Genomic DNA, 72,089 nt, shown 5'->3' with positions numbered 1-72,089 from the left:
TGGCAAAACTAAAGGGCTGAGGTTGGGCTGAGCTGCTACTGAGAACTTAACAGGAGGCAGCTCGAAGGTTTAACCACCACAAATGATGCAGATGTAGTTTTAGGTGTCTTAAAACTTGCATGGTGGTCTCTGAGCATAAAATACTAATATTATGAGCCTGTAGCATTTTATATCTGTGTTGCTCAATTACACTAGTAAATGGTAGGTCAGCACTCTAAGAGGTGGAATCTGGCTCGGTCATTTGACTTAGGTTACTTGTGGTTTTCATTAAAAGAAGGAAGAAGATACTTGCCCAAGAGAGTCAAATTCATTGCAGATATGAACAGTGAAAACTCTACTGAGGTCATTTGGCTTAGCTACAACTTAAAATAACATAGCCTTCAGTGCTTAGAAAATTTATGATCTGTGTTGAAACAATTTTACATCCCTATTTAGCATAAAGAATATACAAACAATATGTTCTCTCTTGCTTTCCATTTTAATTAGGCTGGAAAGTCTTACCGGGACCATATGGCATGTGCACAGTTAGGCATCCCTCGGTTGACTTGAGAATGAACAACTGTTACTGTTATGGTGTAAAACTAAACAATCATTCAAAGTCCATAAAGAGGTAGGTGATACCCCTTCCTAAACCAGGATATTAAAATTATGCTAAACGGACCATCTCTGCAAATTGTTCTATATTTCTAAGGGGTTTTTCTCTCTGCAAAGGCACCTGTTTGAAGAGGGAGAGAAGCATTTTTTCCTTTTATTCAGTGCCTGGCAAATGCCATCACAAAGAGTGAATTAAACATCTAAAGATGGTGAATATCCAAAGTATAATTCAGCTGTGTGCAAAAGGCTCGGTCTGGGGCCCAGGTGTCAAGAGTGAAACAAGTGGTGCCAGTATTTTCTGCTCACACTCCGTACTGGACTTTGTTTTATCCTTCATGAGAACTGTACTCTATACACTTCAGGCAGTTGAGTAAACACCAATATTTTTTAATTACCATTTTAAACATATTTTCAGATAATTTTACAATATAAAAGAGGAGTGAAAAAGATCCCAGCACTTTAAGTTTATGATCAGTGAATATTTTCAAAAGAAAAGAGCTCATGGTTGAACAAATAGAGTGATACTTAAAAATAATTAGTGTGCTTTGCCCTCAGGGGCATTGCTTTTAAATCTTATCCAGTTTACCCTGCTCTTGGCATTCTGCTGCTGACATCAAATGGACAGTTTGCAGTTAGTTTCCTAGGCTGTGTCATAGATTTATGTGTCCCAGAAGAAGTGAACCATATAAAAGCAGCTTAGCAAAACCAGCAAGCCATTTATAATGTGTCTCCAAGCACCTGCTGGCTTTTGCAATAAAAATCCAATGGCAATCGCCACAGCATCCAGAGTGCTGCAGAGCCTGCTTCTGGTTCGGATGGTGAAGGGGGTGGCTAGCTCTTTTTTGTCACTGGTGTAAAATTGAAGCACACTTGCAACAAGACTTTAAAAATTATTTTCAAAGTGGGGGGTGGGGGGGGAGTATATGATTTGTATCTATTTATTACCACTTTAAAAACTTTGGAACCAAGCCTCATTTAGTGTATGCTGGAATCAGTGATGGTGGGCTGATATACAAAGATTCTGTGCATCTGACCTATAATTACTAGTCACATGAGTTTGATAAGCAAACTTTTGTATCTGTTTTATAGGCAGAAAGTTTAAGAAGTGGAAAATTTTGAAGGTAGCCTCTGGTATTGAATGAATCAGCCACAGATTTATGGTGCTGTCCTAGGAGGGCTGTAGCTCCTTCCTTAACCTTTCCAATTCAGCGTGCTCATTTTGTGTCCTGCAATGCTGAGATGCCTGGTGTAGCATCGCTTCTCCTGTGTTGTCTGGGCAGCTGCTGCTTCAAACCCTGCAACAGTGGCCGGGTGCTCAGCTATAGACAGCCAAGCCGAGGTTTTCCAGTTGAGTGCTCATGATTACATGCCACAATACCTGTACTAGCATGTCTTGTGCCATCCTTAAAAGAAAGAAACTGTTGATCACCCTAGTCCCTTGCCATGCTTATTTTAATTCAGAATGGCCAGACATCTCCTAGCCAAGAAACAGATTCAAGGTGGGATTTCACAAGAGACCTGAGCTGTGCTGTGACACTGAAGGCAGCCAGTTCAACTCACTGAATCAGTAGAAAACTAATTTAGGAAAACAAGAGATTGGTTTTCTTTCAGGTTAGTAAATTTCAGATATTTGTCAGACAATTGCAAAGGAGAGAGAAGGGCCATACACCTGTGAGCGCTGACCTTTTAAGGAGCAATGACTCATTTAGGTGGTCAGCCAGAGATCTCCTCCTTGAGTTTTAAAGAGTAAAGTTATATCTATCCAAATCCCTTGAAAGGCATGGAAGAGGAGACTGGCTATAAAAGTCAACATGCTCCACTGACACAGGTGTGCTTTCTGATGAGTTCTGTCTCACGAACCACTCCCTAACAGTAGGAAGTTGGGGGATACATCACCTTGGTAGGATATGACAGCAGACCAGTTTTATAAGGGGTATAGAAAGAGAGACATTTCGGATTTACTAAGACTGTTAAGCACACTGTTGTTGGGGTTTTTTTCAAATTTGCAGCTGTCTTGTATAAATAAGTGCAACTGTGTTGCCTACTTTGGAGTTACAAGAACATGTGCTTTCATTTGAATTTTACCTCGACTTGCCCTGAATGAAGTGCAACTTCATGGTAAGTAAATAGCAGGAGGGCGTTCCTTATACAAGTGTGGTAAATCTCTGTGCTGGAGCACCTTGGGTCCCTCCAGAGCATCTGCAAAGTGAGAGCGCTATTCCAGCTGCATGGGCCAGTTAGAGAGCTGGTACCACAGTCGTCTGAAAAGAAGTTTCTTCCAACAGAAGAAACATGAAAACAACTCAACTTGTAGCAAGACGGTGAGGTGCATGTTTGGACTCCAGGTCTCCTCCAGAAGTAGCTCACAGCACTTAGTGAAGCAGACAGTTCTGGAAAGAGCTTTCATTTGTTGTTCCTGATAATTTATACTGACAGTTATGTGAGCTCTGACAAGTGAGTAATGGGAGCAGACAAACTGATAGTGCTCGAAACAAGGTAGATGGGTCAGTCTGAATCCTCAGCTTAGGAAAATATCGACCGTCGTGAGTTCAACATCACAGGAGAAGCCAATGTAAGAAATGGCTGGGACAACAACTGGGGCTAGAACGCATGAGTTTCTGTTCATGCTAATCACCTTGACTTGTCCTGTGCAGTGGATCATGAATATTCATGTGTGTACAGTCTTTGTTTGAGGGAGAACTAGGTCCCTAGTACTCAAACTGCTGTTGCAAAATCAGATGGCTAATGGTATTAAAGTAACAGTCATGATCAAAGAGACTATGACAATTGTAAACTAGTGGACGTCTACGACATTTCTGCATAGATGAAAAGCATCTCTCTGCCCTTTACAGTTAAATTCTGTAGTTGCTTCAAAGATATCTTGAATACTGGTTTTTGTTCTGACTTTACACAATGCCTAGCATAACAGTACTGATGCTGCCTGTTTCTGGATCAGTTACTACAAATAGCACAGTAATAAATCCCTTTAAATATATTGGTCTAAATTATCTCCTGACCTTCAGCTGCCTCCTATCAGCATCAGACTACAAATCTCCACAATACAGCTTTTTCACTGTTTACATCAATAACCAAGATGTGCAAAGAGGCAGAAGGAGGTGCAGATGTATTATAAGAGTAATGAAATAAAAAGACAGGGTTATAGTATTATGTGTTGCCTTTAAAGTAGTCTTAATGAGTCTTGATGTTAATGTGACAGTGAAGGGGGAAATGGAAAACCAGTCTGAAAACAAAAAGAAAAAAAAAACACCCCAAAAACCCAAAACCAAAACCCCAATGATTGGAATAGATAAAAAGGGGAGAATTTTGAAGAGTGAGATTTTTGGATGCCATCACTTTAATGTCTGTAGGTACTTACACTTTTTAACTTTCTTATGATCTTCTCCTTCATTAATTAAGCTAATTACAAATAGAAGCACAGGCAAAAGTATGCAAGTTAGACTTTGATTACTGTATTGTGCTCAGAAATGATTGATTTTCTTAAGGGTCGTACTAACCACAGAGGAATATTTTTGAGAATTGTATATGAACCAAACAAGGCTAGAAAAAGCCTTTATTATTGCATTCATGCATGGAAACTCTGAGGCATCTTCCACTAAATGAAACACAGAAAAAAGAAATAACTCCAGAATGTTGAAGAGTCACTCTGTTTCTTATTAGTCTTTTACTTGAGACAATGGCTGACATTAGTGTTTATTTCCTTTTAAGTCAAGTTGTTTTGCAAAGTTTTGGTGGGCCATAACTAATAACAACATACAGGAACTCTATAACTAACCTCAGCAATTATTTCTTTGTCTGTTGTTCTGTACTATGCTGGCTTCCTCTTAGCATTTGTGTAAGCACTTTTGTGCTTATTATAATCTTTGTCATGTGCTGCCAGTATTCCAAGAAGTACCTCCCACAAAAATGTTCCTGTGTACTGTACACCAAATGCTGCATCATTCTGGTTCACAGAAAAGGAGGGGGGGTGGGAGGAGAGGAAATTTGGAATTTTAAGTTCCTTTTTTAAAAAAGGGGAAAAAAATGATGATTTGTGGTATAGGACATGTAGTATAGGTAAGTATAGGGAAATAGCGTGGCTTTTGGGGGTAGGGCAGTTTTTGTCAGCATTTGCAAGACTACAGTCCTAAAAGTGTAACACTTGGTGACATAAAACCAGCAGAATACAAGTGAATGTGACTATATAACTAAGATATTTTAAGAGGTACAGTGAAAACTATTATTACTGCACATAATGAAGGGCCAGAGCATCCTTAGCTTATACCCATCTTTTAATGAGTCCCTTCTGCCTTAATGAGAAAAAGAGCGAGCTAGCAGCACTATTCTAAGTTAATAGGTATCCCTGAGGACAAAAATAATTGGACTTGAGGGAAAAAATGTATGCAACGCCAGTACCTTATTTGGAGGCTTGTAGGTGGGCCCAGGTTCAAGATTTCTCATTTAGATTAACTAGCCTGGGATGCTACTTACCTATACTCATTGATACCCATTTTGGAAAAAACAGTCTTCTAAAGAGAGCTCATCTGAAATTATACAGTTACAAGAAAGCTGTTCACCTTGGAAATGATCCAATTATATAGTGCAATACGAAATAATATGTCAATTAATAAAAAGTGGTCAAAATTCTCATTGTTGCCCATTCTGGAGATGCACCTGACATTACCTAGAAATGACTCTTGAATTATTTAAACGTTGTCTTTTCTCAAGACAAACTTGCTGATTGGGTGTTACACAGTTGCAGGTGTTACTTGCAGTTGGGTATTACAGAGAGAGACAGAGTGACTCCTCTACCAATGTCTTTGTCTGCTAAAGTCATTTCCCAGTTTTTCTTTTTATTGGCCCTATGTACATTGCCAAGACCAAAATACAAGAATTACAGCAGTCAGGATTTCTGCAAAAACATCCTGTCTCAGAGGTCCACTGGTAAGTGAATAAAAACATCTCTTACATAGCTAATCTTATAGCTCATCACACTTTATGACCTACAGTTGGAATCCAGGCTAGCTCCTCTCTCCTAAAGGTCCGTCCCACACCTGCACATGGTGTAAGGGTATCACTGGCCCCTCACGCGTGTGCACCGCCACTCAGGTGGGGTGTACTTTCTCCATGTCCAGTGAGATGTGTAGATCCCCCCCATGCGCAGAGGATGCGCACAGTTTGGTTAGGTGATGTCTGGTTACATGACAGAAAAAGTGCTCACTGTATACAACCTGCAAATGCTTCCTGTGAAGAACCTGTGAACCTTGCTGCAGCCAAAGGACACCAGTATTTCTTAACATACTGCTTCATGATAAGCCAGATAACTATAAAGGCAGCAACACCTGATGGATAAGGCCTGAACTAGAATTTGGAAAAACCCTAGACATCATCTGAATTACCTTGAAAAAAAGTTTTTCTAGCTTCGCTTTGCTTCTTGTGCTTTTTTTCACTTTCCGTTATTGGAGATCACTGCACAATAGATCTTCAGCATCAAACAAGCCATTGATGTAGTAGAAATAGATAACAATAATAATCATCCAAGTAATAATAACCTCTCTTTCCCCCCCCCTCTGCTCTTTTACCTTCCCCTCCTCTCCAGACAAACTTTAGAGTAGACAAAAATAAACTGTGAAGAGGGCTTGAAATGTGTTGATTCGCTGTTAATATCTTGTAGTGGTTTTAATTACTGTGTCTTTCACATCCTGTATTTTGTTATATTTTCCTTCTCTGGTGAAGTAATGTGACACGAATTTCAGTAGGAATGCAATAGTCCCACATAAGCTCCATCAACATCATTGTTCCTAGACTCTAACACACCAAGTTTCTGTGCCAGCAGCACTTACCTTTATGGAATCCAATCTCCAAAGTAAAATCCTACTTGTAAAAAGTCTTTGAAAAGGACAAAAGCCATGTGAGGTTAAAGGCACTGTTTAAAACAGGAGGCTGGCCTTAACTACTGTGCTGCTGCTAAATTTCTTGGCTTAATTCATTACAAAAAGTATAAAAAAACCCCAAGAAACCAGAAGCCTGTGAGAAGGTGTCTTTTGTCTAGGATCAAAAATCCTGCTTCATCTTTGGCTTCTGTCTTCAGACAGCACTATCACGTTTCTGTGTTTTCTTTTTATTTTTGTCTGGATATATTCTTCTCTCCTGCCTTCAAAGTTATGTGTGGGCAGATTTTTTTTGGCTGGGGCAGTCTGTGTCCAGGTTGTTTTCAACCTCATCAGGGTTGGATCCTGGAATCTCTTCCTGAGCAACGAGCCAAATGCAGGGCTGGGCTCAGCCGCTGTGGCACTGACGGGAGAGCATCGCACGCTGCTGACCAGGGCACTAGCAGTAGGTAACTGCAGTGTTTGTAAAAACCCAGCAAGGACCCACAGGGCTCTGAGGTGGTGGGCATGGGGCAGTCAAGAGCTGGAGAGAAGCTCATGGAGGTACTTTGCAGGTGGTAGAAAGCCTGGGGAGCTGAGGATGTTGGAGGTGAGGGTCCAGCTTAGGAAACTTTGGGGGGAGGAGGAAGTGCAGAGGGTTGGGGGGTCAGAGGTCTCAGAAAATACCAGGACCCAGAGCAGTGTGCGAGGGAGGGTGGCTGAGATGTGAGGTGGGGTGGGTGTCCCCACTGAATGGCTGCCAGCCAGGTGAAGGAGAGGACACCTCTGGGGACGGGTGCGAGAGGTTTTGAAGGGATGAGCAAGATTGGGAAGGCAGGAGGCATGGGTCGCAAAAGGGTCTGTGCAACCGAGGTGCCAATGTGAACTCTTCTAACCAGCACCTGTGGTGGGAGATATGCACCAGATGGCTCCCACAGGAGTCTGCACAGCTCACTCTCATTCTTCCCATCTCAGCTGCACCATCACTATTGCTTTATGGAGCAATATAGACCTTTTATAGGCACATAAAAAATGAGGAAAAGGCAAGGTCCATTTAGTTTTTCTACAGTAGTTTGATACCCTGACATGCAGGGTATATGGACTGCCACTGAAGTCATCTTGCTGGCTGGAGACCTCCAGGTAAAAAGACTTGTTTGTATGTATGAAAATGGAACTTCTGACCTAAAATCTTTAACAAAGCTTGCAGGCGTATGGAGACAATTCAGATTCTCGTTTCTGTAAGATAATCCCCTGGCACTAATGACTAAGGTCTGTAATTTATTCGGCAAAATGTCCCAACTCCTTCTTGCTTTGTGACGTCTTCTTGCTGGGGCTTCAGGGCTTAGGGATTTTTTTTTTAGTCTTTTTTTAGATTTGATAATCCTATTTAACCCTCCTGCAAATGAGACCCCAGGGAGGGCTTTTCAGTTACACACAATTAGTTTTATAAGCAGCATTATTAAACCATCCATTAGCTGTTTTTTTTTTTAACTTCTTTATTAATAGCAATAGAGGCTTTTGTATGAATAATAGAGGGTGACAGTATATGAAATGGTTTCAGACTCTAATAATAACATTTCCTACTTGTGAGTAGAATTAAGAAATGAGCTTTCTCGTCTAAGATTTTGTTTAAAATCTACCACTCCTTCCCCTAAACCCCCATCATGTTTTTCCGTCAGATGAATGAAATAGGGCTATGCTGGATCCTGAGAAAGAAGCAAGGTCATGGGGCAGGGCCAGCCCTGAGGAATCTGGCTTGGTTGCCATCTCCCTGCCTAGAGTTTAGGATTGCGCTCCCTCATCAGCGACCGATCCCCTGTTGCCAGAGGCAGTGAGTCGGAGGATCACAGCTCAGTCCAACCAGCTGCTCTTGGCACTCGAGGCTGCAGACCAGGAGAGGGACCATGGTTGTTGCCGAATAAATTGATGAGCTGTCGCCTCGGCTGGGGCAGAAGGGAGGCGGGGGTGCTAGAAAGGACCCTACTGGGATGTGTGAGGACTGTACAAGTGTTGTGTTTATAAGAGAGCTGGGAAAGTCAGGGAGAGAGCAGGCGCCTGCCCGGTCCAGCCCCGCGGTCTCCAGGGGAGAGTGTGAGAAACGGAGTGATCGCTGCATAGTATTTCTCCCTGCTGCATTTTCAGTATCCGACTCCGTGTCATAGGAAGCTGGTGGCTGTACACAAACCACCACATCCACAAGGCACTTTTTCCCACAAATTTGACTAATTGCCTTTTTGCACATATTTATGCTTTTGTCTTCGGCAATAGCCCATAACAACTCATTCCTCAATTTCTCGCTGTGTGGAAAGGTACTTACACTTATTTTTAAACCCATTGCCTGATAACTTCATTGTTATGAGACATACTGAGCAGTCATTGCTTATTCACTTCCTCCCCGTCACTCCTGATTCCCTTTGTTCTCAGGGTATTGTATTTGACAAGGTATTTTAGACCTTGTTCTGCATTTATCACAAACGTAATGTTTAAAGCTCTGAAGTTGTGGAGTGGAGCTGAATGCACTTTGTCTTTGTCTACTCTCTTGGGACTATTGTGCTGCCATCCCTATTCCTGGCAGGCCAGCTCATTTACATTTTAAAACCTGGAATTTAGAATGGGTATGTAAATTGACCTTCCAGTCAGTATAGTAACTCCTGCTACTTAGTTTTAAATTAAAATCCCAATCATAATTTTAGGATTTAAGATATAACTGGTATTCCTGGCCAATTTGTACTGAAAGGATCGTGAGTAACAATTTGATTTGAGAAAACTGAAGTAAATGTTCAATTAAAACCCATCAGCAGTGTTATTTCTTTCTAGTGAAGGCTCAGAAGCTCGTGTTAGTTTTGACCGACCTTTTCAAACAAAGATTCAACTTTTAAACTTACTTTCATGATTCTCCACCCAAAAAAAAGAGAAAATTTGAAAGCATATTCTTGTGAGGAGGCCTGGCTTCCCCAGCAAGCTCCACAGACAGCTGTCTTCTCAAGAGTGATTTCATTCTGTTTCTGTGTCCTGGGTTCAGCTGGGATAGAGTTAATTTTTACAGGAACCTGGGAGGTGGGGGCATAGCCGGGGCAGCTGACCTGAACTAGCCAAGGAGCTATTCCATACCATGTGCCATCATGCTTAGTATATAACTGGGGAGCGGGCTGGGGGTGGTCTCTGTTTTCGGTGGGGGAAGTGGTGGAGCATCGGGTCCCGGGCGGTGAGCAGTTGCACTGTGCATCACTCTTTTTGTATACTTTTTCATTAGTGCCGTTGTTGTTGTTGTAATTTCTTTGTGTTTGTCCCAGTAAACTGCCTTTATCTCAACCCTCGAGGTTCCAGTTTCTTTCCTCTCCTCCGTCTCCTCCCCATCCCACCGGAGGGGGGTGGAGGAGTGAGCGAGCGGCTGCGTGGTCCTTTGTTACCGGCTGGGTTGAAACCACGACAGTCCTTTTTGGCGCCCAACGTGGGGCAGAAGGGTTGAGATAACGACAGATCTGGCCAGAGCGTGTTGAAACAAATTTGTCAAACGCATTTCTTGGATAAATAGATGTTAGTCACAATGTTGTTTCATTTGTTTACATGGTGGCGTTTTGTAAGCTCTTATATGCTCTATGTATTGCCTGTAGTTGCGTATCTCATCTCTGGGAGAGTGATTGGGATTATCATTTTGCTGTACTGGGCAATGTCGACTTGTGAAATGATTACATCACTGGTCATGAGGTTAAGCTGGTATCTGTATGAGGCAGTGATATCATTTCCATACTTTGGGCACCTTCTGTCGGATTTTATTGGTAATTACACCCAATCCATGGGGAAATTAGGGGGGGATACCTCCCCCCGTCCGTTCACCTCCCTTTTCTCCTTCCGACTAATTACAACAGCTTTCGAGAATTTTGAATATCCTTGGGATGCGCAAACCAAGTGTGCTGTTAGTGCTATGCCTCCCAAATATTTTTTAGGTCTTGTTTGGGGTTACAAAAAGGCTCTTTAAGAGGACCACCCAGAGATCTGCCCCAAAGCTGGATATTCATGGGTGGCATGGCATGTGGGAGGATATGGGCAGGTATCTAGAGAACTTCTCACCTCCAGTGGCTTGGAAGTTCACTCCCAAACAACTACAGAACCCTCGTGAAGTGGTAGAATATTTGAAAGACAAATGCTGTGGCTATTCCAAAGACGTACAACTCACTGCAGTGTGCTGGGCCCTGGCCAGTATCTACCAAACACTGCTTGATATTATGCAGCACCCTCAGGGGGAAAAGGGGGAAAAGATGGAAAACAGGACAACATGCACCGTGGCTACCCAAAGCCTGACAACAGACATCGTGGCTGCCCCTACCCCAACAACAAGCACCGCGGCTGCTCCTACCACGACAACAGGTACCGTGGCTACCCCTACCCCGGTGACAGACACTGCAGCTAAACCGGAGAACCAACCTGTGCCAGTATCAGTCGCCCCTGTACAGAAAAAGAAACACACAAAGAAATCAGCTCACTTAGTGAGAGATGAAGATGAACCAGGGTCATCGCGAGAACAGGAGGAAGAGGCAGAACCTGAAATAATTACCCGATCCCTATCCATGAGTGAGTTGCGTGACATGCGAAAAGATTTTAGCCGCCACCCAGGTGAGCACATTGTTACCTGGCTGTTCTGATGCTGGGATAGCGGGGCTAGTAGTGTGGAATTAGAGGGTAAGGAAGCTAAGCAGTTGGGATCTCTGTCTAGGGAAGGGGGCATTGACAAGGCGATTGGGAGAAAAACACAAGTCCTCAGCCTCTGGAGGCAACTTCTGTTAGGTGTAAAGCAAAGAGACCCCTTCAGGGATGAAATTACATGTCACCAAGGCAACTGGACCACCATGGAGAGAGGTATCCAGTACCTGAGAGAATTAGCTGTGCTGGAGGTGATTTATAATGATCCAGAAAATGCGCAGTCACCCACAGATCCAGATGAAGTCCAATGCACACAACCCATGTGGCGGAAGTTTCTACAAAGTGCACCACCAACCTATGCCAACTCATTGGCAGTAATGTCCTGGAAAGAAGGCTATGGACAAACGGTGGATGAATTGGCTGTCCAACTCTGGCAATACGAAGGAAGTCTCTCTTCCTCCCTACAGGCCTGTGTCTCAGCTGTAGAGGAGTTGTCCGAGAGTTCCAGCAATTCAAAGTGGATCTGTCCTCCTCCTCACCTGTACAGGCCCACATCACAGTTATTGGGAGTAAGCGTTCCTCTGCCCAAGAGAGAGGAGAGAGAAAGTACACACTACGGGCTAACCTGTGGTTTTACCTGCATGACCGTGGAAAGGGCATGAGAAAGTGGGACGGAAAACCGACCTCAGTCTTGGATGCACGGGTACAGGAGTTGAGAGAAAAAGCAACCAGAAAAGAGAATTCTTCTTGGAAAACTGCTGCTCCAGTTTCCCGTGAGCAGTCCCCCAGACGCAATAGATGGGCTGATCTCATTTCTGATCACCTTGAAGGGACTTCTGATTCACATGTGCAGAAAGTGAGTAATGGATATTCTAACCAGGATTAGAGGGGCCCTGCCTCCAGCCAGGTGGCTGGACAGTGTGGATTCGATGGCCTGGCACATCAGACCCACAGGAATATAAGGCTCTAGTGGACACTGGTGCACAATGTACCCTAATGCCATCAAGTTATAAAGGGGCAGAACCCATCTGTATCTCTGGTGTGACAGGGGGATCCCAAGAGCTAACCGTATTGGAAGCTGAAATGAGTCTAACCGGGAATGAGTGGCATAAACACCCCATTGCGACTGGCCCAGAGGCCCTGTGCATCCTTGGTATAGATTATCTCAGGAGGGGGTATTTCAAGGACCCAAAGGGGTACCATTGGGCCTTTGGTATAGCTGCATTGGAGACGGAGGAGATTGAACAGCTGTCTACCCTGCCGGGTCTCTCCCAAGACCCTTCGGTTGTGGGGTTGCTGAAGGTTGAAGAACAACAGGTGCCAGTTGCTACCACGACGGTGCACCGGCGACAATATCGCACCAACCGAGACTCCCTGATCCCCATCCATAAGCTGATTTGCCAATTGGAGAGCCAAGGAATGATCAGCAAGACTCACTCACCCTATAATAGTCCCATATGGCCCGTGTGGAAATCTAATGGGGAATGGAGACTAACAGTAGATTATCGTGGGCTGAATGAAGTCACGCCACCGCTGAGCGCTGCTGTACCAGATATGTTAGAGCTTCAATATGAACTGGAATCAAAGGCAGCTAAGTGGTATGCCACCACTGACATTGCTAATGCATTTTTCTCCATTCCTTTGGCAATGGAGTGCAGGCCTCAGTTTGCTTTCACTCGGAGGGGCGTCCAGTACACCTGGAATCGACTGCCCCAGGGGTGGAAACACAGCCCCACCATTTGCCATGGTCTGAACCAGGCTGCACTAGAAAAAGGTGAAGCTCCAGAGCACCTGCAATATATTGATGACATCATCGTATGGGGCAACACGACAGAAGAAGTTTTTGAGAAAGGGAAGAAAATAATCCAAATCCTTTTGAAGGGTGGTTTTGCCATAAAAGAAAGTAAGGTCAAGGGACCTGCGCAGGAGATCCAGTTCTTAGGAGTAAAATGGCAAGATGGGCGTCGTCAGATCCCTGCAGACGTGATCAACAAAATAGCAGCTATGTCCTCACTGACTAATAAAAAGGAAACACAGGCTTTCTTAGGTGTTTTGGGCTTTTGGAGAATGCATATTCCAAATTACAGTCAAATTGTAAGTCCTCTCTATCAAGTTACTCGGAAGAAGAACGATTTTAAATGGGGGCCTGAGCAACGACAAGCCTTTGAACAAATCAAGCAGGGTATTGTTCATGCAGTAGCTCTTGGGCCAGTCCAGACAGGACAAGATATTAAAAATGCGCTCTACACTGTGGCTGGGGAGAATGGCCCTACCTGGAGCCTTTGGCAGAAAGCACCTGGGGAGACCCAAGGCCAACCCCTGGGGTTTTGGAGTTGAGGATATTGAGGATCCAAGGCTCGCTATACTCCAACTGAAAAAGAGATCTTGGCAGCATATGAAAGAGTTCGAGCTGCCTTGGAAGTGGTTGGTACTGAAACGCAGCTCTTCTTAGCACCCCGACTGCCAGTGCTGGGCTGGATGTTCAAAGGGAATGTTTCCTCTACACATCACGCGACTGACGCCATGTGAAGTAAGTGGATCGCACTGATCACACAGCGGGCTCGCATAGGAAACCCCAGTCGCCCAGGAATGTTAGAAGTGATCACAGACTGGCCAGAAGGCAAAGATTTTGGAATGTCACCAGAGGAGGAGGTGACACGGGCTGAAGAGGCCCTGCTGTATAATAAACTGCCAGAAAATGAGAGGCAATATGCCCTGTTCACTGATGGGTCCTGTCACATTGTTGGAAAACATCGGAGGTGGAAGGCTGCTGTATGGAGTCCTACATGACTAGTCGCAGAAACTACTGAAAGAGAAGGTGAATCGAGTCAGTTTGCAGAGGTGAAAACCATCCAGCTAGCGTTAGACATTGCTGAAAGAGAAAAGTGGCCAGTGCTCTATCTCTATACTGACTCATGGATGGTGGCAAATGCCCTATGGGAGTGGCTACAGCAATGGAAGAAGGGCAACTGGCAGCGCAGAGGTAAACCCATCTGGGCTGCCGCACTGTGGCAAGATATCGCTGTTTGGATAGAGAAGCTAGTGGTAAAAGTACGTCATGTAGATGCTCATGTACCCAAGAGTCGAGCCACTGAAGAACATCAAAACAACCACCAGGCAGATCAAGCTGCCAAGATTGAAGTGTCTCAGGTGGACCTGGACTGGCAACGTAGGGGTGAGCTATTTATGGCTCAGTGGGCCCACGATACCTCAGGCCATCAGGGAAGAGATGCAACATATAGATGGGCTCGAGATCGAGGGGTGGACTTGACCATGGACACTATCGCACAGGTCATCCATGAATGTGAAACATGTGCTGCAATTAAGCAAGCCAAGTGGCAAAAAACCCTGTCGCATGGAGGGCGATGGCTGAAATATAAACAGTGGGAGGCCTGGCAGATTGACTATATCACACTCCCACCAACACACCAAGGCAAGTGCCATGTGCTTACAGTGGTGGAAGCAACCACTGGATGGCTGAAAACATACCGTGTCCCACACCACTGCCCAGAACACTATCCTGGGCCTTGAAGAGAAAATTTTATGGCAACACGGCACCCCAGAAAGAATCGAGTCGGACAACGGGACTCACTTCCGAAACAACCTCGTAGACACCTGGGCCAAAGAACATGGCATTGAGTGGGTGTATCACATCCCTTATCATGCACCGGCCTCCGGAAAAATTGAACGGTACAATGGACTGCTGAAAACTACATTGAGAGCGATGGGGGAGTGGAACTTTCAAACATTGGGATACACATTGAACAAAAGCCACCTGGTTAGTTAATACTAGAGGATCCGCCAATCGCGCTGGCCCCGCCCAACCAAGACTTCCACATACTGTAGAAGGGGATAAAGTCCCTGTAGTGCGCATGAGGAGTATGTTAGGAAAGACAGTCTGTTAGTCCTCCCTCAAGCAGAGGCAAACCCATTCAAGGGGTTGTTTTTGCTCAAGGACCTGGGTACACCTGGTGGGTGATGCAGAAGGATGGGAAAGTTCGATGTGTACCTCAGGGAGATTTGATTTTGGGAGAGAATAGCCAGTGAATTGGGCTGTATGATATTTAACTGCTAAATAACCTGCCAACGCATGTCATTGTATCTGCAGTGTCTATATGCCATATCAAGGGTATTATTGTGAGAATTATCCAAATGACTACAGGATGGACTTTTGAAACTGAGCCAAGTACAACAGCGATAGAACTTGAACTGGCACCCAGCAATTTCCTCAAGATCAACATCTTCGACCAGCAGACCAAGGGCATGAGTTGCACCAACCGTACTAGCCACAGGTTCCAGAGGCAGCGTACAACAACCCAACATCTCACACCATCTCTCTCGTCCTGAAGAACTGTTACAACAGATAGAGCCCCAAAATCGATGGACACATTAGAGGGATAGCCCATAGGCTAAAGGAACACCGTGGGGGGGGGGGGGGGGGGGGGGGGGGCGGAGTCCATATACTCATATACAAGACAAGGAAAGTAGTAGTGGTTGATTGGAAAAATGTAAGATCTGGGCATGAATAGAATAGAATAAGGGATGGATAATGTCCTGGGTTCAGCTGGGATAGAGTTAATTTTTACAGGAACCTGGGAGGTGGGGGCATAGCCGGGGCAGCTGACCTGAACTAGCCAAGGAGCTATTCCATACCATGTGCCATCATGCTCAGTATATAAATGGGGAGCGGGCTGGGGGGTGGTCTCTGTTTTTGGTGGGGGAAGTGGCGGAGCATCGGGTCCCAGGCAGTGAGCAGTTGCACTGTGCATCACTCTTTTTGTATACTTTTTCATTAGTGCCGTTGTTGTTGTTGTAATTTCTTTGTGTTTGTCCCAGTAAACTGCCTTTATCTCAGCCCTCGAGGTTCCAGTTTCTTTTTCTTTTCTCTCCTCCGTCTCCTCCCCATCCCACCGGAGGGGGGTGGAGGAGTGAGCGAGCGGCTGCGTGGTCCTTTGTTACCGGCTGGGTTGAAACCACGACATTCTGGAAGCAAGATAAGCAAATTACTTTTGCTTATGAACATGCTAAAAGGAGTGTACATTCATGTTTTTAACATGCAGAATTTTTAAATGAAGAAAAATGTGCGTAAAGGCATTGCTCATTTCCCTGGTATTAATAGAACCACGATCTTTCACCCCATGGCCATCTTCTTCTTCTCTTCTTTGTCTTACAAAAACAAAATAAAATCCATGCAAGATTCCATTGGATCATATTGTTTTTCTTTGTTTATTTTGTTTAAAAATATATACTGTAAGTTAAAAAAAAAAATAGATAACATATATATATATACACACTGGCAACAAATAGAAAATGGCACTTTCTGTAGTAAGAATAATGACAGGTTATTTGAATAACTATATCGCATACTGTCTGTAGACATTTATTGGCAGCAGAACTATCAAGAACAATGGTTATCACCCATGCTAGACTAACATCTTATTTACATACCTACAATTGTTCTAGGACCTCTCCAGAGAATTTAATAGACTGGCTGGTGTCTCACACTAATGTGCAGAATACCATTTGCTACATTCTCTTCCCAGTGGGGGGAAATCAAATTCAAGTCCCTTACTCTCCTTTTATTGTCCTTTCATGGGCAATTTTCATAGCTGTGACACAAACAGAACAAAACAGCAAAGCTTTATATTCCTATTTGGTTCAGCTGTCCATAGCTGAACAAGCTAATAGCTGATGAAGAAGCAGGATCACTGGGTTTAGCTGGGAACATGGTATTGCCATCTCCAGTTGTAAACAGTAGTCTTTATTATTTAGTAGGTCATTGTTGGCTGGATCACTTACTGAGCCTAGCAGTACTTTAGGAATAAGTCTTAGAATTAACGCAACACAACAAAATAGAGTTGCTCCTTTGGAGCTGCTTAGCCTTTGCTTTTCACACAGCTCAGGTTTACAGGAAGAATTTGTGAAAATCAGTCATTTGCACACAAAAAGATTTAAAAGACACCTGCCCACTTCTCCCCATTTTCCTGGCCTCAGTAGGAAGAAGGATGGCTGATGCCTCCTTCCCTTTTCTTCTCTGGACAATTCCATGAAGAACACACCTCAACCTGCAGCTTGCTCTTGGCATCCAACCTGCTGCCTGGAGACTGGCTTGGGGAGTAGCCCTTTACTTATATTTTAAAAGAAACTTCCTTTTCCTTCCCTAAAACGCTGCTTTCCAAAAAAAGCAAATAAAAACTAAGGAACTGAGTCCTTCCCCAAACCCAGCTGGAGGACTGGAACTTATGTGGGGGAATAATTTGCCTTTTCTCTCGTCTTGAGTGTTATTAATTCAGAAATACATCACCACACTGTGCCATTAAATGGCACGGAGCTGAGATGCCTCTGCGCTGTAACACCAGGAATGGCTTCCAACTTCATTGAGAAAACCAGCATTTCTAGCATGAGCTACAGCTAGATTTCCTTCACCACTGCCCACTGTGGAAGGTGTCTGCCCCATTCGGGTGCAGCCACACCCAAGGGAAGCATTTTTTCAACTTTCTAAAGTAGGTGCTATCGTAAATCAATTCATGCGCTCACAAGGTTTTCATTTGCTCATTTGCTTAAGAAATGTACCTATTCAGAGGTTAGAAGGATGGTGAATGTTTGGGGGGTTTTTTCTGCCTACACATACAAAGGGAAACGGAACTGGCTGACACAGCTCTTTTCCCCAGGCGGCGCAAAGAAATGTGGAAACCTGGAAACAGAGGGTCATTTAAGGCAAGGACCAGGGGCTGGTATTTTTCCTTGTCTCAACCCGAGGAGTGAGGAGTTGTTAATCTCATCCCACTTCACAGAAACCCAAGAAGGTATGTGTGCAGGCTCATGGGAAAGCTGTTCTCTCTTGACAGGGTGGGAGGAAAGGAGAAAAGGTCAAGAACAGAGTGTGTTTACCAAAGCCATGTGCTCCTTCCTAGCTGTGCGTTGCCGCTGAGTGCAGCTGCTTCCACTCCCAGCTGGCATTTTGTGGTTTTGAATACTAGAGCACTAAATAAAATATGGGGATTTAATACCTCTTTTTTTAATATATCCAGTGTGGGCTGCTAAAGTAAACAGAATATTGCACGAGTGCACATTTGACTCATATGAGCAGAAGCTTAAAGCAAAAATGGGGAGCGCAATTAGCAACCAAAGCCCACAGTCAAAGACCCTAGTGTACGGCACAACTGGAGAGAGACATAAATTCCCTTTTAAAGAAATATGCTTGGAGGACCAGTTGCATAATTTTGCAAGCTAAGGAGAACACTGACTCACTAAGTCAATATTTGCTAAATCTACTGGGCCAAATTCAACTCTCGTTCAAGACAGAAACAATTTTGCTATTGTTTCACTGCAATGAAAGGGCCTGGCCACGAGAATACAGGCAGCAGCCTCTGCTCCCTGAGCACTTCTCTTCCTGAAGTCCTGATCACTGACCACCTTCTCAGGATGGATTGTCCTTCAGCCTTGAAGGTTTTGCGCAGCTTGTCCTTCATATTTGGTAGCATCGCACAACTAGGAATGGGTGGTTCTGGTAGCTTTTTCCCCCTTTTTCGACTAGTAGCGATAACAGGAAAATACAGGACTGAACTAAGAAATTCAATAGGGCATGTAGTAAACACACATTTACTAAAGGTAAGAAAATAAGATGTGCAAAAAGACGATGGAAGCAGAGACCTGTCTTCAGAAACAGGAGTAAGATGAGTTGCTTAGCTGTTGCAGCCAGGTTAACAAAAGAGGGGGGAGGGGGGGGGGGAGACATTTAAAAAAAAAAAGGGGGGGGGGCGGTGCTTAACAGGGCTTTAAGTAAGGGAGCATGGCCTACTGGGATGCATGAAGATCAGCTGGTGAGAGACCATGGTGAAGCTGAAAGATTTGCTCGGTGATCTCTTCTGGTATTTCAGCTCTTAGGGAGCAAAAAATTTATTTCCCTGCAGTTTTAAGCAGGGAGACAGTGTGTGACCTGTTGCACCACTGCAAAATACTGTTCAGGTTTCACAGCCTCTGCTATGAGCAGGCTCTAAGGTAAAAGCAGCAGCAGTCTGGGAAACCTACAAAAAAATTTCCCTGGCACTATGCAGGGGTACATTGTAAGTATTATTGTAAATAATTTATTTTCTTTTAATGTCTATTTTTAGTATTTATAATTTTAATATCTGAATTTATCATTTTACCTTTAAGGAAGCCTATTTTAAATGGAACCAGTACACACCTTTTCCTTACCCAGCAGCGCAAAAGAGAAAGACAACAGATACTGTCTCCTTTTTTGGGGGCTTCACTACCTACAAGAAGGAAGGAACAACTGGTCTCTTCACTGAAGTACCGGTAACAGAGAATGTTATTTCATATTTTCTCTGCAGCTGTTTTTAAAACTGCACGGGGCAAAATATAAAATAGGTGCTAGCACCTGAAACAACAGGGAGCTCTGATAATCTGACTCCTTTTTCTCCACCAATTCCTGTTTGCAGTAATTTCCATTGCAAATCAGGAGTAAGTCCACAGAAGCCAGATAACTCACATCAATGCTCATTCAGTCATGCGCTGATGCTAAAGGGTCTTTAGGTGAGTGAGCTTTCCTACTACTGGAGCAAGTGCTCTTTCCTCACTCTCCTTCCTGAGCTATGCATGTTTTGGGAAAGCTTAATGAAAGTAGAAAAGAAAGCAGGTTAGAGGAAAGGAGAGGGGAAGAAGAAAAATATTTAAATGTGCAGTTTTGTTTTAGAATCACAAAACTGCCTTTCTTAGGAGACATCAATTAAGACAACAGTGGAAGCACAGGTTCTGGACTGAAATGCTACTACTTTGTGGTACTCCTGAAAGAATTCAGCTTTTCCTTGTCAACTGCAAGTGATGGCAGAACCCCAATTTTCTTGTCAACATGTTGTCGTGAATATTTGCTGCTGTTTCTGAATGACTGTTGATCAAAGGTGCTCAAAATGGGTTTAAACTTTTACATCTACCCCTTAACTGAAAATATTTTTAACAGCTTATGTTAAAAAAATTAAATAAAGTTGGTTAGCCTGTAGCTATTATTCAGCCTATATCTTCTGTATTTATAATAAGGTACTGAGTAATTGAAAGATTTTTATTGATAACTTCTAAGCAGGGTTCTTTTTAGAACATGTGACTAATGATAATTAACTGGTCCATAAATAAATTAATCTGAAAAGCACCCCACTGTTAACTTTTTTTGAGAAAATAATAGCCATCACCCATACTCTTCATACAGTAAGGTAGAAGAAAATGATCAACAGAAGCAGGTATGAACTGTCTATAGCCCTTGTACCTACAAAACCACTCTTCCTATTTATCTATTTAATAACAACAAAGTAGGAATAAGCAAATGATCAGAGGGATGGACAGTGTACACCAAGAAGGCTTCCTGAGTTTCCACTCAGCAGAATCTAGATGAATTTGTTGGAATAAAAAAAAAAAAAATAAAAAAAAAAAAAAAGGGGGGGGGTGGGTGGAGAGAGAGAAACAGAAACCCTGTTGAGTTACATCAGCAAACCAATCAAAACCAATCACCCTTGACCATTAAATTACCGGCCTCTCTTTCAGTCTTCAAAAAAGACAACAGAAGCTGTTTTAGAAGGACTAAACAGCACACACCTATTTTTCCAGGTGCAAATAACTGTTGAATTCCTGTTTTGTGAGAAGATGAGATTAATTTTGTCCCAGTTGAGGATGAAAGAATCCTAAAGCTTTTTTCTAGGCCAACCTGCACCTATTGACTTAAAGTTGAGGGGTTTGGGCACCCATCAAAATATTGTATTAAATATTTAGATTTTAATACCTCTCTTAAAACAACATAAGCCTAGGCCCCACAGGCTGAACTCATCCAAGCATAGTTCTGTTTTTAAAACTGTTCCCCACCTAGAAGTCAGTGCAATCAGAAATAGCTCCTTTTAGAAACTACCCTATAGAATTCAAGTCATTTTTGTTGACCTCCCTAGTTTAATCCCCCACTCTTTTCTTACTTACTCAGTAGCCATTAGCAAGCTCTGGGGATCTGTAGTTGAGAACCATGAGGCTAGACCCATCAACTCAGGTAAAACAAACTGCATTCCGTCCTGCTCTGGAAGCATCACTGAAACACAAATATCAGCAGTACAGTTTCCCAAGAGATTTTCCAAAAACATATCTTAGTAGTCTATTCTTCTTCCTCCATTTTGGAGAAAGCACTTGCCCTTAAGACCTCCATGCAGTTCACAAGAATCAATGCTCCAGTTAACTCTCGCCAATGTTTTGTTACTGGGTTTTTCATTTTATCCAAGGCTGATTGCAGGTCTTGTAAGACATCCCTGTAACTGTCTCCATAATGAGCAGCCCACGTGTAGAGAAAGTCGTATGCAGGTTTCCACATCATCTGAAAATAAAGGGAAAAAAAAAGTTTTAATTGCAGAAATTGAATTATTGAGAAAAAAAAATAGCTAAATATTTCCAATGGTACAAAAGTCATCAAAAAGAAAAAAGAAAATAAGTGTTTGATCCCTAGTCATGCTTTCTCATAAAAGGCATGTTGATATAAAAACTCCAGTAACATTATGTCCTTCATTTCTATGAAACTCAAATTCTTAGCGAGGTAAATAATGGAAAGATAAATTCTTCATTCAGATGATTATCACCAAGTTGAAATATATCCTTGTCTGAAAGTATAATTCAAAGAACAGGGGTGGAAGGAAAACACTTTTCCCCTTGGTCATTTTTGAAATGCATAGCAGCAGTTTCCCTATTTGGAGTTTGGCTGTGGTTTTGATGGCAATGACTCCCTGTCTCATTAATCAACATCTTACCGTCCCTCTACTTAGACTGCAACTTTTAAACATGCTTCTTATCTTTACAAAAATGTTTTCTGGTAACAACAGCAGGAATAAAATCTACCTATAAAACCTCTGTTTAAAACAAAGAAAGAAAAAAAAACAAAACCAAACACCCCAAAAGCAGGAGAGTCAAAAGCTTTCATAATTACATTTTTAAAATCAGGACATGAAATTTAAAAAGTGTCCTGCAAGAAACAAAGGAAATGATGAAAAGATAGGTTACCAGTGCTCCTTATTTCAAACTATAATATGTTTATTTTATGCCAAACAAATATGGAGCAGATCGTTAGCAGGTGTAATGAGTCATTGGTCTAGTGACACTAATTAAGCTATGACAGCATGATTCAAATACGAGCTGGACTTATATCATTCAAAGTGCTGATGTCCAGAGTAAGTTTGCTCAGTTTGCAAACAAAGAGATTGTTTTCCCAGATGCTGCTTTTCCAAATTTAACTTGGGCTATCCACTTTCTAGTTTCCCACTCCTTATTGGCAATAAAGGTTTTGCAAACAACAATTGAGTTAGGAATTGGAGGGGTGATATACAAAGCTATAAAGAAACCTATCACTTTCCTAAAAGGTTCTGGAATTTGCTGTTTTAACAGAAACACACTTATACATAGTAATAAAAGCATATGGACTGATGTGTGCACATTTATACATATATCCACAGAAGTGATCAGGAAGCCCAGAATTTTTTAACATCTTTTTCTCTTTTAATGAAAAAGCAGTTTTCATGGTTCTGAAGGATAATACAAGAGGAAATTGGTTATTTCCTCAATATAATCCTATTAATTTACAAATAATACACAATATGAAGCTCTGCTTCCTTGATTTAAGATTTATTTACTTATCCCTCAAGGAACTGAGTAGCAGAATAATTTCTTTGCTCATAGTTCTGAGTTTTCTCTACATTTGGGCTAAGAACTCTCAATTTACCCCAATATTGAGTCTATTGTAGTTTCTGTAAACATCTCCCTCAACTTCTGCTGCCTTTCTCATCCATCCCCAAATGGAAAAACCCATCAAACTCATATCCCCAGTAGCATGTCTCACAGTGTGATTAGTCTGGCTTCTGCCTTCAGTTTAAGCCGTAAAAAAGTGCCTATGCTTTCAGTGAAATTTCTCAGTTTAGGTCTACAGGAGGGAAGGGCATCATCATTTACCCAAAATGAATGGTGCCTACTTCTCTCTTTAAGTCTATCTTAAGTCATAACCACAAGTTTATAAAAGGAGGAAAGAAAAGTAACTTGATGGTAGGTGGGAAGAAGGAGAGTGATGAATTCTTTCCTTTTACTAGACAGGCTATGTTGAAAAAGAAGTTTTTAATGCACTACTGCAAATACTAGGTATTATAATGTATTTTAGTGAACTAAAGCAGCTCACCACTGTTGTATTTATTCTGAGACCACAAAGTTTCTGTATTCCCAATTTAGCTTGATAACCAAAGTAGACAACAAGAGAAGCTGGATTTCCTGCTATTCTGCTGCTGGCTATGTCTTTTCTCTGGCTCCTGCTTCCTTTCCTTATATTCCTGTTAGACCAGGATATTTGGAGAATTGGGGTACAGCCTTCTGTCTTCACTAGAATGTGACAAGACAGTGAGTATGAAAAGATGCTATGCTTTGACTGATGCTGAAGGTCAGTCTGACACTGTGCAATCAGAGAATTGGCTGAAATATGTCTAAAATACAAACCCTGGTTTCCTCTACTCTATTACAACTGATTTTTCTTTCTCCTGGGACTAAAGAAAAATTAAAAAAAAAGGGGGGGGGGGGGGGAATCAAAAGCTTTATAAACTGGTCATTGCTGATGCATGATTAACTTAGCAATAATCTACATGCTCACCACACTGAACTAACACTGCAAACCAGGCTTCTAAGGCAGGTCCTTCTCCACATCCACATACTCTAATGGAATGGGTGAACGGAATTGCATTTGACATGCCTGAATTATATTAAAGCAGATTTTCAGGCAAAATATTAAATCACTGCAGCATCCTGGGCAAGTCTCATCTCAGCTGCGTTCATGAGTTTTCCCTCTGCTCTCACTGCCTCTGCTGAGTAGGTAATAATGATACCTACATCCTCTGTAAAGTGATTTGGAATTTACTGATGAAAAGCACTTCAAAATCTAGGCACCAATTGTATGTACCTCAAGTTGCCTCTGTGATCATCTGGGAGAAGATTTGTCCCACTAAGAAAAATATTAAGTTTAAAAGCAGAAACATTTTTCAACCAATCAATCCTCTTGATGGTAGAACAGTCCTTGATGGGTAATGAATTGGTTAATGTTTTCAGATAATCCTTAATAATTACTCAAAACTTATTACTCCCCCATTTTTGCTTGTTTTCGTGTTTTCACACCAACAAATACTATAAATGAGAAAGTTTTTCCATTAGAAAACTCCAGGCTAGGACAAGATGCTTTTAATTAAGGTTGTTTTATACCTGCTAAGTAAATGTGATGATCAGCAATCATTCTGGATTTAGTCAGACTAATGCTAACCTTGTAACAATGCTGGGGGCATCTCCGTATAGTTATGAAGTTAGACTGCATTAGCTACATTCATTTTGCATCTGTGATGAACAACATGCAGACACAAAACTTTATAAACAGAGTATTGCTTTCTGTGTGTAGAGGGTCAATGCACTAGAGCACTGAGAAGTTCAGAATCCGAAGAAAGCACTGAAATTCAGTAGAAAGTACTGAAATGCAAGGTTAGATTCACAGGACAGTGAGGATGCTGAGTGTTCACATGAGACACCGGTGCTAGAAAGCTGGTGTGCTTTGAACTCACACCTGTGTGGACAAGCACTATTACAAAGCTCACATGAACCCAATAAATTCCCCATGGGCCCATCTTAAGCCTTGAGAAATGACATAAAAATAAAGCAAAATTCTGATCTTTGATAGCTTGTTGAATGTTCTCTTAAAAAATAGAACATACTCTATTATTGGCTTTTTTATGATGAATTTCCCTGTACTATCTTCCGGCAGTGGACACTGTCACTGAAAGACAGAGAATTTTGTAGGTGGTTTGTCATAAAAATAATGTAAAAAAACTCTTGAAAATAAAAGAATAGGGTGTATGAGGCAAAAGATGGCCTTCATGGAAATAGACACCCATTTAAAACAAAGTAAATTTTTTATATATATATTTTTATATATATATATATATAAATAAATAGGTATGGTGCTGGAAAAAGTTTTAAGATTGTTTTAGTTCTGCTGCCTGTTAGCAAAGGAGAAAACATTTCTGAATCCCATGGAGAACAGTAGAGTTGCACATTGTTCAGGTCTATAATTCCTTCTGTAAAAAGCTGGGGTTTCGTCAGACAGTCACAGAAAGCTTAGTAAGTAAAACAAAAGTCTAGGAAGTTAGACAAGGCTCAACATAACAGTAAAAAAAAAATAATGGAAATGACAAGCATCCACATTCTATTTGATTTTAGTATTTTAGAATAAGCTAGTGCAAAACCAGAGACAATAACAGGGTGATTTTTTCACTAAAAGAAAACAGTAGACTAGGGATTGGCAGGGCTGAGAGTTTTATGAGAAAAAAAAATTAAGGAGGAAGATGCATCCAGGCACAAGTAATATACCCAGAACAACTAAAAAAAAAAAATAATAAAATACACAGAATAGCTGAAAGACAAAAGCAAGATCAGAGGAGGAGGCAGTGTCTGCAAACAGCAATAATAGAGATATTTTTGTAGAAAAGTGGAGAATCTTGTAAGTAGATGTGTGGAATTTTGGTCAAATATTGACTGAGAAGGGAGGGCAGAGCATTCAAAGGGAATGAGGTGGCGGTTCATGATTAGAGCAGCAATCTCTTGATAGCTATCACCAGGCAGATAAAACTGAGATGAAAGACTCACTGGATTCAGACTATGGAAAGGAGGATATGTTTCACAGGGAAGAGGAAGAATCAGCTACAGGGAAAGAAAAAGGAAGGGAAAAAAAAAAAAAAAAAAAAAAAAAAAAAATCGCTTGAGCAGTTGTGAACCTGTGAATGGGAAATAGCGATTCCTTTGGTACTGAGAGGTGAGAGAGAAGGAATTCAGGCTGGATCATGTGCATTACCTGCAATAATCAGGGGATAATAGTACAGGCAGAGGGACAGTCGAGCCTGAATGTAAACTCTCAAGGCAGAAAGGTCAGCTTGAACATCATTTAGCAATGTTTATAAAAGAGGATGTTCAGAGTAAAATCCAGTCTGGGACCTAGAAGTCATTGGAACATAACTCTGTGGGAAACAGTGGATCTACTGCATGCTTCAGTGTTGAAGTAAAAGTAGAGGAACATGGGAAGCAACTTGGCTGCCCAGGCAAAGGTGTGCCAGGAGCACAGGCTGGCCCTCAGCTCAGAGGCATGGATGAGTGCCCACCCTAAGTTTTGTGACATATCTGACATTGCACGGATGCCATGGGTACCTCTGGGCACCTCAAATGGCACTTGAGATATAATTAGGCACCTAAATTACTCTTTAGATGTGTATGCACTAAAATAGATCTGAGAGGTCAGCTTGACTTTTATTTAGAACTTGTACTTCTGTACGAGCAGAGAAGAATAAATAGCATGACCTACCTGACAAACTATGAAATTAAAACATGATTTGCCATGTTCATATAATAGGACAGAAGTGGAATTGGTGTTAGAGCTTCCAAACTCTTGTCGTGCTACTTAGGCTAAATGATGGCAAATACTTTACAGGTGCAGAAGAGAAAAGTGTTAATGGTGGAGGTAAGCTTCCTTTCAGTGGGAAGAGAAAAAGCTGTACTGAGGGTGATTTGAAGTGGCTCCTGCAAAGAACTGGGTGGTCTTCCTCATCGTGTCTGAAATGGCAGCAGAGGAGTGAGTAAGATTAACAAGTGGGCAGGACAATAAGAAGGGATGGAAAGTGGCCCTTGAGGTGGGAGTAAAGAGCTGAAGCTCAAGACGGAGACCAAGAACTCCACAGCAAATTAATTTGGCACAGTAACACTGAAAAAATGGCTTCAAAGGAATATCTAGATATTGCAAGCAAATGTCGGTGAGAACTCCTTGCATTGAAGGGCTTGCAAATTAAATAAGGAGACTGAAATGCAAGAGGAAAGAAGTGCACAAAGCAAGGAAGGAAAAAGGTCCCTGGCTGTGTTTGTGCAGAGAAGCAAGTGTGCACACACCATTACACCAGAGCCTTACCTCCAGAGCTACTGCTCCATTTTTGCCTTGGTGGGGTACTTCGTAAGCCTCAATTTGCTGCTTTGTGAGTCGGGCTAGCCTCTCCGCAAGCTCCCGCCAGTATTTGCCAAGCTTGACAGCTGAAGTCAAAATGATGGTGTCCTGGGTAAGACGTGCCACTAATCCCTGGCAATCTATCTTCAAAAGTGCCTGCAACGATCATTTTCATTAGTGTACCTTCACCAATAACTACAAACAGAACATTATAATTCATTTTTATAGCACTATTCTGCATTTCTAAGCAGACAGGAAGGCGTTTTTTTTTTATTTTGTGTTCTTACAAATATGTAACTTTTTTTCTACAAAAAATTGTTGCCAGCAGTTTCATAGGAAAACTGCCCACAAGCTTAAGAAAAAATTAAGCTGGCATTCAGCTGCTACAGCATTCCAGTGTCAAATGGATCCTGCCAAGTTTACAGATCCTAAAGGAAAAATATGCTTCTCCAACAAAAATATTTGGGACATCAATTTTAGCTTCTTCAAAGCGTGACATGAAACTTAAATATGAAGTTAGAGCACTATTATACTAAGGTGTGGTCCTTTGTCTGCTGCTTTTCTGGAAAATAATTGATTATGTTGGCCAGCACGTTTTGATTTACTCCTCCCACAGATCTAACAATTTTCTGAGCATTAAGCAGAAACGCAAGCATAAAAATCTTCCCTCCCCCATGCCGAATGAGCTTTTAATAACAAATTAAAATGGTTCCAGGAGTAAAACACTGAAATGCAGATATGTTGCATTCTACTTTCTTTATTTGTTTGGGTAAGAGCTAATGAGAAAAATAGGTGGTGTTTTTTTCCTTCTCCTCAAATTAATAGCAAAAATGTTCCACTGAAGATGTTGACTTTTTCAGTGAAAGATCAAGAACAAAATCCAGAAGTTTTCCTTGGGTTTTAGATACTGATTTTTAATAAAATATCAAGCATTTCTGCAGAAATCAGACATTTGTGTGATTTAATTATAAAACACTTTTCCATGAAAATCCTCATTGCAAACAGTAGAACTTTTGGTAGGCACAGTAGTGAGAAGCAGACTAAAGTGTACAGTACAAAATCCCCTTATACTTTGGCAAAGTGGAGCAAAGTTGTTCAGTTTGACTTTGCTCTGATAATCAAGAACCCTATTAAACATACTAATAGGAAATTAATTAAAACAAATAACTAGTAAATTCTACCCAAAAGTGACATGGATGATATCTAGCTTTAAGTCTAGCTTTACAAAGACAGGGACCTGCATTGGTATTTCATAGCTCAAAATCATATACAACTCAAAAAATGGGACATCTTTTTAATCTAATTGTGCCCCACCTTTTGCCTGTTCTGTAATGAACTCTGTTTTACTGTATTCAATTAAAAGCTTGGATCATTTTCACCTTTAACTCGCCCCTCCCCTTTTTGGACAGAGATGTGGCAGACTAAACTGTACTTCATACTTGTTCAGTTTTATTCCACACAGTTTAATGCAGTCTTGAGAGTTGTAAGTGGCCACTGCTACCAAAGTTTTCTGAATACTGCTGAAATTGCTGTCAGCACTTCAAAGGGGATAGACTAGTTATGAGAAGTAAACCCTGTTAAGGTTTGCAATTCAGGATAGTCAAAAGGCTTTAGATGAAAGGCTACAATGCGAATTTTTGAACACCCATTTTTATATTACCTTATTTTCATATAAGAAATTTAATTCTCTTCTGTAGTCTACTTCTGGTAGACTTTTCAGTCAGAGCCAAAGACAGAACTGAGTAATCATTAATTCCACATTAATCTGCACACAGATCCATAAGTAAATTAAGATGGTTAACAGTGCAATCCATTACCTGGAAGCATTTAGAATTAACCTACTTTTGATTCACATATAATGGTATTGAATCACATAAAAGTTGTCCAGTGGCTTACAAATGAGGCCCAAGAAAATATGTACTGAAATACTTGTAATATCGTCCTTAGGTCACTACAACATTGACTATGAAGTTGTCATGTGTGGATTAAAAATCTTGTCTTTAACATGTGGGTCACGATTTCCTTCCTTTAAAAATATGAACCAAACTTAGACATGCCTCTTAGGGTACACAGGATATATAAATCATGGAGTTTCCAAACTATAAATTTACTAATACTTCACTATGGGAATGTGAATTGCTCAGGGAAACAATTTACCATGATAACTTCCATGACAAAAGACAGAACTAGTTGAATCATGGCCATTTAAAAACAAAAAAAGTCAACTCAGTCAACCTACTAAACAAGCGAGGCTTCTAGAACATTTACAGAACATTGTTTAGAATTAATTCATCAAAGTCTTATTCTTCATGAGAGTCTGGATGTACCTTCCATCTATAGATGTCTACAAATTTTAGTGCTATGTTCAGTTTTCTACAGATTTTCACAAGGGTGCAGGACCATGTTTTCTTGTTCACACATTGCTATTGAGTAGTTTCTTGGCAATGCATTCCCAATAGCCAAGTTAGTTCATGCAATACTTACAACAATGAGCTCATAAAGAAATAGTCTTTTTTTTTTGTTAGCATGGCAGTCTTCCTTCATCCTCTTCACAACCTGCGCAACTCTCTCTGATTCTTTATCAGCATGTGCCTCATTAAAATAATCCAAAGACATATGTGAATATCCTAGCACCTCAGCCAAAGCTCTCCAGTCATAAACACTCTCTGATACTGTAGACAGAACTACTGAGTAGATATAAGTCAGTTTTTTGAATGGCAATGCAATTTGTTCAACAATATTCCTAGTTGTTATCTCACTATCAGCAGTGTCCATAGCTTGTTCTTTGGAAATCACTTTTATGTTTTTGCAGTGTACAAGACCAATCTTTCTTCTGAGAACTCCTACGTACCATTCTTTTATTTTAGTTTGTCCAATGGCTTTTACTTTATCTTCACCAAGAAGTGCTATTGTGTCCCCTTTGAAATACTCTAGCAAATAGTCAATCTTATTTTGACGTAACACACTTTTCAAAGCCACTCCATAAGTATTAATGCTCAAAATCTTATCTTGAAACTTTGGATATTTAACTGTTGGTATTAAAAGCAAAGGCGCAGACTTGATTTCTTTACGGTTTTGTAAGCGCTTTGGCCTATTGGTAATTCCACTTAATTTTGGAGCTGGATCGGGAGTTGTAACATGGAACTGCGTTACTTGGCTACTTTTTAAGACTTTAATCTGAACGAGGAAAACAAAGAAATGCATCTCCCTACATCCAAGCATGGAAAACAGGAATTGCTGGCGGACCATTTCACCTGTTTTCAGCTCCTCCTCTTTAATATCTTTGCTTTGGTCTTCCATCTTCACTTCAAAATCTGGATCACAGGATACCAAAGAAATGTTTAGATCTTGTGGCTTTTCAAGCAGAAATGTATGTTTTCCCCACAGCTGAAACACAACGGGAGGCATATTTTTACTCCCCTTTTTTATATCACAAATTGTGAGTTTTCCTGGAATGTAGTTATGACCAAAGACTGTAAAAACAGCTGTAAAAGATGGATGAATATATTTGGGACCGTAAATTCCAACTGAGACTGTTCTATGAACATAGTCCCAGACGTTAGTTGCTGGAGGCTGGATTTTGTTCGCTTGTATGGCAATCACTACATACATCACGTGAGCTAGGTCAGTTAGCTTCACTTGTATGGTATCTTGATAAGTGTAGCAATTTTCTAGCTTCTTAAAAGGCCCGTCTTTATTGAGACTATAAAAACACACAATATCACTCATAACTTGGCTGAGTGGATCATTCTTCACTTTAGCTGCAACTTTCACCTCTAGGAAAATGGCTTCCCTTGTGTTGAGGTTGCTCAGTGTAAGTTCTATCAGAGGACTTACAGTGCTAGACAGCTCATTGTTAAATGATGATGGAGGGTTAAGGATAGCCTTTAAACCAACTTCTTGGAATTCCCCAGGTAATACATGACCCACAGGGACATGAATGTTGATATCCGAGTCAGGTAGCTGTACTGAACCCCCTTCATGATTCAGTTTACAAACTACATGAATGTCTGTAGCTTGTGTTTGTGCCCATCCAGGACTATGGCTCATAGCTTCTAAATCTAGGCAAGATCGGGTGAGTTGTCGGTGACTCAACCAAGCCATCTTGTAGGCTTCACGGTCATTTTGAAGCCATGTCATGTCTGAAGCTATAGTTTTTTGAGGTGTTGTCTTGCGAGGATTCAATCTTCGGTTATCAACAATGTCCAGGAAGTCAGAGACACTCTTGGATCGTCCAGATCTTCTTGCTGAAGTCTTTCTCAGAAGACAATCAATATCTAGCTCATCACCCGAGGAAGCCAAAGAATCCCTGTTGCTAGAGACTTTAGAGAACAAATGGGGGTTTTCTTTTAAGATTGAAAGGTATCTATTATTTTCATTTCTAATTGAAGCAGCTATGTCATGTATGAAAGGGTTGGAGGCTGACAGTTCATTCCAGAAAGGGTTAGTCTTGGAAACAGCATGGGCATGTTTGAATACATCAGACCAGTTAATATCCAAATCCAGTTTACTTTCATTGACATCTGTTTAAAAGAGAAAACAGAAGCATTTCCTAAAGCACAGAGATTTGAAAAATTCCCATTCGTTCCCAACTGATAGTCTATTAAGTTAACAGGTGTCTAAATTTATCCTCCTAAAATACATATAGATCAAGTTGTTAAGGAACACATTTATATATTTCTCCTTCAGGATTTTAAAAAGTGTAAATATTGATTTCAAAGTAGCATTAAGAATCTTTTTTAATAGAAAGAGTGCTAACACATTAGCGCTGAAGGTTGTTAAAGCATCTTCTGCAAGGTGCTGATCATTATCAACTCCTACAACTATTAATTGGCATACAGCATGCTAAGGTCCCATAAGTTTTAAACCCTTAAATTCCAGCAATCTTTGGCCTCTTACAAAATGCCATAGATTATTTTCTTTTGTATCTACCTCTCTGCAAAGATTAACCAACTACTTTTTCATTATTCAAACACTGTAGACAGTACAGATAAATGTATTATTCAAGATTCCTTTTCATGCTAATGCACATGCCTTTAATTGATAACAGCACTCTTACAATTTATCTCAGTGTGAGTGGAATTTGTTCTACTAGCTTTCCATTAAAACATTTTTTGGTACACTTTATGAGTTCTTGTACAATTTAAAATTTGGAGAGAAATGTTTTTGCAGCTACTAATTTTTCTGAGATTGCACTTAAATAGACAAATAGGGTTGTATACATGATATTTAAATATGCTTGCTAATAAGATCATTCATTATTAACAGTAATGTCTATTTGCTCTGAAGACAAGATGCCCTTATATTTTAAATTAATAACTGTTCACAGAAGCTGTTTTGTAGGTTGATTATGACTCACACTTCCTGCAACGAACAGAGTGCCTGCAACTTTTTGGGCAAAGGGTTTCTATCACATCAGTTTGCTATTATTTTTCTATATACAGAGGTTATACCATCCCTTTTTTCTATATACTTGTAAAGGATTTTAATTTTAGAGGGAAAATTCAGCATTTCTTTTCTTTCACCGTACCTATATCCTTCATTATTATACTTTCCATAGTACCTTCCATCTCCAAGGTTACTAATTATTGCTCAGTTGCAAGAATGACAGTGCATTCAGCCACAAAAAGAAAAAAATAAAATTGAAATGTCAGTACTTTTCTTTTTGTTTCCTTTGTCATGAATTGCGACAAAAAAGCCAGAACTGTGATTTTTTCCACAGTTCCAAAAAAATTCCCAATTTGGAAGAACCAAAGTGGAATTTACCTGCTTCCTAGGGGCCCATCTGGAAGGCTTTAGCATTGTATTGACTAGAGCCTTCCAGGCGAGCTGCTGGGGGAGGCGAGCCCAGGGGCAGCCTCCTGTCCCTCCAGCACCCAGCCTTGGCCAGGGCCACCAGATGGGGCTGGGCTGCTCAAGCACTAGCTGAAAAGGCATTTTGTTTCTGCCCACAGGCCAAAAGCTTTCCCCACACTGTGATGCTATTACAGTCAGATCATTATTATCTATTAAAAAAATAAATTCATTAGTCCCCAAAGAAATGTTAGGGGGTTTGTCTGTTTGTTTCCCGGCCCTAAAGGGCACGTTCCTACAGGAAAAGTCTAAGCGGAAAACTCTGGCAGAGCCTGAGTCATTAGGCTTGACTCTCTCATGCCAAGGTAACAGCACCGATTACTGGAATGCAGGAGGTTAGTGAGGAAATAATTCCTGGCCAGTCCCAGGCCCACCGTTGCTCACATCTGCTACTGGACAAAATACTAAGAGAATGCCTACCTTGTGGAGGGGAATGTTTTCTTAACTTTCAGGTTAAAATAACAATGAGATAAAAGCAACTTTGGTTTTAACTCAGGTTAACAGTTGAAGTCCAACCCACGATTTTCTACTGGCAAAACCTCAAGTTTTTAAACTGGGCTAACTCCAAAATTAGCTTGCCTTCCTGGTTCTTAAAACCCTAATTAAATGTAGTTTGGCTAGTAACTACCTTTTCTCATCCTTGTCTCAACCCCCAATAAACATACCCTAAACAACATTTATTCATGCAAGGTTAAAGGTTCTAGCTCTTCCTCCCAACCTGCCTGACCCATGTTTGCTATGGGGGACAGAGGACTTCTCTTACACACCAGCAAGTTTCTCCTAGGGGACCTTGTGACAACACCTTGTGTTCTGACTCCAGAGACATCTATGATGGCCTGAGTAGTGCAAAATACAAGCAATTAAAAAAAAAAAAAAAAAAAAAACACAAAAAAAAAAAAAAAAAAAAACCCACAAAAAACAAAACCAAACCAAAACAACCAACCAGGTGTACAGGAGTTTACAGAGTAGCTATAGCTCTTGACACTATTGAGAGTTTTGCAGAAGTACAGACTTTAGTTGGAGACCCTTAATATAGAAAACAGCAGAAGAGACATACTGTAGGTGGCTGCAGGTGTCTGGTCATCCACGTCAATCAAAGTCCCCTCTGACCTGCTCCGTGGAATCTCTCCGCTGGTTAGGGAAGCTGTTCCACTACTAGAGGTGTTTTCCTCCTAGGAAACAGTTAAATATATAAAACATCAGCAAGTATGCAATTTGAAAAAGGGGAAACTGTTGAAGAATAATTGAGCTTTGCTCCTGTGATGTGACAAAAATGAAGAAAAAAAAGTTACAGTTTATAAGTAAATTTATGGAGTCTGCCCAAGAGCATCACAACCCTGAGTGAGTCTTACGATCTAATTTGCAGCAAAACCACCAGATGCTACAGCTGCAGTACAATACTGTGCCCCAGTCCATAGTGAAGTCCAATAACTCACATAATTAAGTGTCTTGCAATTGTAACCGAGCCAGTTGTACAATAACTTCCATCCAGAATGTCTTGAGTAAAATGTTGGGTTTTTTTAAAAATAAACATCCTAATTCCTGTTCTTAGGTAAGTTTGACTAGAAAAGTCGAAGGGGAAGAGCTAGATCTGTTCCTTCCTTTGCCAATTAATATAAAATATTTCCAACATTTTCTGGTTTATTATTCTTCCTCTGCTCTTCCCTGAGTGAACATCAGGTCAGATTTTCCTTTTAATCTGTACAAGAATGACTTAAAGTACTCTTCCTTAGGGGCCATGCCAGCACAGCAACAGCCCAAGAGAGGACACTCAGCTCTTTCTTCTTCCTTGTTCTGACTACAAGAAGTTCTGTTTGGCTTTGACGCAGTTTGCACATGGACCGGGCCACACAAGAGCTGTAAACCAGATGCGGTGGTTGAAAGAGAGGGAGTCAACAGCAAACCTATTGCAAAGGCAGGGCGGGAGGGTCATCCCTCTGAAGCAGGCAACAGGAGGATGGACCTCTCAAGGTATCATCGCCTAATGCTGTTTTCAGCTGCCCAGAAAGAGGAGATGCAGGTCTTCAGAGGGGCATTGGGTATCCTACATGCTGAGGTTACTGTGTCCCAGAAACAGAAGCTGGAGGAAATAAAATATTCTAAATCTTTTTTGTGCAGGAGAGATCGCTAAACTAGTGCTATAAACCAAGAGAACATTTAGTGACTTTCCCAGAATCCTCTCCCTGATCCTATACATAGTGGGGTATAAAGGCTGATGGGCAATAGATACATTAAGACATATGCTTAAAAAGAAAAGAAAACAAACAAACAAACAAAGAAAAACAAGGGAGGGAAAAATAGAAAAGCTAAAAAAGCCAAAAGTTTTTCTGGGTCCATCCACAGGATACAATATTCAGCTTCGTTCAGGAGCCAGTCTGCTAATTCTTACAGCCTAAGCAGATCTCATTTTATCATGGTTAAAATGGAAAAAAGAAAAAAAAAAGATGCATTGGGCCTGGTTTTACTGTGGCTGTAAGAAAAAGGAATTTTCAGTTACAGTTCTAGTAGGTGAGTTATGGGAAAAAGGAAGCATACCTTATATCAAAGCATTACTGAACAGAAACTGGAAGTCGGCTGTCTGTTTCCATTGCACAATGCCATGGTTTAAAACATCTTTTTTTTTTTCCCCACTGTGAATGTAAATTGGTACTTTTTGTTCTTCCCACAAGAGCTACCTTCAGCTAATGGCAATCTGTTCAGCTGCTGATTTGCACTTAGGCAGGATGCAAGGCTGAGGTCAGGCTAAGCCTGACAGTCACCCAGCTGCACGGCTGTCACAGGACTGTACGGACTTTCAGGTTCCTCTCTTACCAGAAATCTCAGGTGTTGGCCTTAGAAGTCCTGATTTCAGATGGTAGTGAAAGCTAGCCTCCAAGACCAATACTTTGTGGCTTCTGCCCCACCAGAATCAAACTGGAAACTAAAATACATCCTTAATCCCAACATTGTAGTTCCAAGATCTGTCTTCCCACACCTGTATAAAAACATCACCATTCATCCCATCTCTCATAAGAGACAGTATCTTTGATAATGTGTACCAATTCCTTCAAAGGAAACAAGTTTTGCTTTCCTGCTGCATCTCAAAATGTTGAAAAAAATGAATGCACTCTATAAACATGCAAAATTTTTATCTTGGGCTTCTACTTCAGGGATCGGGGAGGTTTAATCACCAGTGTAATGTGTCCATAGTCTAAAATTCCAATAAGTGTACAAAAAGAAAGTCTGCTTTTTACAATAACAGTGTATTTGTTGCCAGCACTAATCTCCGATGACTTATTAACCAATTGACATATTAATCTAAGAATGGTTCTTTAAATAGTTAATCACCTCACAATTATTTTGGTAGCTGTATGAAGTGGGAGGCACTAAATAAGGATGAGGAAAGAGCACAAGAGTGCCAGTAGATGCACAGGGACTAAAATAGGAAACTCTGGGAGAAGGGAGAGAGAGAGAGAGGAAGAAAGAAAAACAATCTCTTTACATAGTGGGAATATATTGACAGAGACATGACAACAAGATTGCATAGAAGTTTTATAAACGCTAAGTATTTCTGCAAATAGAATAAGCCATTTCCTAAAAGTTCCTTCTGGGAACTCCTTAAAACCTTCACCACTAGCCTGGCCCAAAGACAAAAAAGGCAGATACTGAAAAGGAAAGCCACTTTCAAAAATAAGTCATGCCGTCCTCCCCCAAAAGCATTCCTTGGTATAAGAGCATGATGAGGGAGCCCTTGTGATTTAGGCATGTCTTCAGGTCAGCCAAGAAGAGGATGAGAGCAGGGAGGAGATACAAACACTCCTGGGCAAAAGATAACCACATTTGGTCAGCATGTCAAGATATGTGGGAAATGCTAGGAACAAGCTGTACACATGCCATCGGGTACTGGGCAATGTGCCTCCTGAACAGAGTTACATGATCTGACACCAGGTTTGTCTCCCATCCCTCCTGTGTTCCAGCCTTAGTGCTGGGAATGCATAAATCCCCAGTGTCTTTGTGAGAGATGAGGAAAATAAGAAAACCCAATGCTCCCCCTTTTCCATGGGTACTTTCTGTGGTATAATAGCAACCCAAATGAAACTTTTGGTAGGACAACCCTATTAATTAGAAACTTAACTGGACAAATCCAGAAGAACGATCATCCACAAGAGAAGGGAGATCAATGTGTGTGGGATATAAAGCCATGCTGATCATTGGCAAAAGAAAAAGGTATGAAACCCTGTTGCTGCATGTATAGGTTATGTATATTATGTATGTTATGTATAGGAAGAATCAGAAGCCAAGCTTTTCATTTGGTGTAGCTACTGAGTAAGAAAGATGTAAACTGACAAGTGCTTAATGGTGCAAAGAATTATTTGACTGATGGTATGTCAGCTCACAGTGTGAAGTGAGCAGGGAAAGAAGAAGTGAAGAGGTTGGAAGGAGATCAGCTATGGAGGTGACCAGCGAGTGAACCTGAATGACTGCTGAGAGATGTGACATTTTTCTGGATGAGGGGAAGAAAAAGTTTGCCAGGTGCATTCTGCTGTTCAAGCCTCTAGTGCATTGCTGACCCATAAGAGCAGGGGACTCAGGACCCAGGGTGCTGCTGGCACACACATTGTAGCACTGTTACAGAGGAAGAAAAACACATTAGAGGAAGAAGAAAGCCTCAGGTAGAAAGTTCGGTTTCACAGAAGTCAGGAGACAAATTTGCTGCAAATGGCAATTTTGCTGCATGTGATGCCTCCAGAAATCCCTTCCAGGTCTTTTAAAATTCAAGGCACTTTTTTTTTTTTTTTTTTCATTCCAGTCTCTCTACCAAAGAAAACATGTCCTCCTGCTGTGCTTAAAATAGTGCTAAGGAAGAAAATAAAAAAAGTCCAAAACCAAATACTTCCCCACTGCCTTTGCCCTCAAAAATGAGAGAGAACACATTCCTTTCTGTTTAAAAGTATCAACATCCCAGAGCAAAACACTAGCAATTTGCCTTTCCTTCAACCTTAACCTTTCTTCAAAAGCAGGTTGTGTTAAGAGCAGAGCTCTCCTGTGTCAATGTTTCCCCATGGACTCCTACATGCACCTGACACAGGTAGTGCTACTTCAGCCATACCATTATTCACAGCGACTCATGGCCTTTGTATCCAGAGGATGAAACTTAGGCATTTGCAAAGACAGGACAAGCAACACAAGCAGGTGGTGGAGATGTGCCTCATCACTCAGGCTCACTTTTAGCTGTCATGGGGGAAAATTACTTGCTAGTTATATAGGTTCGGTTGTCAGACTTACTTTACAACTCTATTTCTGAAAAAGGAGCAAGGTATATTTACCAAAATGTTAAATACAGTGTTCCTGATCTGACCAAATACTGAGTATACAGAATTATTTAAATTCTATTAAACAGAAAGAAGAAAAGAAATTCCAAAGAGAAAGCAATACACAGAAGAGAGATGGTTTCAGAAGGCATCACACATCACCACCAAATCTAAACCACTGCCTGTTCTCAGCAGATTAACATGGTTCTAACTAAACATTAGTTACAGTAATAGGTCATATTTTAACAGTCCCTTGGTACTTGTGGTCTGGAACAGCTTTACACAGCTCAGAGTTTGGTGAGAGGCAGTTGGACCAGAGTTTAACAATCTTTGATTACAGGGCTGAACTGTGGTACTGTAGCTAATTAGTAGTACAGGATAGCAAATGAAACCTTCAGTTGAAGCAATAAAGTCTTTGACTTACTCTCTTAGCCTGGTGCAAGTTAGGCAGTCACGAAAATGCAGCTGTATCTAATTTTGAACAGTGACAGAAATGGCTTTTAATGTTCAACCCTGAGAGATCTCAACCCTTACCTTACTAACACTTGGCGGCAACCTTAATGCTTTAGTATGACCCTATTACTTGTCACTTTGCCTATAATGATAGAAGAGCATTTTCAATTGATACAGCTACTAGTTTACTCTGTTGTTAAATAGTTGCCAAGTTTGGTAACTACTTTTTCAATGTTCTGAAAATTTATGACTCTGTGGAAACTGCAGAGCCATTCACACTCCTTCCTGAACCCAGGGTTTAAGCTTTCTGCAGACCCCACGTATGTCTACACTGCTGCTTGTAACTGACAGAATCACTGCTTGTAATACTTCATCTGAGCTAGCGTTAAAGGGTAGAGCTAGTAGTCTCAGCACAACAAAAACAGGACTTCAAGTGGGTCATCCTCTCAGTTGATTTCCACAAGTTCACAAGTGGGGTTTTACAGCCTCTGCTCAGCTCTGCATGACCCAGAACTGACTGCTTTACAGCCTGGTTGGGGAACTCTATGCAAGCAAAAATGACTATACCATAAACACTCTCTCTACAAGGCAAGTATCCTTCCTTCCATTCCACACATCTACGCTTCTAAAATTGCTTGTTGTAAGCATAAGGGCTAGAGCATTTATTTTCAATTATAAACTTTACATTTGGGAATATTGCTTTCCAGAAGTCTCAGGAATGCGTAGTTAAGTTTTGATGCTGTCTTTTGGGTTTCAGCTACCACTCTGAAATACTCCATGGTTTCAGTTCGGCCTTAGGAAAAAAAGAAATATGTTGCCTTCTACTTACATTACTAAGTAACTTTTTAAAGAACAGGAAATGGAAAGGAAAGATGTCACTAACAAATGAGTTAAAGGATCCAACTTTGTACTATTACATTGTAGTATTTCTTCTTTTTGCTGAACAAAGAAAATTTCCAAGTTTATTAGCTTAATTCTTCTATGAACTCATTTCCTTGCCACCTCTCAAAAGCCTCTAAAAACAATAACAGTTAAGATGCTCATTTATTGTATGTAACCATACATACTTTGGAAGCACAGCTAGTTTCTTGACTTTTGGAGGTCTTGTGAAAACAATTCTTGCTCCTTCACAGAGATTACACTACAAGTTATTACTGACTGCGAGGCCAACAGAGTTTTTCCTTCAAAACAGGTGTTGAATGCACTCTGTAAGGAACACCTTTCATTTAGCAGTTTCATTAAACAGTAAAAGTTTCCATTCTAGGTGCTGCAAGTGTTTCAATGCCACCATAATACATGCTACATTGCAGAGCAAAGGCAAAGCCTCTCTGTACCATGTTCTGCATGTAAACTAGGGCCCTGCTGCCCATCCTTGGGTACTTTTGATGTTTGCTAGGATGAAACAAGAGCCTCGACTGTCAACATTTTTTAACAACTTGGAGAAGTGGGAGTGACTGGGAATCGCAAAATCTCTGCTAGCTGTTTATATTCTTATGAACTACAGCTGTGATCACGGGTTTTTAGGTACAGGATACCTCCAAAGTACTCAACATATTATTTTGTTACCCTGATTTCTTCTTCTCTTTCTATTAAATTACACTTTTACTCACATCCAAGCTGCATGCAGAAGTTATGCTGGGTCTTTAACTGAGCGGCTTACCTGCTAGTGGTGAGTGGAGATAAACCCTTAGACACCTGCACACTAGCTTGGCTTAGCGAGCACTCCCAACTCTGCATAGTATTTATTATACTCTTCCCCAGGAAAGGCTCATGTCTCTGCCTGTTAATGCCAAAAGTCAGCTTTGCAGAGGGACAGACATAAGCTGTGGTCTTGAGAGCAGGAAGCAGTGGTGGGGGACAGAAGTAACAGTAGAATTTAGAATTAACAGTAGTGAATGATTTACAGCCTCAGAGCTAACTTCAAGGATAATAAAGGAAATCTCTTTTTTAAAAAAAACAGAAACGGTTTTGTATGCCTCAGTCACAGGGGCATTAAAAAAAAAAAAAAAAAAAAAAAAAAAAAGAAGCTTCTTCTGTCACAAAACCTCGATTTTGGCAACATCTTACTGTTTAACACTCTTCTAGTTATATGTAGAAAATAGCATATCTACTATCCACCCAGAAAGCAAGCAAAGGATACAGTTTTCAGACAATAAAACCCAGGTCAGGTAGTGAAGTAGTTCTTCATTAGGAACTGAATCAGGCACTTATGCTTTACACTTCTCATAGAAACAATTACTTTTCTATTTATGGGCTAAGCACAGGCACGAGAAAATCCCTCGACTTTCAACATTTAAATCTCTCATCTGGTCCAGTGACGTGATAACAGAAATCCTACAAGAGCTACGCTCCCTTCACAGCACCAGGGCAAAGCAGAATGCACCAAGGAACCCACCTGCAGAGAAGGGCCAGTGTTTTACTTGCTCGTGGCTCTTAAAGTTCTTAAAATTACCATTGTAATTAACATTAACAAGAGATTTTAAGCACCTGTATCAGCTGGATATGCTGCAAACATATAGGATGGGGTTTTTGCTATTCCATGCTAAAAATGATATAACAAAGCGATGTGGCTGACACTGTGCCAGGACCCAGTCTTGAGCATCCAACTGTAGGACTAAATTGCCTGTCAGTATGCTGCCTGGATACTGACACTTTATTTTGGACAGGTGTAGACTGAAGATGTATGGGCAAAGCATGCAATGTGAACCTTGAAGTAAATTGAACCTGATTCCCAGACACATGTGAGGTGCCTTCACTCTTCTGGTGTTCTGTTTTCAGCAAACTGAGGTGAGCACCTGGAGAAAGACACCAGGGGACCCTGCAGTGTGCTGTGCTTTTGATGAGACAGGGGACTAGAAAGGTCTCTTTCCATGAGCATGACAGACTTTTGCTCCAGGGGAAAGGAAAAACAAGTCAGAAAGCCTGCAGTCAGGTGAACCTTTTTATATGGAACCACTTTGGTTTGGTGTTGGTTAACTTGGAGGGGACAAAAAAACCCCAACCAAACCACAAAACACACACCTCACCAAAAAAAAGTTAACATGGCAATACACACAAAGAGTTTGTTTTGCCATGTTTAAACTATGTCAGGCAAGCTTTCAAAAACATATAAAATAACCAAGAAGAAATCCCAGTGGTGTGGGGCATGAGTGGGTGGCAGGAGAGGGGGACAGGACAGGACTCAAGTCAATCACTTGTTCCATCTCTTCTAGGGAATGTAAAGGGAGATCAATACTCAGAGGGCAGAAACAATGAAAGATGGGCAATATGTGACCAGCTCAACATGGAAAAAAAAATGAATAATACAAGCAGCCACCTGCGCTGGGAAAATAACTCCATTAAATGTGGTAGAAGAAAGTAAATCCATTTGGCAAGGACTCCTCTGGTTGTCATTAGAGGTTAGTTTAGAGACTTAATAACTGTAAACCTAATCATTCTTCAGTGCATCCACAAATTACATTTTGCTGTACTTGACTGACCACATAACAGACACAGGGCATATGTAACAGTGTAAAAAGTACATTTGATAGATTGTGATAATATTTACAACGAAAGACTGATACCTATTTTTTGTGTATTGATCTGTTTTGACTGAAAAACTTGTTTAACAGTCCGTGGCACTTTAGAAACATAGTGAAGAGACCATCAGAGAGGGAGTCTTAATCACAGGCACACTTTCCAAGGTATACGGCAGAAAGTGCACTTTGTTACTTTTTATGGCAATTATAGTCCCCAAGTTTTGTCAGAACTCTTCTCCAGCAGCAAGATATCATCACATCTAAAACATTTGTGCCTGTGTTGTTAATAATAGTCTGAGCTGTCCATTATGCTACACCTGCCAATATTTTAAAGTTATTTTTGACACTGTAATTTTGAAGGGAAGAAAAGAGGGGAATTCATAAAAATCTATTTTGTTCTCTAAAAGTCAAACCCAGTACCTCTCATTATACTGCAGACTCTCCCTTTACATAACAATTACACATGCTCTTGACAAGCGAAAAACCCTCTTATTTCTATCAAATGGGATTCATATTTAAATGGATAGTTTCTCTACTTATGAAGGACATTTGAATCCCTGAATTGTACTCTTAACTACTTGTTATTAATAGTATTGTTGACAGAATACTTTTATGGAAATAATATGACTTCCAGACTGACTCTAACATGGTAATGAACCAGCAACAAAAATGAAGTCAAAGGAAGATAAACTGCCATGCAATATCAGATCCTCTTTAATAATCCAACTCTGATCACAGAAGACTACATATTTCAGAGGAAGAAGTAAGAAGCGCTACTTACAAAAACAAGGGAGAACTGCTTCCAGTATTGCTTGTAGTTTTATAACCGAAATAGGAGTGGTTCTATCTTTTTAAAAAAACATAAAATACATCAGCCTACAGTATCACTGTAGATCTTCTAAAGGAACGGTCAAGTTCAAGAAGATTTGAGGCGACAAGTTCCTGACAAATTGCATGCCCTTATGTGTCTAAATTTAGTTCTTAAATCTAGCTGCCTTACAGGCTCATTGATTGAGCCGTTTATTCCTACCTGTTGAGAAGAGGGCATCTATACTTTTGTTCCTTACTGTTTGGTATGATAAGAAGAATGATGTGTCCAATCTCATCCATTTTTATGCAGCATTAACAAAGTCACACTTCAAAGATTTTCTCTTCTTTTCTTTTTCAGAAGTGAAAGTAAGAATTGTGTGAGAAAGTTGTTCCAGGTCTCCTCTTCCTCCAGTCCCGATATTCTTTGGCCATCTTCATTCTCTCCATTTCATCACAGCGTCCAATTGTCTTTCCAGCAGCAGTTCTCCCTCGCGTGATGCATACCATTAGCCTGGATGCAATACCTCAGTGAAAAGCTAGTTTTCCCATCTAGGAAAAGCACACTATTGTATTGCGATGTGTAGTATTACCCACTGAAAGCATTTTAAGGCTGTGTATTCCCTTGTCCTGCCTCGCTGGAGGGCTCAGAGGCAGAAAACGTTCCTGAGGTTCTCACCAGCCAGTTAGCTGGCCTTCAAAATCCATCAATGAACTCGTGCAATGAACCACAGAAGTCTCCCATGCTAGCCCTGGCATTTTTATGCAGACTTTAACATCCCATTGTCTCTGTGCAACCCCAAAAGCAACAGTGCAGCTCCAGCTTGCTCTTCCTAATAGCCTTACCCCTCAGGCTGCCAGAGGCACCCTACCTCCCCCGCTGGTTCCAGCTCTTCCTTCTGAGCCAACATTACTGACTTTTGAGGGCAAAATTTAATGAAGCCGCTGAGAGAGCTGCGATTGCTCAGGAGTAGCATGAGCAGGCACTATACACAGATGGGTGACTACCCATTCAAGAAATCTTCCCCACTCAGCTCTATAACATCTTTCCATGCCATTTGCTATGAAGAAAGCACTCGATTTTATTTCTTCTTTGCATTTATTATGGCAGTGGTGAGAAGAGAAAGAATGCATAAAGCTGTTGCTTCCTTCTTTCTTATTTCCTTCCCTAACACCACACAGGTCTACTGGCTATGACACTGTGTTAGAGATGTGGAGGGAATTAGCATAGCACAGAAAGTGAGGGGGTCAGTGGCTCAAGCTCTATAATAAGGAAGACTCTCCACGCAAGTCACACATCAAAGGGGGGAAAAAACCAAAACCAACCCCTAAATTATCATAATTTTCATCCTTTTATACACAAAAAACAGTCAGTTTAGTTGAAGAAAAATTTTCATATGCCCCAACAAATCTGGCTGATACCCTCAAATAAAAATAATGGCTGGAGTGATGCAGTCACAAATTGCTCAGAACATTGGACTAAAACCGAACTTATCAAATTCCCAAACAGTGCCTCTCAGATAACCCTGCAGAAAATCTTCAGGAACATGATTCAGAAATGCAGTGGATTATAATCTATCAGTTCAAAATGTGCACCCAGTTTTTCTATTTCATTTATGCTGCATCAGCAAACTTTACTATTTTTCACTACAGATGAAGTTATTGCCTTTCTAGCAAAAGTGAAGGGCTGCAGATCAGTAACTCTTGGGTATAATCACAGCATTTCGATATGTTATCTACAGATTCCCCCAGTCTGTTCCTCTCCCTGTCCCTCCCTTCACTTCACCCCCCTCCCCCCCCCAAAAAAAGCCCCACAACTCCAGTCAGTACTGCACACCTTCAAGAATTTTTACATGCAGTAAATTCATTTTCACTGATATGGCACTGTCTGCAAGACCTGGCCACTGTCCAGCCCTGTGAAGATCCTGGTGTCAATCCTTTGCTTTGTCTCACCCTTCACAGACACTGAGCATGCTCATCTTCCAATTTCATATAGACTGAGCAAGCTCAGTATTTCATACAATTAAGCCTCCGAAAAGGCTGCTGTTCTTTGACCTCACTGGCTTCCTACACAGAAAAACCCTGGGCATCATTTATCATCCAAAACCACCTCTGCAGCCATATGATGCTCTATTCACTAGAAAGAATAATCACCTGGTATATGAGGTGAAACTGCTATATAGGCTATTGTCAGACTACAGAAGTTACAGAAAATTGATTTGAGACCACTAGGACATTTAAACATCATGCAAAACCACATTAATTTCACAACTATTACTTTGAAAGGCAATTTTCATGCACCGCCTAGAGTTGAGTTTTTCTTGACAGCCGGTCTTGAAGAAGGGGGGTCTAATCTCTCCCGGTTGGAGGGAACTACCAACAGTGTCCCATGCATTGGCTATAGCAGATTGAAAGGAACAGACAACCACTTCAAATATCACTAAACAGCCCAGGGCACAAAGTCCCTACAGGTACCAGCACAGGCCATTTCCTTTGGCATCAATGCCTCCATGAAGCTGGAGTTCCTCTTGCTGGCCAGTTTCAGTCTGATCAGTAATAACAGAGTAAAGTTTACTTCAGACAGAAAGGAACCAGGTACAACGTTAAAAATGAAATAAGCTGAAATCTAGACCATACTTGTAACAGATTTTAGTATTTTGACTTTCCTAATTAGGAGCCTGAAGGCACCTGCCATGCAGTAGCTCAGAGAATTCCGTCTATTCAGCAACACCTTTCAAATGCTAGCCCTAAAGAAACACTTTTTCTGGTTCATCTTCATGAGCTTAGTGTCCTTGCTCCATTTGTACTGAAATGTGGGAGGAAGCATTCACAGCTTTTCTAAAAGGTCACTGACTTTGATGATCAAAGCGTTTCCCTACCCATCTCACCTCCTTGGCAGCAAGTCTCGAGTTTTGCACCTTTAACTAGCTCCTACCTCTCAAGTTAATAAGGGTTCAAAAAGTGTGTTGCGTTATGTGAAATAGCGCAGAATCACACATTCAAAATTCTACTGTTTAGGTTTATTCTAACCAAATTTGTTATTTTATGAGTTTTCTATAGAGACCAACATACACAACACATTTACAGTGCACTTGAAAGAGTGTTTAGATCAGGCAGCTCACTCCTACCATTGCATATGTATCCTTGCTATCACTTGCAGGAGTTCCTTGATTAAAGTATACAACTGTCATAATGTGTAGATATCATTTTAACATTTAACTTACAAACATCAAATCAAACACACACCTTGATTTGTGATGGCAAGCTACTTTGCTTAAGAAGTTTTTCCTTGGCTATATCGAAACAGGAGACGCTTGTTATATCTCTTTGCTACAGACACGTGTAATCCTGGCTGTGCAATTTATTAGATGAAATTTGCAGACTCCCTTTTATGACAATTATTCTTCTATGTTTCAGGTCATTGATGATGACAGGCAGATATCTGCAGGACATAGGATTCTCCAACAAAGAGCTATCTAGTACAAAAAGGGAAAGACAAGCATGAGGTATGAAAATCAAAACCCAAATTAAATATGTTCAGCTTCCAAAGTTTAATCTAAACTTTAATTTGGCAAGTATTTTTGGAGTTGCATGGTCCAAATGTTGTCCAGCATGAAGTTAGTTTAGGTCAGCTCCTAACAGATTGCAGTCCAGGGTTATATTTTTATGGGTTGCTTTGTCTGTAATAAGCAGAAATGTGTACAACTTTACTCAGAACTTGAATCATCATGATCTAAAAAAACCTCTATAATGTAGTGTTTTTCTGTTAGTTATTGTAGAGCTATGTGTCCTGGTTTCAGCTGAGGTAGAGTTAATTTTCTTTCTAGTAGCTGGTATAGTGTTATGTTTTGGATTTAGTATGAGAAGAAAGTTGATAACATACTGATGTTTTCAATTGTTGCTAAGTCAAGGATTTTTCAGCTTCTGATGCCCAGCCAGCAAGAAGGCTGGAGGGGCACAAGAAGTTGGGATAGGACACAGCCAGGGCACCTGACCCAAACTGGCCAACAGGATATTCCATACCATGGGACATCATATCTAGTATATAAACCGGGGGGAGTTGGCTGGGGAGGGGGCGGAAAATCACTGCTCAGGAACTAACTGGGCATCAGTCAGCAAGTGGTGAGCAATTGCATTGTGCATCACTTGTTTTGTATATTCCAATTCTTTTATTATTATTCTTATTGTCATTTTATTATTGTTATTATTATCATTATTAGTTTCTTCCTTTCTGTTCTGTTAAAGTGTTCTTGTCTCAACCCATGAGCTTTTGTTTTTTCCCCAATTCTCTCCCCCATTCCACTGGGTGGGGAGGAGTGAGTGGCTGCGTGGTGCTTAGTTGCTGGCTGGGGTTAAACCATGACACTATGTCGTATCCGCCAGAAGTGAGAATTATCAGTCAGCAGATCATCAGTAAGAACATGTAAAGATATTTGTCTAATTTGGTACAAGTTCTAACCTTCAGAACTTCAGGAGATTTCACTCAATTTCACACCAAGCAGAAATGACTGTATGCCCAGGCAGTCTTGACAAACAAAACTAAACTGTTTGTTTTGTTGTGAAAGTCAGTTCAGATAGTTTTATTTTACTGTGTAAAATTCATCTCACGTTGCTGATTTTAGCAAGATTTTACAATGGTAAGTCAATGTCTGCTGTCATCACTCAGTATGCTGAATCACTAGTGTCCACACAAGTAATTTTGTTTTGAAGTTCTTTAGAGATTAGCATTAAAAAACCCTAAGGTTTATCCCATAATCCATATGTGAACTTTTTGCCCAGAGGGAAAGAGAGTGAGCTTTCACTCCGCTTTCTCCATATTAGGAGAGAGGTGGTTTGCCACCTAGGAAATGCATAGGTTTTTCAGCCTCTCAGGTCTACCTGTCCCAAGAGGAACAGGGCTTGAGACCCACAGATTTTGGCAACACAGGCATGGAAGCTCAAAACGTGGCAGGTCTTATAGTTGCCAGACTGTTTCAGAATCACTCAATTTGATTTATTCACAGATTTCAAAGCCAAAAGAAACAAAGCAATCATTTTTACTCTTTCTATGCAGAATCAAGGCCACAGACTTTTACCTAGCTGTTATTGTGCCAAGGTGAATATGTTTTATTGAACTGAAACCATTTAAAAAAAAAATAAATAAATCCAATTTTGAGTCCCAGAGCTGATGTTTATAATCTGTTGGGACCAAAACCAGGGTTTTCTTTTACCTTTTCATTTATATCCTGGTAGAAATAGCTAGAATAGCATCCCTCTGCTAAGCTCTTTACAAATACATAGCAAGCCGAGCCTGGTCACAAGGAACTGATTGTTTAATGCACAACACAACGAAGGGAAGGGATGAGGGGAAAAATGGAGATAGACAAATTTACAGGTGAAAAGACTAAAACACAAAGAGACTGATAGCCACATTCCAGCATCTTCCACTCCTACCATAAGAACAGCTTAAGCATGCACGAACCCCTCAAAAATCCATCTCCAAACAACTTGTCTCAGATCACTCAGGAAATCAGTGACAGAGCACAGGACATGTGAGTGCCATGGGCAATTAACTGGAGAGCAAGGCAGATATTCATTACACCTCCTGACAGCCTTTGGCATTGCTAGGTTTGGCCTCCCTTTCCAGCTATGAGCAGAAATCACATCTCAAAATCAGATACAAGTAAACTGTAGCTACATATAACAGGTAGCAGAAAATTACTGACATATACACACACACCTCACACACTTCCTTTCTCCCATGTTTTCATTTATCTGGCAAAACAACTGACCAGGAGCCAAATTTAGAAATCTGAGATCATTCATTACTTAAAAAAAACCCAAACAAACAACAAAAAAAAAACCCACAGTGATGGTGTATGCAACTTCCATTAAGTTCAGACTTCAGGCAAATCGTCCTTGTATTTCTGCTACCACATACTACATGAGATGAGAAAAAGTCCAGGGAAATTCTTACTTTTCTGGGGAGCCCATCAGCAGTGCATGCAGTACCTCCTGCCTGTGTGTTTTGCGACTAGAGTACAACCATTACTTGTAAAAATACACCAGGGAATTCCAAGGTGTGAAGGGCTCTCTTACATATTTTCCAGATTAGTAACACTTTTCTGCCCAGCCATATTAGTACCCACCTGACAGTGCAAGCCAGGCAAGTAACCGTGGGTGGGATCAGGCTGGCAGAGCATAAGTACCTGTGCTCTGGCAGACAAAAAGGTAACTCTGAGCACTATTAAATGCACCTCTTGCTCTCCACTGATGAGATAAAGAAATTAAGTTATTTATGTTGGGATGATGCATACATTAAGCATTTACAACTAGAATCACACACATACTTCAGAGTCCAAATGCTTCCGAGTGCTCCAAAAAAAAAAAAAAGCAGTCATCTCACGGGGGAAGCCATGCTAGCTTCCCATACTCTCCTCAAAACTATATGGAGTTTAGCTTGGAGGCTTTTAAGCTTGGTTCAATTAGTGTAACCTATGTCCTGTCTACCACCTAGCTGTAGGACTACTTAACTTTGCTCTTTGTCAGTATGTCATATATAGGGAAAGTGAGGGGACAGGTTTGAATTTAGCTTTCTTCTTCTCACCCCTTAAGACAGATGTTATGAACAAACACTTCAATCAGAAGCTGCTTCTGCTGAGAACTCTTAGATGTTTCCTTGGAAAAACCAATGAAATTTTACAAATATATTTGTGATGTTATTCATTTCACTTGATGGTTGTAGACAGCTTATTGGAAGCAAGTTAACAGTCTCAGTCGAGAGCTGAAGAACTACTGTCCACACTAAAGAACAGACCAAATTTCAAATAGGAAGAAGGAAAGAAAATTAAAAAAAAAATTAAAATCACTGAGCAGAAGAACAAACTGGCATTACTCATGTTCATAACATTGTAATTTCACACGGAGCAACAGGAGACAATTTGTGCTGCAGGAATTAGGGCAGTACTATGAATAAATTGAGAATTCTTGTGTCTCTGCTGCGTCACAGCCTCCCACCTTCACAGAGATCCTGTTAAACTAAGGCTAGTGGATCAGTGGGAGTGAACTCATAAAAAGGTTATCATCGCATCATAGGCTTTTCTTCAGGGCTCAGAGCTGGTATTGCATGAGGTCATGTATGAATAAAAACAAACCACCTAAAAGTCTTGCCAGCTGCCCCGCCCCTCCCCTCCCCCCAGTTATTTCAGACACAGTCATTTCCTTTTAATTACGCAGCTTAGTAGATGCAGAAATACAGCTTATTTTCCATGTAAATACATATCCAAAGTTTGGTCCGGATTAGACTATAGGACAAAAATTAGGCTGTAGGATTTGCGACTGATGGGTCACAAGCTTCGAGTCTACTGGTGAAACTTTGGGGGTTTTTACAGATGTAGGCTCAGGTGGGAACTCGAACAACTCCTTGTCAAGTTGTTGCACAAATGTCTGGTGATACAGCCTATTGAAGCCAGCGGGAAAGGAGCTGCATGCTTTGGCATGATTGCAAGATGACTGGCACAATGGACAAGCAAGGCTGTTGGCAGTTCATATTAGTAAGTAAAGATGCAACCTGAATTAATACCATTATATCTAACTAGAGGTCAGTGCAGACTAAAGTATGAGCCAATACATTTTTGAATCAATTTAAATACTTGTGAACTCACATTTAATGCAGGGAAGTATTATATGCCTTCATGGAGACAGAGATTAAAGAATTAATTCAGAGTAAGCCTGGGATAGAAACAGTCAAATCTCCCAAATTTTTAAAGTATTAGACAAGAGACAAGATCATCTGGCATTGCACTCGAGGCTAAGCCTGCTCTTGGGGATGCCATCTGACTGGGTGGCTGGCTGGCTGGCTGTTCCAGAAAGCAGCAGTCCTACATCTCCTTTGCATCAACACTGGTGCTTATCTGATCTCACAGGGAGCTGGCCCAGGCACAATGAGTCAGCATTCACCTGTCTGTGCCAGCCTGTGGGAGATAATGGCAAGGTATGAGAAATGGGACTACCCCATTCAGCAGCAGGTAGCCATTACAGCAGCTTAAATGTAGTGCAAGAACTTACCCAAAGTAAAACGGCAGCTCCCCATCTCACAGGTATGTTGTAAAGAGGAACGCAAAGATTATTAATTGCTCTGAGACTCCAGTGAAGGCAGACTTCCTCTAATAATTCAAAAAAGTCCTTTCCCCATTGAGAAATTTGAAGAAAATGGCAAAGTGATTCAACTATTTACATGTTGGACTTAAATAATTGTCATCCAAAGCCTTTTGTGAATATATATCCAAAGCAGAAGACCTAGAAGACTCTCTCCCAGGCTGCCAGAATACTCACTGGGTTTCCAGAGCATTACAGCCTGCAGAGTCACCCGCACAGCAAGAGGGAGACAGCATTTGGGGATATATAATGCAGCTTTCAGCTAAATAATCAGCCAACATCTTCCTGATTAGGCTGACTTTCAAGGTGAAGTTCAGCTACGCAAGGAAAGGACTCCTACTGTTACAGAAATTAAGCGGTATATGCCTCCTGTAAAATTCCTTGAAAAGGATGTCTGGTCTGGATACATCCAAACCTACAAGCTTTTCCTCTCCACCACGAGGACACCAAACCAGAGCCCAAAACATCAGTTACTGCAAGCTATAAAACTTTGTTTCAGTTTTCTGAAGTTTTCAGTGGTTCAAAACCCTGATTCAACTTCACCACTGCTCCTTGATAGGAAAGTGCTCCAGTGCCTCCACTTACTGAATTATACAATAGGCACTTTGAATAAATTCTGGAGGGTGGGAAGGGAAGGTCACTGGGGAGTGATACGACAGTGTTTGCTCACAAACCGAAATTACTGAGGTCATTAACACCAGAGCAGACTCTGAAGAACTACTGGAAAGCCTAATAGGTTAGACAGCATAAGATTAAGTTTGCTGTAGATAAGAACATGAAGAGGTGTTTTCGAAGGAGCAATTTAAAATTACTCATACACGTCGATTTCTAAGCTAGTTGTAGGTTCTCAGAAAAAAATTTAAGCATGATCCTCAGTGGTTTAACAAGGATGTTTGCTCAATGTGCAGAAATGTAAATAAGATACTGGTCTGTACTGAGAAGCAGATGAAAATATGGTAGAATATTACAGAGCTAATACTTATATATGTTTTCCATGAGTATATGGCCTCACCTTTACTCTGGAATTCAGTTTCTGGAAAAAAAACTATCTACTCCTGAAACTACAGAGTTGAAGGAGATGAACTGAAAAGAATTCAAGAAAGAGGGTAAGAGATGAGAGGAAAAGGCTTCCATAGAAGAAGTTAAAAAGATAAAAGGTCAAATTAGGCTAACTTTTTGTGGTAGTAGCAGAGTATGGGAACATCAGGAAAGGGATGCTACTGAAATAGCTCCTTTTCTCCTCTCCAGTTATGTTCTATTTCCCATTGTGGGATCTGTGGGGTAACTTATGATCCTATGCAGTATTCTGTAGGTAGAGGGGTGGGAAAGCCTATGGTTCCAGACAGAGCTTTGCTTATTCTTTCACAAATTGTTTTGCAAGTACACACCATAGTCTGTCATGCAGAAGTTTGATGTACTGCAGCTGCCACTGCCATAAAGCTCAGCTCTTCAGACAGGCGGACATCCTTTAGAGACCATCAGATTAGGTTGACCAATTGGCTGTTCTGTCCAAAAAGCGAGTCTTTTACAACAACATGATTTATATTTCTGCATTATATGTGCTTTTGGTGTTTCTTCCACCTCTTTTGTATTCATATTTCAAGAGTGGACTTCCCTGCAGGGACTTATGCCAAAGTTTACAGTAGCATAAACATGTGTAGTTACTCAAGGAGCTTGAGTTTCTCTGTTGTGGAAAATAGAGAGGAAAGGCATCAAAATTCAGAGATAGTGAATTTCAAAGTTTTGTCTTCCCTTGGATGCCCTTCATACAATCTCTCAGAGACAGTCTACCAAACACCAATATTACTGGGCCACAGGCTGAAAATCACTATGATAAAGAGTTAAAAGGCAGCTGAAGAATAAAGAAGTGGACAATTGAACTTAATTAGCCATTCTTATAATAAGGGGAGAAAAAGGGGGAAGAGAGACAACACACCATTTTAAACCAAACATTTAAATGCTCAATAAACTTTCTATTGCAGCATATAATTAGCCTGTTGAACACATTCCCACAGGATATTGTTGTACTATATAGTTTAGTGAATACGACTGTAGGTATTCCTTGTTTTTAATGTACCCAAGGTAAACACTATTCTGTGGCTTCTAGCATGACAATAACCAGATAGCACTTGTGTTGTAAATCCCATCATATATCTCCCATCCAACACAGACACTATGCAACTGGTTTCAGTGTGTAAGTTCAGCATTGGAGCATTTCATATTAACCACTGTCAAATGCATGGGTTTGGGCTAGGGAAAGTGTTGCCAGAGTGGCAATTTGTGCCTCCCAAGATTTACCCAGTACAAATTATCCTCTCCCTTCTTTCCTCCCTCTCTCACTTACTCAGGAGGATGCCTATTGACATTTCTTAGCAAAGCCAGTCAAAAATTATTCCCAAACTGTTAAGATTTTGAGCTGTCTCCTTAAATTAAAAAATTCTATATCAAAGAAGTGTTATTAGCTGAGTAGTAATAACAGGTGGGAAGAGAACAAGAACTGTTTCTTTCTTGTTTTTCATTTAAATATTTCTATTTTCAAACAGACCAGCCAGCTCTGCTTGTCATTTTTTAGCCATAAAGGGAGTTGGTTCAAGGTTTGTCTGCATGATAGGTCTTGCCTCCATGGAGGTCTAGCCTCCATTTAGCTGGGAGATACTACCTTTCAAGAATTCTCTTAATACAAAGTGAATTTTTTTAAACTTCAGAAGTATATATGCTCTTTAAACTGTTTTTTCACTTTTCTAATGGCCGCCTTCTTAGCAGGGAGGATTGTTATGCAGTCTTTGGCATCCTATTGCATGCTCCTGATCCCCAACTCACAAAGCCAGGGGCCAGTCCAACTGCTGTGTGCATGGAGAGGAGTATTTCAATTCATATAGCGCTTCAATAAAACCAAACCAACCAACCAAAAAAAAAAAAAAAAAAAAAAAGCCACTCATGCACACCCACCCACCCCCCTACATTATTTCACAAAAGTAAAAAGAGAAGGCCAGCTTAATATTGGTTGATTTAAAATTGTAAGAGGTTCGCCATTATTTATGCTCTCAGGAAAGGCAATCACCAGCACTTAGCAAGCACTGTGCCTTTCTCTACACATCCCAAACTACCCTAGGGTACAATATCGTGCAATTCAAAACGTACATGGGTTCTGCACCTTCTCCAGAAGCACCTCGCACTAGCTATGGCCAAAAAGAGAGTATCAGACTGCAGCATCAGTACTAGGTAAAAAAAACTACTCTGATATTTCAGACCTCCCGAAGTATTTTAAACAAAAACAGCAAAAGAAGCTTGAAAGAAAAAGAGAAAACTCACCATTCTGGAGACTAAGAGCTTTCTCCTAGATCCAAATTATGTCATTGCTCAAGACATTGGCACTGTTGAAGGAGCACTTATTCTTGCTCCGGCTTTGAAAAAATCTGGCGTGCTCAGGGTTCGGGTAGGTGCTGGGAGCACGCCTGGTGCACCTCTCTCTTAGGGGTGCTGAGCAATGCCTGCTGGAATGTGCAGTCTAGCAGGTACCTGGCACCACTTGTTCAAACAGACAGGAGGGAGTGATGGAACTACATTACCCATAATTGCCTTCAGCTGGTTTATGATTACACCTGAAACCAGGAGAGGTGGTGTGGGAGTTTTGCCTTAGGGAGGAGAGACAGGCATGCAGAGGAGAAAGGAAGGAAGGAAGGAAGGAAGGGTGTGCTCCTTGCGTGCCGCTGGAAGAGAGTTAGGGGTTTCTACTTTCACATGCCATGTTGCAGATATATTGAATTGCTGGGAGGGGGACAAAGGATTGCCTTCTGATACAGGTCAAGGTTAGAAATAATTCGATTTACAGGCAATGAATACGGTGACCAAAGTCTCATGAACCTGTATGACCGGTTTGGGCATCTCTGTGCATGTGAGAGAATCAGACAACTGGGTATGAGGAAGCAAGTGAAGGAGGGGTGGCAACAGCCCAAGAAGACGTCTACAGAGGAGGGAAAGCAGAGACATTTGCGGGGAGCAGGGGGGAAGAGTTCCTTTTTGGCCCCATGAGCTTGAGAAAATAGCAAGTTTTCGCAGATGTTACATTGCAGGTGTTTTTCTCAGTGATTTCAGCATTTTGTAAGATAAAGTTGGTAAAGATTAGAGGGACAAAAATTATAGCCACAGAGAGATAAGATAAATGGTCTTTGTGCCAGGAATGTCACACGGAGTTGGAGAAGAGATGATTTGCCTGTCCTGTTGTTATTTGCTACCTGTGTTTTTGTGGCACTTAGGACTCACAGCTGAAACTCTCCTTTGATGAAAATAGGCTTCACAGGCTTTCTCAAGCCTGCGTCCAAAAAGCTGAAGTATAAATCAAATAGGATAAAAAAACAGAGAAAGACAGAATCCAGGTTGCTTATGGAGGAGATGGTGTCAATATTGGTGCACAATTTCCACTAAATAAGCTACCTGCCAAAATAAGTGGTTTTGTTTGACTAGGACTGGTAGCAAAGTGGGGTGAAACTCAGCAACTAATTTCATCTGGAAAAAGATGAAGTTGAAATGGTGCCAACGCCTTTTCAACTAAGTGGTCAATCCATCGCAGCACCATTCAGCTCCTTCAGAGAACTGAACAATTCCAGCCTCCCCATGATCCAGAAAACAGCCTTTCCAACTCTTTCCAAATCTCTTCTATTTTGTATAATTAAGGAATTGACTGTGACAAAGATGAAAAAGGAGATGCCCATCTCCAAATGCTTTAACCAACTAGATTTGTTGTTGAAGAGAGCTCTGTCCTGCTATCAGAACCAAGAAGTTAGAATAACACAGCAGGATTATTCACTTTGTACTGAAACTACCTGTTAGAGAAAAATTAAGTGATTTCTACTCTGACTGCCTCTCTAAAGGTGTAGTTTAGAAATTCAAGATCTGGAAATAGAAAATGTGGGACAGATAAAGCCCTGTCAGACACCAGAAGGAGAAGGGAAACATTTCTAGAGAGTGGCTTACTCAGAGCTATTAAGAAAGCAAGTATTTAATTTTTGTTATATATTTAATTTCTGGGGGTTTTGAGGTAGGTACTGTCTATCATGTGTCTCTAATAATAATGACAATGACACCCCGAACCAGTGGAGACTCACTGTTATACTAATATAATTTAATAATAAATTAAGATCTTGGTATCTTAAACTCTAAATTTCAACCCCTTTTCTGTCATCTCAGACTACTGCTTAAAATTTCCATTTAGATAAGACTTTTCCGTTACTTTATTTCTCTGAATAGACCATTAGCTCATAGCAGAAAAGTTGGTTCCCAGTAGAAGTATTTTCAGAGCCAGTTGTTTTTGACAAACCATTCTTATGATTCAAAGAATAACTTTAAAAATATTAGTGGTATTTTACCTTAAACAGAAAGACTTGAAGTTTAGGCTGATGGTGTTTAACATCCATTTTTGTAGGGATGAATCAAAACTCAATCTAATGTGCTTCTCAACTGTTTCTCAGCTAGAAAATCCCCATGGAGGATATTTGTACCCAGAGCTTTGTGGGACCCTGCAGGTGGGACCCTGCTGAACCACATAAAGCATCTACAGCATTTCAGTTCACCTCTGGGCCTCAGAAAAGGGCTTGAGTATTGACACACTCTATCTGGGTTTTCTGTACAAGGGTGATCAATTATTAGTTCCCACATTTTTATTAAAGTCTGTCTCGTTGCATGACAGAGTTAACCTTGAAGGCACCTAAAATAGGTTTGTAAAAGACAGCACTGCAAACTCTGCTACCTCTCCAAAACCATAACTGACCAGTCAGGTTCCGTTTCCAGACTCCACTAAAACCCATACTCTGCAACAACTTTTCTTTGCACATCATTTGATGGGACGCTGTGGTTTTCTGCAGGTTGACTCATTTTCAAAGCGAAGTCTTCTAGAAAACAAATTTAGACTGTTAGGCCTTAGGAATGCTAAGTAGTATGTGGACATTTAATAAGCAATTTCATGTGTTTAATTAACTGCACTGTTTGCATACAGTGGAAACCCACATGGTGTACACACAGACAAAAGCAATAGCAGATGCTCGCAGGCTCATTTGGAAATATATTTTTCACATTTTTTGTTTGCTAAGCTCAATCCACTTTTCAGATACATTTCCATCACTGAAATCAATGGAATTTGGAGAAGAATATTTTGGGACAGAAGCAGGAGCTATGAGGTTAATTTTGAGATGTAAAGTTTGGAAGCTGGGAACATGTGTACGTAGGAATCCTTGGATGAATGCTGGACATGATGGGTCAGTCCACGTGAATGCAGCAACTAGAGTAGTGATAGAAAAGCTGGTCTGCAGCAACCAGGGCTGCCAACTCCAGGGCACTACCGACATCACGAGATACTTACCTCACTTTGGAAGTGAGTGAATGCTGCCAAGCCACATCCTTTGGCTTTTGCAACCTTACTGGTAGTGGTGGCGGGATCCTGGAAACCTTGGGAGCTTGACATTCTGGCTTGACATAACATAACTTGTATGGGAAGTGGCAGCCATGTCTTCACTTTTCATTTGATTACAGTATGTGCTTTCCACTCCACTGATTTTTTCCTTTTTGTTTGTTTGTTTAAGTAACTATATATTTTGTCAGCTAAACCTAGCAATTATTGCAGGGTCAAAGGGCTCACTTTGGTTCTGTCTGTAAACATATTTTATCTGCCTGCAACAGATTGAATGGCTGGGGCAGAAAGTAGCATATCTTTTTGGACCTGATCTCAGTTTTGCTGCAGTTCTCATCAGAAGAATGATAAACACCAAGGCTTCAGTGTACATTAGATATTGTTCTCATCCCGTTGTTTCAGTTGTTCCTAAAGCTCATGAGAAAACAAATATGACCCCCCTGCCCATCAAACCATTAAAAGAGGGGCACCATAAGCCCTAGGCTACGTGACAGTTACCTGTATAATTATTTCCACTGAAAATTAGCTGTGGCCACTACACCACAATTTATGCATGCATGTGTGAGAGGAAACAAAGGTACAATGTCAGGCCATTCTGGATATAAAAAAGCCACTCACACATGGTCAAATACATTCCCCCCGCCCCGTTAAGAAAAACTTCCATGGCAGAGAATATTGTGACCAAAGATGTTTATACATGGGGTAGTATCTTGAGTATACCTCCCAATGAAATAACGTTTAATAACCAAGAGAGGTGTGGGGATGAAAATTGGGTTTCTGCCAGGTCTATGCTAGAAAATGTTTAATAGTATAGTTATGCTGGCAAAAGCAGTTTTGGCTGTTTTACTGATTCCAGAACCCTGAGTATAACGTATACTAGCAAAAGCACTTCTGCCAGTTCTGTGTCCACATTAGGGCTGTTGCCAGTATCAAACATCGCCAAATAGCACATTTCTAAGGGACACCACTTATACTAGCAAAAGTTTCTAATGCAAAGCAGGCTTTACAAACACTAGTGAGTACTCCACCCAGGCAAGCAAAACCACCTTTCCTGTTAAAAAGTGAACCAAAGCAATCAGAAAGCTTCTACCTGGTTTCTGAAGGGCAAGATAAACATCAGAAAAACAACTCTCAGAGCATGTTGTATCCTCAGCGGGCTATCTCTTAGACTTTAGTCAAGGTGAAGACTTGGTTTAAAACAAAAACTGCGGCAATGCATTTTAATGAACACATAGAACTTGTGGCAACAGTACCACAGAATGGGAAACTACAGCCAAAGTCTGCAGCAGAAATATCTACTGAAACTGCTGAAGGCAACAGACCAAACTGAAACAACACTATGCAGCGTGGAAGTTAGTAAGAAAGATGTTATATTGAGCAGAAGAAGTTATATCTGTATTTACTGTATCTGCTTGTGTTCTGAAAAAACAACAACAAAAAAACCCCAAACAAACAAACAAACAAACAAAACCCCTGGAATCAGTTCTCCATGGTGAGCTGGACCAAGAACTGAAATTTGTTTAAAAAAAAAAAAAAAGAAAAAAGGAAAAAATACCACTCAGAAAATCCTAGTGAAAACACAGTTGTTCTGATTTGCATAGATCAACAACTCAAGGAAAATCATTGGTTTTCTCTGGTATTTATTTTAGTGAAGGAATAAGTATACCATGCCCTTTTGCTGATTAAACATTAAATTATATTAAAAAGAGATTATTTTTTTCTAATTAAGAGAAGACTTTAAAGAGGATCAATAAATCGAAACATTAATACGAACAGGTAGCTGGCAAATTGGACTGAAGAATATCAGGGCAGGAACTTTCCTGAATGGCGAGCATATGGTTACCAAAAATTGGAATTGGAGGAAGGGCTCTGAAAGTGGTAGAGAAAGATCTCTTTCTTTCTTGAAACAGCAAGTGGGTTGGAACTTGTGCCCTAGGGAAGGACTCACAAGATGTCTTTTATACCATGAAAACATTTGTTTCCTCTCTGTAACTAAAGCTGTTTAGCTTGGTTAGTTGCTAGATTACTTTATGCAAAGTGTGTTCATTAAACAAACAATTTTTTGTGTGTGTTTACACTGTTTTCATTCTGTTGCTAGCAAACTTCTCTCTCCCACAGCCGAATCTGCTGCGCTCTGCAGGGAAGGTTCACTTACCCCATTCCCACAGAGAAAAGGCACCAGGTGACCTTGAAAGAAGGAAAACAAATTTGGCTTGAGCCTACCCTGGCAAGCCTACCACCTCGGTCAATAAGACACAGGCAAAGACCCCCATGGCCCAAGCAGTGTTTTGTAGAGACCCATCCTGGAGAAGTGCTTGCAGTGAGGCCTCCAGATCTGAGGCAAGAAGCAGCAGTAGATGACAGGGCCACATATCACTTCCTCCTGTAGCATTAGACTGGGCAAAAAAATAACATCTCTCAAGTTAGGAAAACCCTATTTTTGTCCTAGTTCCTCATTAAACCCCACGGACTTGTTAAGATGGATTGCTTCACTTACATTGCATGTCACCAAGGAAAATGTTCCATGTGACAGTAAAAAAAATTCTGCAGGCAGGAGAAACAAGGCAAAAGAACGGGGTCCAGGCCAAAACGTTCATGTGTTAAAGAGTAATGAGCAGCAAGGCAAGAAAAATACTGTTCCATCTCAGAAGATTTTCTTATATTATGTTTCTTGAAATGATTAGCAGACTGTACTCAGTCACACTTGGGTAGAAAATAACTGATTACCAGAGATGAAGCAAATAAGATTTTGTTGTTGTTGTTGTTGAGCCTGATTTCCTCAGGAAACAAGGTCTATACAATCATGCTGTGTCTGTCTAAGACTCCAGCTGATCCTCCTCACCACTACTTTGTGAATCCATTAGCCAGTTCAGCTTAATGCAAGGACAGAAATCTCAGATTTAGTAGAATGCTGCAAGTTTCATGAAAAGGCTCATCCATGTAAAAAAAGAAAGCTGAGGATCTCTGTGGAGGAAAGGTTACTATATTATTAGACCTCAGGGAATCACACAAAAAACAACAAATGAAAGAGGTACTGTTATCAAAGCACAAAAGCCAGAGAAGATTTCCTTTTTTACCAATTAAAAATACAGTTCAAAACACAAATTCTTGAGAAAACTGAGCTCCAAAAACTCCTCTTGCTCATAGGAATACTTTTTTTTTCTTTTTTTTTTCTTTTTCTTTTAGTTAGTCAACATCCACAAAGGAGAAGAAGATACTTATGTGCATTCATACAACATAGACATAAAGAATCAGAATCTGATCTCATTGTAGATCCCAAGCAGCTCTGCTGAATTAAGTAGTAGGTGGCTAGCTATGACCATATAGGTTGTCAACATGGACCAGTTTTTCAGCAATGAGTATGTTAAGAACTTGAAAATCTGGCCATGGGTGCCTCACTGGGAGCCAGGAGATACCAGATGCTTTTGAAAGTCAAGCCTTTGTTTAGGTGCCTATATGGAAAGAACGTGCTTCTGAAAATCCAATTTGAGCTGCCAGGGTGAGACCTGAAAAATATATCCTAGAACCATTATGAACTTAAAACTGATTGTCTCCATGTTAGATAGGGGTTGAACACTGGTATAAATAATAGGGATTTCATGTTCTTTATGCCATTTAAAGCTGAAAGTAAGTATTTACTAGCTGTGGTTTCTTCCTTTTATTTCAGATTGATAAAAATGAAATTTTGGAAAGGCTCAAACACATTAAAATTTTTGTGTTATACCTTCTTGTCAACTTGAATAATTATTTGCTAAATAACTATCAATCGCAGCATAATTATAACTTTTTACTTATAAACCAACTATTCATCCCTTTAACACATATTGTATCTCCACTAATACAGGAGCTAATAAGCCCTGAAAACCTAGGGCCACAAATTCAGTGTTTTCTTCATTGTAAAGTGAGGGTTGGGTTGGGTTTTTTTCCTCCAGTTGAGAACAGTTCCTCAGTGAAGTAGAAAACATTTCTCCTATTTTAAGTTTAATAATGCTTTAGCCTGTATTTAATGATAAACCCAAATGTAACTGATTTGCTGAACTGTGGTCTGAAAAGTAACTAAATAACAAGTCAGCAGCGAAGCTCTGAGTAGAGTTAAATGCTGACTTCTAGTCCCCTGTTGCAATCACCTGGCATCCTTAATCACAGCATGTTGTTGCTCCCTGGGATGTTTCCTTGAAATGTGGTCTATTACAAAAAGGCAGATGACGGCATATTTTTGCAATAACTGAAGCAATAGTCTAGGTCTACTATATTTTTGACCTATCATACCTGGTATTTCATGTCTAATACTTTACGTATTCATTAGTCATATTTACTGTGTGGTATACGTGATAAAGAAGTGTAATGATTTCCTTTCAAATGTTGCGTACAACTAGAAGTAGGACTCAGGGTTTGAACAATGTCTGTAGCATGAAAATCTATCTGTAAAACTATCATACAATTGTATAAGAGACCTGGACTGATCAGGTTTTATTCATCAATTACTTACACATCATTTCTGTAGTTTAAAAATGTACGGGGTTTTGTTGCATTTTTCATCTATTTTCCTTAGATAATTTGATCATATTTATTTTTATAGCAACACTAATCAGTTAAGTTCTATGATGCCTTTGTCACAGATTTGAGATACAAAACTGTGGATCTGAGCTCTCAGAACTGTGTTCTCATTACCTGTAAAAAGGCACTCTGTTTCCCACCGCCAGGTACATCAAGCAAGGGAAAAATCTTATAACAATGCAAAGGAAAAAACCCACAGCACAGATAAACTATTCAGCTATGTAATCACTCAGGCGTTCAATTAGGTTTGTGAGTCAGCAAAACATCAGTTAATCTTGTTGTTGATGTAATTCAGATGCATATTTAACTGTGTATTTTGGTGTTTTGCTCTTTAGGAACAGTATTATCATACTTACATTGCATATGTATATGTTTTTTTCTGAGCTGGAATCTGAGCTCTGAAGTACGTATCTCTCAGCTCCACAAGCGACTGATACTAACCAGACACTGTCACCATCCTGAAAATACTGTCTCACCTTTTAATAACTGAAATGTAATTTTCCAAAAGCTCTACAAGCACCCACCTGATCTGTAAAACGCTATTTCTGGACCTGAAATCTTTTTCCTATAACAAGAAATGCCTGGTGTACTATGACCACATCACACTTCCTCCGAATCCAGACCGACCCCACTCCTTTCAGAAAAGGCCTGGCAGGATCATCCTTGCAAGGGAAACACAGGACCTGGCTTTAATTCACAAGTGACCTCACAAGGCTAATCTGAAGCACACATAATAGCCCTGAGACCTTCCTAGACAGTCTTTGATGTTGCCTACCAAAAGGGAAGATCGTTTCTGGCTGCCTTAGGTAGGCTGGAACCCAACAGCATTTCAGCCGAAAAGCCACTCCCAGAACCTGGCCAGCTCTGGGAATAGCTGCTGTCAGATCTGGGCCCATGGTACTTAAAAGAGATCCTCTTATTCAGTAATACCGCCAATTGCCTCCGATTACCATAATGACTGTAATTAATGCCTACGCTACCAGAGCAGTGTGTGCTTGTAGAGCAGCCCTCCACCCACGGCCGGCACCCACGGCCATTCCCCGCAGCATACGAGGCAGTGGCAGCTGAGCACTCCCTGCATGTACCGACATTTTTTGCATTGAGGCTGCTAATATGGGAATAATGGTAATGCAAGAAGACAATATTCTGACCTCATCTTCCGTTACCATCACGTTTTTCTTTAAGTTTTCTCTTTTAAGGCTTTCAAAGGTTCCGACTAAAAATTATTTGCCAGCTTAGAGAAAACCTGCAAGGTGTAATAAATAGTATGATTTAAGTACAGTTTATGCTGAGAATGCAGTTGTAAAAAAAGAAATAATGCCAGATCTTCAGCTGCAGAACAACTCTGCTGAAGTGAAGGGAGTAATTCCAGTTTACATCTTCTGAGGATCTGATTCCTACGTTTACCACCAAAGCTGTTAAACATGGAACATCGCTTCAGCACACTAGGTCCCTGTTAACTGAAAGCTGTGGAAATAGGAGAATATTTGGTTTCAAGGCCTTTATGGGACCTGTTCTGGAAGGTAGGTTCCTGCAATGCACTGAATATTTTCAGTGCTGACTGGCTCAAGAGAGTGCTTACTCAGAAATCTTGCAAGGTTCGTTCCTGTCATCTTCATTTTGAATGTAATGATTTATCTTTGTTGACACCTACAGGAGCCGGATAAGATCAAATAACAAAGTGCCTCAAACTTCTTTAAATGACATGAGTGGTTTCAGGAAATATTTTCCAGCAAAATAATACAACTGGCGTTTAACCTGACATCTTCCAGCGTCATACACAATTCTCTTTGGCTTTTAAAACAAATGCAGTGAGGAAGCTGTGATTATTCAGGGGTAATGAAATTGTAGTTCTGCGCCAAAGCTGATTGTGGTGTTAACAGCTGTGACTTCGCTGACTTCAGACAACTTTGAGTTTAGACCAGCAGTGACACTGCCCTGTGTGGAAGTTCAAGTAGGAAATGCAAATAAAAAGGGCTGTAAAGCCATCTCAAAATGTAACAAAAAAAAACCCCGGCTGCATTTCCATAAACACACACAAAAAAGTTAATCGGTCTATGAAGTAAGATGGTTCAAATAACAGTTTGGATCGCAGAGGATTCATGAGGATTCCCTTCGCATGCATTTCTTGCTGAAGGCCAAGTTCAAAAACACGCATAAATTGGACAGTGGTGCTGGCACACTTCAGTAAAACTTCTAGACTATAGTAATGCAAATGCAAAAACATATAAGAAGTGCTCATCAACACTTGCCCGTATAAAAACCTACATTTTTGCTTTCATATTATTAGCTATTCTTTTCACTGGCTTAGTCTACTGGCATTTTGGACTTCATTTCTATATAAAGAAATACTTTTTGGAATAGGAGCTCATTATCTCACTTTATTAGCAGTGGACAAATTTAGTCATAGTAAAATACTGTTCATTAAAACATTAATCTTTTAAATATGAGGGAAAAGAACCATTTACGAATCTGAAAAAAAGTCCAGAGAGTGATCTTCCCAATGAGCGCCTTGAAAGGAATTCTTCAGCCACATCTCCAAGCTATAAGTCTTCCTTTTTTCCCCCCTCATAAACATGCAAAATCATCTACAAGTTCAGTCATGATTGTTAAACTGTGGATCAAAGCCACAGTTTGTTATAACGAAGAGAGTACTTAAGTACGCCCACAAGCAGCGTTCACTATCGGTGCCACCAGGCCCACTGTTACTGCCTTCACTGCTTGTGAAAACAGACAGTATTGGTGTTTGCTTGAAGAAATACACATAGTTCTGATCTGACTTTAACAATCTTGTTTGAGCTGACGCTGCCTCGCAGCAGATACGACCTGTCAGGTCTCACACACTGAGACGGAGGCTCGGGCGTGTGGCTGCAGCCTCCTGCTCCTCTCTGGCTTGGGCCACAGCTCCTGCACTGGCCATGCAGTGCCTTTGCTCTGGTTCCTTTACTGCTGTTTATTTGCTGAGCAGCCGCACCTGGAGCATTCAGTTACAGAGTAGGGGAGTGGTGCTAAAGACGATGAGAAGACAAGTGGTAGCTGATAGTTTCCCTGTGTAGAAGGACTTCTTCCAGGACTCCTTTCTCTGGTTAAAACAGTGCTACTTCCATGCCTGCCAGCCCCTTCGACTCAGGTCTCAACCTCATGTCCCCCTTTCTGTCACCCAGAATCTCCCTCGTGCATTGAAGCAGATGAATCTTGAAAGGAAACATACTAATAAAGTTGGAAAATCAGTCAATCATAGTTGCAATTAGAGCCATTCATCCAAAGCATGTCTGCATGCATGTTTCTATTCAGGTTGACATCATGATGAATTTCCAGATCTTACATAATTGGTGTCTCTTCTGTTCAAAGTTTGATTGACTGCTGGACATTGGGCAATATATTTATGAGCCAATGAAAAAGCTTTAAAATACTTTGATGATTTTGAGTGTCTATTTTTATTTGTCAGCCACGCTTTCTTTGGAACTTTCCTCTTCCTTGAAATCTCAGGCACCTCCAGGAATTTCTAACTTCACATCTTTTTGGTGCATATGTCCTAGAATATAGGCCTGGGCAAATCATTCCTGCCAAAATGTCTATGGCAGTTCAGAAATTACACCCTTCACAGATTTTTATTCTTGCTTCTCTGCCAAGGATCCTGTAACTAGGGCTCTTCTAGCATAACGTATCAGGTGAGTTCTTCTCATTGCGTATATAATCTGAAACTGTATCTCCTACTGCAGCCCCATTCTGCCATTTGAATTAAAAGGTGCTAATTTTTGCTTGATATCGTACATCTAGATTTCAGCAACGTGAGCAGACAGAAATAAGATTTGTCTTCTTTTGCTGCAACTTGCGTTGGAAAGGTGGTCTACCCTCTTCAGAAGTTTTCCATATAACTAGTATGAAAGAGGGTGATTTTTAAAACTCACAATACTTTGCAATCGCTTCAAACAATCTTTTTAAATTCTTTCTTTGCATGTCTCCCAGTTTTCCTATTGCAACATGTTCTAGTCAGTTCAGAAATTAAAACCAGTGCTCCTCCATATGTATGCTATCCTTTTGGTCGAATTCCTTATGATGTCATCATAACTTTTTCTTTATTTGCCCTGAAAAATAACATCTCATTTGTGTCATTTAGATTAAATTTGATAGTTTGGTAAACAAATACAGGGATATCACATATAATAGTAGTATTTTTACAGCCTGAAGCCATGCCAATTTCCAAGCATGGGCATTGTAATGAGCAAATGGAGGAGTCCTTGCCAACTCCATTTTGCTACATACAGTATTAAGCTTTCCATAGTATTGGAATTCTTGCAGAAGTTTCCATGACAGTTGTTGAGCCTCAGGACTGAATAAAATATTGTAATTTTACCATTATAACTACTTCTCCACATTGAGTAATCTTGTGGACTCTATTTGAACCTTCTGTCATTACCCATGTATGCTTGAATAAAGTCAGTTGCTTTTTCTTGGGGAAGTTTGCTGTTTCATCAACCATAATTGGACACAGTTTACAAGAAACCATTGCGAAAATAGCCCTCACAGACTTAAGATCCATGATTTCTGTTATCTCATTGTGAGTAACTGGAATTGTGCATTTGTTTTGACCCTTTTCCAGTTGTTGTGAAGTACCAGGACCACATCTGCTTGCAAAAAGCCGTTGAATCAAGTTGCACTCAGCTTCTGAGAGGCAGGCATGTCTTCAGCTTATTCAGTACAGTGATCTTGTGGTACAGATCTTTGTCTTGCAAGATGATGAATACAACTTAGAATTTTGCTATCATTTGCCTTCTTTCTCCTGTGAATGCTGAAAACTTACCAAGTAACTGGCATTCTTTGTGGTTGCTTGAAGAGTATGAGCTTTGATGCCTGAAACTTCTTTTCTGATTCTTTCTTGATTCTGACCCAGGCTAAGTAAATGCTTCTTCTGAGTAGTTATTCAGAAGTTACTCGCAATTAAAAGTTGCATTACCACAGAAATGGAGTGCATTGTCACAAACTTCGAAATAGAAACCCCGAAAATTTTCAGATTACAGTGAGCAGAGGAAGGGTTTCATTTCCCAGAGTTGCACAGAAGGAGAGGCTTCAGTGGACTCTGATGAAATGTTTCAGCTGTTTTCTTGGGATCAAGGACTGTTTGTTCTTGTTTCAGGTGCTGATAAGTATAGGCCATTTCTACACCAAGAAAAAAAGGTTCACTTTTTGTTAGAAATAGAATTCCATTTTTTACTGAAAGTTTTAAAAATATATTTCATTTTAAATAGATTTCATTTTATTTTCAGAAAAAACATTATACTTTCTCATTATTTTGTTCACTACTTATTCCATTTCTTAAAATATAGATGACTCCTGACAAATAAAACTGTTTAGCTGAATTTGGGTTTACTTTTTAACTGTTCTTTATAAAGTAATTTGCAATACAGCAGAATGATGAAGGGAAAGTTAGAAAGTTAGGTTTGTACTTGTCCACAGAAGTACCTTTTCCTGGTTCTGAGATAACTAGTTGCAACCAGTTTGTTAAAATACAAATTTAAAGCTGGGGGGGGAAGGCAGGGAGAAAAAAGGGTTAAAAACATTTCCTGCAAACTTTTTTTTTTTTTTTTAAAGGTCTGGGAACTTCATAAAAAATACTTTTATTTTAAAACACTTCCAATACCAAAAAGTAATTAAGCAGAGGTTTTGAATAAAAACTTTTGATCTCTTCTTCTATTTATGAATAATCCCAAAGTCACACATAGATTTTGTAAGAGAGTGATGTAGATTTTTTAATCATAGTCTAACCTCACCACAAGATCCACCTTTTCCTCAGTGCCTCATATGAAGTTCCCAAATGACATAGGCCAATCTTTCACCAAGTATCGTTCTTGCTGTAATTGCCACTTGCTCTCACTTTTACTGGTATTTTTTTGAAAAGCAGGAAACCAGGAAAAGAGCTATGACTAGTAAAAGGAAAAGCCTTACTATTTATTTACTTTTGGAAATGTCCTGCCAAATGCTTCAGGTTCATTTTCATGAGAAAGAGCAATATTACCAGAAGTAAAATATGTCTTTGTGGCTCTAAGCATCAGCAAAATACTGATGAATCAGAGAGATGGAAGTATGCTGCCAAATCATAATTTCAACAGAATATTTTTTTGTTTCTTCAACTGAATACTTTGTTAGAGATAAAACACTATTTTACTAAATCAGAGGACTAAGAAAAAGATTTCCATTAAACAAAGAGAAATGAGCTGTCCTTTCTTCATTCCACCACCAGGAACAGTGGCCTTAAAAACTAAAAAGCCAGGAGCCACATCTCAGGGTTTTTTGGTCTAAATAGAAAATCTGGTTACATCCATGAAGTATGAAAGAAAGGTGTATTTTTCTCCCTGTCCCTTTTCTTCCCCTTCTGATTTCTTTATAAACTATCCTTTACACAGTCAATGTTCACCATTAAGAACAGCAGTAGCCCACTTATAAAAGATCAGAAAACTTTACATTGTTCTACAAGTTCAGGAGTTAATAGAGGTTTAGGTTCTGATTTTGAATATTCGTATGCTACTGCCATGTTTCTTACAAAAATAAACGGTCATTTCAGCATGCATAATGACTTTATGTATACCTTAACAACTTTCTTGATATTATGATCTTTTGTTGTTGTTACTTTTTCTATAAAGACCTTATCCCAAATAGTCATTGGTCATTGAATTCACAGTGGTACTGATAATTTTTATTATTAATTTAACCTCTGGGGCATAAAAGTTTTTAGTTATATATTTGACTTGAAATGTTTGTATTTAATTGAAGTGTGCATTTACATGCTTTTCTGATGTCAGATATTCAAACAAAAAAATGTTTAAAATTCAATTTCTACAGTAACATGCATTATTTTAAAAAATGGACTCTATTCTGCAACAGATGTCATACAGAAAGTTGAACAAAAAATGTGATTAAGTGATTTTTATCCATACCAACTTACTTTCAGATTATTTGAATCAAGAGATTGTTGAATGTGATCTGTATATAAACATCTGAAATCAGGGTTAACAGACATCTCAAAACCACAAAATACTCTAACAACTTTTACAAACATTTCCACTGACGAAACGCCCATGAGTCATATTTTAAAAGCTTTGCAATAAAAAAGCTGCTATAACAGGGCTCTATTCCACACGCACACACAAAAACAGTTGGAAACTCACATTAGTTTGATAGTGGAATAATTCTATTCCAGAACACGTTCTTTTGCCAGCTTTTTTTTCTCCTATGGAAACAGCAGATCTTTCCCCATGAAATACAAGGCTGGAAACACAGTGTACTCAATCAACAGAAAAGCATGTGCATTTTCATAGAGCCTCCCTGTAACAGGATAATACAATTATAAATAAAAGCATATTTTGCTTTTATTTATATCTCAGTCAATGAACTCACACTTTAAATGAAGAATTTATGCTTATCATTAGATGTAGAATTAAATATTATTGATGAGGAAAACAGTCATGAAAAAGAAGTTTATAAAGCATTTTCTAAAAACTTAGAATTTTCAAAACCTAATGAAGCTTTGTTTTATTTACATAAAGTTCTTTAAAAACTTACATTCTGGATCAGTAATTAATATACTAAAAAAAACAGAGTCAATCTCTCACTGGCTTACGTATTCCAACTAGACACAAAATTAAGCAAGCAGACGTAAATCAGACGCGTTTGTGCCTTGCAGCATTTGTTCCAGGAACGGAGCTTTTTAAGAAAGCAGCAGAGAGATGCTGCACACAATTGTTTGCAGGTGATGACCTTCAGAGTACTCGATGGGCCTGGCACCCTGCCACTTTTGATAAACCATACAATTTGCTATGCAGATCTTTACTACTGAGGTTCTGTCAGAAACAGTGCCAACAGACAAGAGTCCAGAAAGTGAGGAAAGTATTATATCAAAATATTTGCCAGGCATTCCTGGATGGGAAGACTACTGAGAGCTATGAGAGAGGCCTAGGGCAGATCCACTGAAGCGCAATCTTTTTCAGAGAAATTATGTGAAGTGTTTTAGCTGGGAGGGCAAAACAGATGATCACAACAGTCCCTTCCACCTTTATGATCTATGAAAAATGAAGGATCCCATAAACTCCAGAAGAGTATTTGAGACAAAGATATGGCCAAGCTTGTGAAGAAGAGAATTTCTAGAGCCAAGACTGTCCTAATATACTACAGCAACAAAGAGCAGGCCAGGGATGGTTTGTACAGAGAACACTGTGCTAACACAGCTGAATGGTTTGGGAGAAAGGGCTGAAATAAATCAGCTCTGGGATTTTTAATGGGATGAAAGATGTAGAAAGGCTTGGTAGAGCCATGTGATAACTTTAACTGAGTGAGGTGCATCAAGAGAATACTTGTTATGGAGCCTTCTCTTGAAAACATACTTTTCATGCAATGATTAATAGCAAGGCAGTTTTTAAAATTACTTTTTTTTTCTTTTTAAAAAGACCTGAGGACCCACTTTAAATCCCATCAAGCTGAATCCACAGCTCTTAAATACACAGATCTTACAAATACTTGAAGGATGACTTTTTTTGCACCAGTATCACGTTGAGCGTAATTTATCACTAGCTCCCCTATAGTATCATTCTTTACCAAACAGGGTGAACACAGAAGGCACACAAGAAGGTTTCCACGCAAGTCGTGACATCACTGTGGGCAAAGCGGCATGCTCCGAGGGCTTGCGGCAGAGCTGGCTGGCTGAAGTAACCTCACCAGCTTTCAGGACCCAGGGACGGCAAGAGTAGAGTCTCTGTTGCCATGGTGCCCCCTTCCAATTAAATGGAAATGATCTGTGGCTTTTGTAACTGACGTCGCCCAATTATCCGTCTGAAACGTGGCTAAACATCTTTAAGTTAGCACAGTTTATGTGTCCTCTTGCTTCTTTTTCAGTCGTCGACTTTGATGTTCAGACTGCACATGTTGTCTTAAGGGAGAAAGAAGAACTTTCTTCTTGTTCCAGAGCAGCTTTTCTGTGTTTTCTTTTCGTAATACTGACTGAAGATAAAACTCAAGGTTTCATACTTGATCATTGCCAGATACACTGCAAAAAGGTACGAGTGTTGTTCCAGAAAGCCTACAAATATTTGGGGGATACCTGTTTCAGATCTGCATCTGCTCTGTTGTCTAATAATAATTATACTCCAGAAGAAACCCACAGAAAAGAGGGGGAGAATGAGGACACTTTTGGGGTTGCCTGAAATGCCCCTCCACCGGAGGAGCTGTAACAGGATCTTAAAGGAACTTGAGACCTTTAATCTCATGGGTCACCAGGATCTGGAAAGAAATTGCTTCCTGGAACAGAAGTAAAAATACTTTTAAATCATGTAACTGTGCACAAAAAGAACCTTAGCTGCAATATTTCCTAACTTCTGAGCCCTTGATTTTGCAACGTACATTTTCAATGGAGCAGGGAAGGGTAGAGGAATGGGCATGCAGACCACCTCTCTACAGTCTTAACTAGGTGGAGAGAACACAGTTTTCTCATGTTTAATGGGATATTTACCAGGCCTCTGTGGGATGTTAATTGTAGCACCTTTTCCTTGTGCTAACGACTGTTGGGAGGAAATTATCATTTTCAGGCTACAAGTAAATGCTCAGGAAAATAGTTAAGGTGGCTTTAATGCATATTTGGTTCCCAGTTATCCAGTAACTCTGGGTTACTAAAGTTTTCTAGTGCTGTTCAGAACAAGTGACTGGACTGTTTTCAATCTTCCATGTTTCTCATGGAAAACCAGAACTCTAAGCACCAAAATTTGACTTATGTATATATTTCAATGTTCAGTATGACAGGCTATCAGCCAACAGTGGTCAGCAGACCACAGTTCTGGAATCCGTGCTTTAAAATACTGGCTAAATTAAACAGAACTTTAGAGCTTTGGAATTATTGGCAGTAAAAAAAAAAAAAAAAAAAAAAAAAAAGGTTTGCTTTTAAAAATGGTGTGCTTTGTAGGGATA

At 40.3% G+C, this 72,089-nt stretch overlaps 1 protein-coding gene across 1 annotated transcript; it reads right to left on the bottom strand.

Moving 5' to 3' along the window:
* Positions 1 to 21,231: 21,231 nt before the first annotated feature.
* Positions 21,232 to 57,635, bottom strand: MACC1 (MET transcriptional regulator MACC1). The gene is made up of 5 exons (XM_049798919.1): positions 57,534 to 57,635; positions 34,031 to 34,145; positions 29,605 to 31,643; positions 27,088 to 27,276; positions 21,232 to 21,447 (listed from the first exon to the last, which is right to left on the bottom strand). Exons 1-5 carry the CDS (start codon positions 57,633 to 57,635, stop codon positions 21,232 to 21,234), a joined length of 2,661 nt encoding a protein of 886 aa, XP_049654876.1.
* Between the last annotated feature and the right edge of the window lie 14,454 nt (positions 57,636 to 72,089).

The sequence above is a fragment of the Accipiter gentilis genome, chromosome 4 (genome assembly GCF_929443795.1).
Source record: "Accipiter gentilis chromosome 4, bAccGen1.1, whole genome shotgun sequence".
In the NCBI taxonomy this organism is placed as follows: domain Eukaryota; kingdom Metazoa; phylum Chordata; class Aves; order Accipitriformes; family Accipitridae; genus Astur; species Astur gentilis.
This window is presented reverse-complemented; position numbering and strand designations above follow the sequence as displayed.

Bases quoted from the DNA above. Each gene is read 5' to 3' on its own strand.
- MACC1 (XM_049798919.1), bottom strand. From the start codon at position 57,635: ATGTCAAGCTCCCAAGGTTTCCAGGATCCCGCCACCACTACCAGTAAG. The intron at 31,644-34,030 runs GTATGTCTCTTC...TCTTTTAAACAG, and splicing joins GACACCTGCAGCCACCTACA to ATGTCAATGAAAGTAAACTG. The intron at 27,277-29,604 runs GTAAGTATTGCA...TGATCGTTGCAG, and splicing joins TTCTTTATGAGCTCATTGTT to GCACTTTTGAAGATAGATTG.